Source organism: Pinus tabuliformis, chromosome 4_2 (assembly GCF_031772625.1).
Source record: "Pinus tabuliformis cultivar Carrire ecotype Pingquan chromosome 4_2, CPIR1, whole genome shotgun sequence".
NCBI lineage: Eukaryota > Viridiplantae > Streptophyta > Pinopsida > Pinales > Pinaceae > Pinus > Pinus tabuliformis.
In genome coordinates this window covers 965088539-965160627 of record NC_142304.1, presented here as the reverse complement: position 1 = coordinate 965160627, position 72089 = coordinate 965088539, and positions in this window count along the sequence as shown.

Here is a 72089-nt window from a genome sequence, read left to right as displayed (position 1 = left end):
GTAGGATGTCTAGAAGGTATCCCATGTTTTCTTGGACTTTGTTGTTGCTGCAATCCTTGAGAAAATGCTTTCATGAAATGCTTGAAAAATGTAGAAGAGGGATTTTGAATCTTTCTTCATGTTGTCCCTTAGTAAATCCTTTTTTTCTTGTGTCAAAGCATTATATGATACTGTTGGTTCTGCTTGTGTCAAAGCATTATATGATACTGCATCTTTTGGTTCTTCGAACTCATTCTCCACCAAATCCCAAATATCTTGAGAATAAAACAAAGGCTTCATTGCTATAGCCCAATAGTCATAATTTTTTCCATTAAACTATGATATTTGAGGATTATTCAAGCTTGTGCTTGATGCTGCCATTTAAACTATAAAAAAAAAACTTTCTTTTGCACTTACACTAATAAATTTTTACACCCACTCTGATACCACATGAAAGTTTAGGTAGAGGAGTCTCCTCAAGAAAAAAGTTGACTTGCCCAACTAGGATAGGGTTTAAAACACAAAATTTTAAGGAGGGTGATAACAGAATGTGAGCAACGAAAAAAAACTTTAGGTTATTATTTCACAAATACAAAAAAAAAATACATTCGCCTAAACTGCTCTATCAACAAGTAAAATTATGAGTTCATAATTTCATTTAATCCATGTCATTCAACTTGCAAACAAAATCCACAATCTATAATAAAAATATAGTTGGTATCTAGTTAGTTGATTTACAAAATCCGCAACCTACCATAAAAATATAATTGGTTGATTTACTCGTGTACCACAAATATGGCTTTTGTCCATTTATTTAATGTAGTGGTTAGAATTAATTTTCCAACATAAATGAACGTCTTATTATTATTTACTTTGCAATGATTTTGTTGAACCTAATAGATCAGATCAGAAATTTAAATATTTTCAAAATGTTACGATTTCCAAATCATAAGCTAATTTATGTTCTATTCACACTCTTCGGTGGAAAGTCGGAAAGATAGTGTATAATATCTGAAATAGACTAATTTATATTGATAATCAATAAAATCTAAAATACTGACTGATGTAATGGGGATATTATTTTTTAGTACGAAAAAAAACTGTATATATTATGTATATATCTGGTACATATTAAGTATGTTATAGGGAAATATAAGCTATGTTTTCTCCCTTCATATAACAGATGTAAACATGATAGCATATACAGAGATACATATACAATGGCAGAAAGAGTAAAAAGCCCATCGTCAGTGTTATGAAACTAACAGTATACCTGAGCATGTTACAGTGATTGATAGACAGGTTCATGTTACATACCAGGACATTTTTGAAAATTCCTATATACCTGGCATTGAGAAATGTTGAATTTGATGCATGACAGATCCCACTGTGATGCTCAAGTACCATATTCTGCACTGTGAGAGTAGGCCAATCTTTGATAATTCATCAACGATCATATTCTAAGAGCGTTTGACATGGGTGATGGAGAAGTCCTTTGATGATTTCCAGATAGAGGAGATTCTATACATCCATTCGGTGAGATTGACGTTGTTTATGGAGTGATTTCCGATAACATGAACTATAATGATTTTTGAGTCTCCATAGATCTGAAGGGCACCAATATTCAGGAAAGTCCATATAATGCCATGGTTTTAGCTTTATTGTTTGTCCTTGCAACCCCCGTTCCAATATATTGCATAGTGCTGGTCCTCCAGAATATTTATGTAAAGTCCACATGCACACATACCGTACTTTACAGCTCCATCAAAATGAGTCCTCAGATATAACAGCTGAGAAGGGGAAGACTCATTTGATTTTTCATTCACTTGCTGGGGGATGGAGGGAAGGAGAGTGTGGTATAAGGAGATGATATGTTCAAACACATTCTTGAAATTCTCCTTCTAGTCTCGAAAAATGGCCCTATTCCTTCGTTTTTAAATGAGCCAGAACACAATAAGAGGAATATGTCTCCATATCATTTTCTGTTTGCTCCACCATTCCAATGCATCTTTAATAGATGTATGTGCATTGTAATTGAAGCCAAAATATGAGGCCATCTTCCTCCAAAGACCCTAAGTGTGATAGCAATTTAGAAGGATGTGCAGATTTTCCTCTGACTCAGATAGGCAAATAGAGCAAATAGCAGGTCCATGCCAATTTCTCTTTTGTAAGTTGTCCCATGTGAGATTTTTTGGTGTGATACACTAGCCATGAGAATAAAATAATCTTGTATGGGCATCTAGACTTCTAGAATGTATAAGGAAATATGTTATTAACACGAGTATATTGTTCCTCTATAATGGAGAGATATATATATTTGACAAGGACATACATCTTGCCACCCCTACCCTTCCAGACAATGCCATCCTCTTCTTCAATTCTGTAGATACCACTGTTCTTCATTTTCCAGATAAACATATTCCATTGAGATGTGTATGGACCATTAAGGCCCAAATCATTAGCATATTTCTAAACTGGTATAGAACCTTGCCATTCGCGAATAACCTGTGCCTAATAAAATATACCTTTTTGATTGAGAATATGTAAAAGTTGTTGGGAATTAGGCGAAACCTCTTCTCCTCCCATAATTGGATCAAGATCAATAAGAATGTCGTTCCCAGATTGACTCAAGGTTTTTGAAAAAGAAACACTGAATCTTATGAAAACTCCTCCATATAGCAGATCCTCGAGAAAACCCAAATGATCTGTACCTGAACCAAAAAAATAAATCTTTGTTTCCCAAGTATTTAATTCTGATTGCATTACTCCATATACTATTTCCTAATACAACTTTCCATAATGACTTACACAGCAAGGCCAGACCAAATTTTCGCAAGTCCATAATACCCCAACCCCCCATCTTTTTTGGGAGGGTGAGGTTTGTAAGCTTGGACAGGTGGAATTTCCTTTTTTCCTTACAGCCCCCCCATATGAAAAATGTCGTTAACTTATTTAGTTTTTGAATGATGCTGGCCAGAATGTAAAATAAGTGGGCCCAATAGACTAAAAGCTGGGCGAGAACAGATTGCGTTAGAATCATCCTTCCTGCCAATGAGAGACATTTATACTCCCAGCCTACAATCCTTTTGTAGAATCTGTTGAGGATCCATGTCCAATCTGTTGGAGAATAACCTATAGGCTTCAAATGATAGCCCAAATATTTCATTCCCTCTTTGATTGATTTAGCTTGAATATTGAAGAGATGTGAGAGGTATTCCATTTCTTCCATATTAACATCCCCATGGTGGAAAGATGATTTACCTTCATTTATACGCAGTCCAGTAGCCTTTTGAAAGAAAAATAATATCTCATGCAAATTAATCCAGGTCTGTCTACAGAGCATGGCAAAAATCAATATGTCGTCCACAAAAAAATTATGTGAGAAATGGTTTCCCCTATTGATAGTAAGTGGACAACAATTACCCTCGCAAACAGCGCTTTTTATGTGAAGACTAAGCGAGTTCATAATAATGATGAACAGGACAGGAGATAGGGAACATCCCTGACGAAGGCCCCTAGCAGCCGAGAAAAAAGGAGTTGGAACACCATTTATGAGAATGGCATAATTGACATTCTCCACACAAGCCATAATCCAGTTAGTGCATTGATTATTAAGCCCAATTTTAATAAGGAGGCACTGCAAAAAGCCCCAGTAAAGAGAGTCATAGGCTTTTTTTAGGTCTATTTTAAGGATGGATGCATCAATTTTTTTGGTATGCATAGAATGGAGACATTCTTGAGTAATAGCCACAACTTCTAAGATATTCTTGCCAATTAAGAAATTGTACTGCTCATGGGAAAGAAAACTAGACAAGATGCCTCAGATCCTTCCTGCAATGATTTTCGAAATGATTTTATTTATGGTGTTACATACTGATATAGACCTATAGTCTGTGAAGGTAAGAGTAGCCTTTTTTTTGGAATCAAGGCAATGTAAGTAGATGATATGACATGATTTATGTTGCCTCTTATTCTGGACTCCTCAATCGTACCCAAGATATCATTTTTGATCAGATTGAAAAAATGTATGAAAATGTCAATGGTCCATCCATCTCGACCCAGGCATTTGTCTTTTTTGAAAGATTTAATAACATACAGTAGTTCTTCCTCTGTGACTACAACATATAAACGATCATTTTGTTCGATATCGAACATGGAAGGGAAAGGCTCAATACCCCATATGATATCATCCATCCCAATGTCCTGGTCCCTTCTGTATGCTTTCTGAATTTTTTTTACAGCTTCTTTAGATATCTCATCATGTGTGTGCAACAGATGGCCCTCATCATTCTTAATTTCCCATATAAAATTAGATTCCCATCTTTTATTAACAAAATGGTGGAAGAATTTAGTATTCTTGTTGCCCTCCATTAACCAAATGGCCTGGATTTTTAATCTCCAAGTCGCTTCTTCAATGGTTAGGAGATTTTGTTTCTTTTTTTCCAACTCCCATATTCAAGAATGCACCTCCGAAGAGATTTTGTGATCAGACATACATGTGGCGACGCTTTCAAGTTCCTTATTAATCTCATGAAGTTCTAATATGTTATAATGTTTTTTATAAGCTTTCCCTTCTTTTACCCTTTTTCGAAGCCAAGCCATGCGGCTTAACAATGAATCATTATGAGAATGCGTATCTTGTGGATCATACGACAGCCAAGTTTCTGGATCAATATTGATGAAACCAGCATCTTCTAACCATATCCTGTTAAATTTGAATGGATAATCCTTCCTGTGTTTTAGAGCCGACCATTGCAAGGAGATAGGCCTGTGGTCAGAAATAAAACAAGGAAGAATATTAGAAGAGGGAAAACCAAGATGCTCCATAAGCTTGTCGTGAATAATGAATAGTTCAAGTCTTTTGGCAATTTATGCTTTCCCTGTCCTCCTATTATCCCATGTAGGAGCTAGTATGGATGGGCAAATATCTACAAAATTATATTGGAGGAGAGCCTCCCACAGGATCAAATTTTTTGTCTTTTACCCACACTTTGTCAGAGCTTAATGAGTAATTTAAATCCCCCACAATTAGAAGGGAGTCTATCTCCATGATCTTCGAGGTCAGGAACCGATTACAATATGATATGCGATCCTTATATGGGGCATAAACGTTCAGGATATGAACAGGGGCAGCCATACCCCAGAATTTCACAAGAATCTGGATACCATCTAAACAACAAAAGGTTCTCGCCGATATCCAACCTGGGTCCCATAGAATATCCAAACCCCCAAAAAGCCTGGAAGCCTCCGTTGCCGAAATATGCCATGTAGGGAACATGCGTCTGAAGTAGGCAATAGTTTTCTGATAGTCATGCATAGTTTCTTGAATCAGGATAAATTTTGAGGTGAAAGAAATAAATAAATTTTTAAGTGCCAGAAATTTCGGGTCCGCACCTAGACCCCTTATGTTCATAGAGAGTATTTTGTTCATGAGGCCCCGTCCCCAGGCATAATTGCTCTAAAAGGCCCACTTTCTGTAAGTTCAAAAATAGGAATGTCTACAAGGGATAATTCCTATAGATTGATTTTGGACATATCCTTCCTCCCTCGGAAATGTCTACTACCCCTGTTTTGTTTCCTTCGAATCGTGATATTCCCTGCCGAAGTGGGGCTGATGACAGGTGAGGAAGACTTCCTCAGCTTATGGATGGTAAGAGGATGGAGGTGGAGAGATTCTCTTCGCAATAGCAAGTCAAGATCACTGCCAATAGAATTTGTAGGGGATGCAATTGGCGAGTTTGGGGGAGTGACCGAAATCACTGGAGCTTTACCTTTTAAAGCAGATTTGTCTTTCTGAGCGATGGCATGACAAAAAATCAAGGAGGGGGTTTTATCCATGGAAATAGAACCAACATTGACAGGTGATGAAGATGAGGATGGAATGATGATGGGGGTCGAATGGAGAATAGAATTCGGATGAGGAACAGGCAAAGGAGACTTTTTGGCCACCTCGGGAGACGGTTCCGAGGGATGGGGACGAGAAAAACAATCTAGCACACTCGAAAGAACTAAATTATCCATGGACATTGATCTTGGAAAGGATAGGGGGGCAACCTTCAGATGTTTAGATGTAATGGAGAGGCATTGGGAAGTACCACAAGATGGATCTCGCGGTATCGAAAAACAATTAGAGAGAATTGGGGACGATTTATCAGCGATAGAAGATGAATTTTTTATGTTATTTCTTTCCCTACCCATGTCATAGAATGCCTTATCCATGTCTCGATCTTGGGGTTTCACATGGAATTCCTTTCTGTATGCCTTCCCGGATGGATGACGAGGGCAATGCCATTTCAAGTGACCAGTTTTGTGACAGAGGGGACATGGGAATGGAACACCCCAGTAATCAAGTATTTGCTAAATTTATAATTCACCCCAAACAACATCAATGTGATCAGGGAAGCTGCCTCTATACTCTTTCTCGATTAGGATCCATGCCACCCGCTTATCCTTGGTGCCTAAGCACTTAGGATCAACATACACAAATTTCCTAATGGCATTTCCAATGTGAGAAAGCGATTCCTTTGTCAATAGTTCAATAGGGAGGGCAGGTAGCTTGACCCATATCAGATTATTTTGAGGGGTGTTTTGTAATGGGTTGAAGCCTATATACCATTTGTGAAGGTCTAGAAAACTTTTCCCATGTACCCAAGGGAGAGCCCATATGGTGTCAAGATTTTTAACTTTCAAGAAGTGAAAACTGTACCAATCCTTCATCAACCTAACAATAGTACGGATGTATCCTATCAAATGGTGCCATTTGGTTCTAAGCCAGGTCCTCATTTGGGTATCTTACATATCAGGAAAATGCCATTTGCCTATTAGAGCACGGGACTGCAGACTAGTAATGCGGTATACCAGAGAGACACTATCCAGGAAAATAGCCAATGGAGGTGGAATAATCGTAGCAGGATGGTGATTGTGTTTGTGCCATAGACAAACATAATGATCAACCCTGAGGTTCTGTCGATGAGGCTGAGGAATCAGATGATCCGCCAAAGAGGATTGCCAGGAAGATGGTTTGATAGTGCCATAGTGGAGAGCCTTTGTGTCCATGGCAGCCCGCACCATGTCTGATGTGTTAGAGTCGACCGGGAAGATCTCCATGTCAATCAAATGAAAGGAGATCACACCATATGATAAGACAACAAGACAAAGGGATAGGAAAAATATATTCAAATCAATTGGCAGAAAAGAGTAACACCTCGGGATAGTCGATCTTGACACTATATATGGAAAATCTGACCAACAGCCTAAAGCTCATTTAATGAAAGTACATTTGAGATAAAACCAAATCAAAGACCAGAAAGAGGTAAGATGCTATAATGTGTCTAGGGAATAATGAAACATCTGTGGGATGTGACTATCTGACAAAATATTCAAACCGGAAACAGAAGCATTGTCCAGTAGACTGGGAAGGATTTTTTCAAATCTGTCCGCACGAGTGAGTACACCTCGGAAAGATCAACGATAGACCATAATTCACAAACTGACTAATATGTAGATATGAGGAATAATCTAAGAAGACAGTGATGACAAAAAGTAGGTGGATGAGTAAATCCACACGTACCATCTAGATACCCCAACCCTCTGGAAATTGAAAGTAGAGCTTGCCAAAATCCGACCAAGATTCCGAAAAAATCAGCCGACCTCCCAGAAAAACCAGAGGAATACACACATGCAAGATTAGGCAAGACCATAAAACTTAAGTCTACAAGGAGGAACCAATGGAATCGATATACGCAAGAACAGATGGAACCGGCAAGACTTAAGTGAAACAAGGAAGAACGATGCAACAACAAAAACAATCACTACACTTACACCACCAGTGACCGATCTTGACGCTAAAGTCTAAACACGACCTTCATATAACACAGATGTTTAGATACCATACAATTCTATGACAGAGGTCCATTAATCCATATAGAATTCCATTAACAGATAAAACTAAAAGGTATAAACTTCCGAAGAAAAGAAAAATGTTGCAATGAAGTAAACAATAACTATGACGATGAGCTTCAGATTCACAAAATCCACATTTTAATGGAAACTAAGCAGGAGCTGTCAAACTGACCTGGAAATATGTAGACAAACTTGTAAAATGCAAAAAGCACCGAGAAGTAACGCCGTCTGGTCTAATTTTGCCTCAATCCGAAACCCCCAAAGAGCCAAGAGGTACAAGGGATGCAAGGAAAAAAGGTGGTCAACTGTTAGCAGGTGAGAGCCATAGACGACAGAGTACAGATATCCAACGACCCCGTCCCTGTGCAGGAGTGTGCGGGGTAGATAGGAAAAAGAGAAAATACTTTTGAAACCAAAAAATAAAAAATAAAAAAATTGCCCCTCCTTATAGTGGACGTCATCAATGTATGAAAAATCAATAAGCCAACACATAGTTAGTTAGGTGTCGATCAAAGGACGCAGGTGGATAATTTGAAGGAATGTGTCAAGACGGAAAAAATGTGTCCATAGAAAATGTGCCCCTTCCACAAAAAATGATTGGCCTCCACAACGGCCCTATTAGAGCGCACCAGGACAGGATAGTCTGGGAAAGTGTGGTAGATGATGCAAATATGGAAGGTGCATGAGACAAAAACAAGAGAAAGAGACAAAACTGGAAAAGTGAGGAACGTGGTCACCACAGGCACCTGACACGGAATCAATATGGATTCATTCCCATTGCGGACTCTGCAGAATGAATGAATAGGCAATCAAGACACTGGATTGGAGGTCTCTGGATCTCAGCATCTTGGAAGCTCGGCTTCTCGGCTTCATTGCCGATTCAAACCAATTTGCAAACTATTTCACTGGCACCGCCCTGCACACAGTCTTTAGCAATTAATGGGGATATTTTATCAATTGGAGAAGCATCCACTGTGTTGATAGGTGGGAAAATCAATCAAATTATTCGTCAGCTCTTTCAGCAGTAGTAATGTAATTGTTGTTGCCGCTGTACTATCCATCCGCGAGTCTCCAAACACAAATAAAACAAACCCGATACTGTTATTATAATAATAACTATATTACACAAATTTTAAACATCATATTTATTGTGATTTATTATATAATAATTCTATTTGTGATATATTTAAAAAAATTCAATTTTTCTCTCTTCAAAATATATTTATAGAATGACTTTACATTTTTACATTTATGTTATGGTTTGTAATGTCTTAACATAATTTTTGTTTTAGTTTTAATGGTAGATGTTAATGGTAGGTGTTTTATATTCCGAAGGTTCAACTATTTTAATTTTCTTTTATGCAAAGCATGTGTCCAAGGTTATTTGGGAATTCATATGATTCAATTTTAAGATTTTTATTCCTATAAAATAATTTTTATTAAAATTGTATTTTTTAAATCTTTAATTAAATTATTAAATAATGTGTTGATCTTTATTATTGAAAACAAATATGTATTTTATATTTCAAAACCCTGTTATGTCAATTAATAAGATTTTTGTTCGATTTTTATTAACTCCTTTACCGTAGATTGAGTTTACTTCCCTAATGATAAAAAAATTGAGTTTACCTCACTAACGGTTCTTTTTATGTTAGCAATATGAATCATTGTTTTTTTAATAATTACTAATTTCTTGTTGGCTACTTGTTTTGATGTATCTTTCTTTGACTTTTTTTTTTCTTCAATTTATTCATTTCTAGTCATACAGTTTTATTCTTATTTCTTAAATTATAATTTTCTTTGTTTTTATTTTTAATATTTTATTTTTAAATTCTTAGGGTCTCTTTTCTACTTAATTTTGATTATTTGGAAAGATTACAATTAAGATGTTTTTAATATCTATTGAAGTCAATCTTTCAATTTCTTCACTTCTATTTATAGAATTTTATTTTTATTTAAGGAAACAAAATTTTATTTATAATAATTTTGTTAATTTTTTTTTTTATTTTTTTATGAAAAATAACTTTGCCACATTGCACCATATGCTATTAAGCATCGATGTGTCTAGTTATAATAACGCGCCAGTGTGTTAGTGTAATATATATGCACCGTTAAAAAACATCCTCCTGCCCAACTCCATTAGCGACCTCCACTACAAGCAAAATTTTGGGCTATTGTTGTAGGGGCTTCCGCGAAAACCTTCGTTATATGATATTTTTCTTGTAGTGCATGCCCTACTTGACAACTAGGAGACTACATGCTAAATAATATAACCTGCTAATAAATCATAAGCCAAAACACCAAAACCATTCTTAAAAGGCGTTTCCATGATTCTTGGGTTGAAATTTGATCAATGAACTATGTGGAAGTGTCTCTTATAGTTGAAAGGCAACACTTTAGTTCAATTCATGTGCTCTGTTGTTCAGTTTCTAGTGCCCAAAATTCCATTTGGGGATATTTTTGTATCTTTTACATGTAAAGAGAAAATTTGAGGTTTAAATATCTCTCTTGTTCTAATTTCACATCGGACAATGAAAAAAGAGGAGTTAACATGGAACAAATATATGCATCTTCTACAAATGTGATGAGAAACCTATGGATCATTTATCTGTGACATGCAACTTTTCAAGATCTGTATGGAATGAAGCACTGAAACTATCAAATGGAAGAAACAAGTAGACTCAATCGACTCTGGTGGTGAAATGCTTTTTTTTTTCAATGATTATGGATAAATCAGAAGGTTCTTTTGGGGGAATTTCCCTATTATGCTATTTGTGGGATTTAATATGGAAAAAAAAATGTGAAATTTCAAGGTATTTATATGATTGTAGCTCTGGTAACCCATAAAATCAGAGTTACATTGAAGGGCAGTTGGAAATACTTGGAAATCAAAGATTTCTAAAGGAATTTGTCATTGATTATGGAAAATTGTGGATCTTCCTCAGCGGGATTTTTCAAGAAATCCCAGGTATGTGTGGAGCAAGGGCTCTTCTCTTTTTTGAGTCTTCTCATTATGTGCTTTTGTAATATCTTATTGGACAATGTCCCAAAAATCAAGTTGAGTTTTATGTACTGTGTATCCTTTTGAAAATAATAGTGGAAAAAAAGTATGAAGTAGCTATAAGCATTTGGAGACTCTTGGATATTGATGGATTAAGCTAATAACAAATGCAGAATAGATAAACCAATATTTGGAGGTAAAATTAATTTTGAAGAAGATAATTTCACAGATATATAGAGAATTCAATACAACAGCTAACCAATAATCTAAGGGAGCTATATCATTACTGAGGGGTAAAACCTCAGCTAAGCAAGATTTTAGAAAAGGGGCCCAAATTTCATCCTAAAAAAGACCAATTTATTAATTTAGAAGTTATAACACAAAAATAGTCCTTCTATTACAGTGTTATGTTTCAAATTTGAATGATATTTTTTGAATGTGTACATAAAAGGTTGCCACCAAGAATGCATTGGAAGACTATACAAAAGTAGTAGTAGGAGTTGCAAAGACTTATATTTTTGTCAAGAAACAATAAATATGCTTTTGGGCCTTATAAGACATTATGATGTATATTCTAATTTCAAACTTCAAATATTTCTTGGATGGAAAAGAAGTGTGGAATTTTGATAGAATAAGACATAAATGAAGGTGAAGACATTATTATGACAAGAAAAAGAGGTGAAAGTTATGAAAAGGAAAATAACACAAAATGGAGGTGAATAGCATCAAAGGAAGCTACAAATACATAACAGTCATATTGTATTCATAATGAAAATCCAACAGAGGGATAGTAGGAAACTAGAACCCTAAAATTCTCTCTTTTATAATAGAACAACATAGTATTATAGTAGCCCTAGATGAAATAATTAGAAAACTATAGTTGGATTTGAATCCCTTATTATGCACTAGATGTTTGATTGAGGTTTCCCAGTTGATGTCTAGTACCATCGTAGGTTCCCCTTTCATCTTTATATTTTATTAGGCACATGTTTGGCTAGGGCAGATGCCTTGGCCAATACGTTTGGGTCCCTCCATCACTAATTTTGATGCCCCTCATTCACTATTAGTGATCTGGTTAGTTGAGGAACCTCACTTGGGTCTTCAAACATCTTTAATACATTAAGGCACACTCTTTGAGGCACCCATTTTATCATATTGCCTCTTGACTTGAGTTGTTTCAACATAACTTGTAAATTGCAACTTGTTTTAAATGTACCATGTATTTTTATAGAGGTTTTTTCATTCCTATTACAGAGGAGGGATTTTGAGAAAAATATTTTTGCCTCGGATGCCTACAATACACTAAGCAAAACCAATGGTTTGACTTGTCTCGAAGAGTTCCCATGAAATAGTTAGTTATGCCCCTCAAGCATTCCCATATTTATTTATGTTGAAATTTTTCCTCATTGTTAAGGGTCCCTAATCAAATCCTCTCGTACATCAAACCTCTATAAATTACTAGCTCAATCACAACCTATCTCTCCCCCTTCCGCCTTCCATGCTCTTTGGATTGTTGGGATATGTTATATCAAATATTAGTCACAACATTATTCTCATTCTTTGTTGGCATGATTGAAAAGCTACTAATAAATAATTTTTTTATACCTGCTAAAACAAGAACAATTAAAAAATTAAAAAAATATATCTTTAAAGTCTGTTGTTGGGCTTTGTTATATGGAATTTACAATTGTAGACAAAAGTATCTTCCCTAGACCTAGTGGGATGGTCTAGAACAATATAAAGAAAAGAATATAGAGTTTCTCCTTTGTTCCAAATGGGATAGGTGGGTGGCCACCAATAGTCTCTTAGATGGAATAAATTTTCACATGCCAATGGCTTTGTGAAGATTTCTACAAATTGTTCATGCAACCCGTTAAGATGTCTATAAATTGTTCCTGCGACCCACAATGTTGGAACACAATTTCACTACTGTTAATCAATTATCTAATAGAATGATATTTAGTGTTAACGTGCGTGCTTCTCTTGTGAAAAAAAATTCTTTGATAGTGCAATTAAAAAATAGTTGTTGGAGAAAATAGTTGTTGTTACCTCTTTTTCATGGCATGAATCCCTTAACATTATTCTCATCCAAAGCTTTTGTTTTGGTGACATATTCAAGTTCTGTTTTTGATAATGACACTATTGGCTGCTTCTTGGAGGCCCCTGAAACGGTTCCCGAACACGAATGGAAAACATATCTTGACATACTTTTTCTGTCATCAACACTTCCTGCCCAGTCACTTTCAGTGCAAAAAACTACCTAAAATCATTTGTTGTAGTGTACAAAATACCATAAACCTTTGTCCCATTGACATACCATAAAATCCTTTTGGTTGCTTGCCAATGCATCTCCTTGGGTGTCTCCATGAACCTTAACACCAAATTTATTTCATACATTATATCGGGCCTAGTTGTTGTCAAATACATCAAGTTTTCCACCATAATTTTATCTAACAATGGATTGACATTGCAGCTGCAATCTTCTTTGCTCAAATTTAACCCCATGACAGTTGGAGTTTGTGTAAGCATGTTTTTCAGCTTATTAAACCTCTCCAAAATGCCTACTACATACTTTTCTTGAGAAATGAAAGTACCATTTTTTTTACTTCACTTCTATTCCAAAAAATACCTTAACAACCCCAAGTCTGTCATTTCAAACTCACTTTTCATAACTTATTTGAAATCAACAATGAGGAGATCATCACTCCTTGTAAAAATCAAATCATCTACATATAAAACAACAATAAGAATCTTACCAAAAATTTATTTGCTGTAAAGAGTAGGCTCACCATCACATTTTTCAAAGCCATTGTCCATCAAGTAAGAATCTATTCTACTGTAACATGCACATGGTGCTTTCTTCAACCTATACACTTTGTCTTCTTGGCCTTTTACCTCATAACTAGGTAGTTCCACAATATATACTTCCTCTTTTAGCACTCCATTCAAGAACATTGATTTTAAGTCCATTTGATACACTTTCCATTTATGTTTCATGACAATTGACAACACTATACGCACTATCTCCATCCTTGCAACTAGTGCAAATGTCTCCGGACAATCTCTTCCATGTTGTTACTTGTATGATTTTACAACTAACCTTTCTTTATGCATTTTAATCTTTCCTTCAATGTTTCTCTTGGTATTATAGAATCACTTCAATCCAATGACTTCTTTTTCTTGTGGAAGGTCAACTAACTCCTGTGTCATTCTTTTCTATTGCTCATATTTCTTCATCCATTATTGCAATCCATTTTTCCTGTTTGACTACATCCTCAAAATGGATTGGGTCATCTACATGACAAAACAATGTGAACAAGAAATTTAGACCCACACTGCTATCAACTTCCATTTGGTCATAAATTTCACTTAAATGTCTGAATTTTTGTCTTCTTATGCTTGTGGAATATAGACTTGACATGTCACTTGATGTTGTGATTGAAGTAGATGACATTGTAGGTCTCTATGGGATACTTCGAGTAGTATTTTCTTCATTATGCCACACTGTCCTTTTATCTGTTTACGATGTCACTTGGTGACCTCTTTGGTGAGTTTGAATAGGAATAGGAGGAGTCACTATTGAGGAACTACTTGCTACAGTTAATTCCACTTTGTCTTCCTATCATATACATGTTTTCACATTGATTGTCCTCTCCAAACTTCCATCCCATGCTTCCTATTCTATGAAATGCACATCTATGTTGATTATGACCTTCTTAGTTAATGGATTGTAGAGCTTGTATGCATTGGATTCATCACTATATCCAACGAATATGCATTTCTCCCCCTTCTTGTATAATTAATTCATTTGGGACATGTGCATAAGCAACACATCCAAAAACTCTCATGTGAATGATACCATGCTTTCTTCCACTCCATGCCTCTTCAGGAATCATATTCTTGACACTTTTGGTTGGACACCCATTAATGATATATGATGCAAAAGAGACAACTTCAACCCAATAGTCATTTGGAAATTTCTTTTCCTTGAACATACTCCTTACAATTTCCATAATGGTCCTATTTTTCCTTTTTGCAACGCCATTTTTCTAAGGCATATACCTTGTAAATTTCCTGTGAATTCCATGCTCCCTACAAAAGCATAGGAAGTCATTTGAGATATATTCGTTGCCTTTGTCAATCCTCAAAACTTTGATGTAGTTTCCACTCTGCTTCTTAACAAGAGCTTTATATTGGCAAAAGCACTCAAACACTTCACCTTTCTGGTTTAGGAGCTCGACCCATGTATTTCTTGTATAATCATCTATGAAAGTAAAAAATAATAGTTACCACCAATTGATGGTGTCTACCTTTGTCCACATAAATCTAAATGGACCATCTCCAAGGGTCCTTTAACCCTTACTGACTTTCCTACTGAGAATCTCTCTGTATGTTGTTTTCCCAAGATGCATCCTTCACATAGGATGTCTGGTTTATCTATCAGTGACAATCCCTTCACCATGGCTTTCCTATGTAGCAAATTCAAACCTCCAAAATTATGGTGAACAAATCTCCAATGCCATAACTAGTTTTCATCTTTGACCTATGCTTGAAAGTTTACTTGTGTGACAACAACTAATTTTCTCCCATCCTCTTGTGAATTCATTAAAAGTTGTGCTTGCGCACCTTCTTCCTTAAAATATGCTTTTATCTTTAGGGGACACATTATAATGTTTGTCATATGAACTTTTGCAATAATTTGTTTGCTTTGAGACTTATCCAAAATTGTTCACTCCCCATTTTTCAAAAAGACATTGTAACCCTTTTGCATGAGTTGGCAAATGCTTATGAGGTTATGCTTCAAACCTAGCAACAAAATAAACATTTGAAATGTACTTCTTCTCCCCCTTCTTTGTTATAATATTGAATCTTCTGTTGGACCTTAGATTAACCAATGCTCCCCATTTGTTTTGCGACATGGACTAACTCACTTTCATGGATCCTTATCTCTGGTGATGTTATTGTTGACTAACACCTATGGATTTTGGTCTAATGGAAATCATGATTCCCAATAAGTGGTATCAGAGTGAAGGTCACGAGTTTGATACAGACTTGACTAGTGTTGGGGGGGAGATTGTTGGACATTGGATAAACCAACGCTCCCTGCGTGTTTTACGACATGGACTAATGACCTCTCATGGATCCTTATCTCTAGCAATGTGATCGTTCATTAACACCTGCAAGTTTTGGTATAATGGAAATCCTGATTCCAAACATCTTCCTTTTCCCATGAAAGATACTTTGCTATCAGTCCCTAGTGTCACTTAATATTTCACACGTTCATCTAGATTAGTAAAAATTTCTATGCTCCCTGTCATGTGATTGTTGCACCCTAAATCTAGAAACCATACATCCCTTTGTGTTTCTTGTGCTACATTAGAAGCTAAAACATGATATCATGGTTTTGATTTTCGTTTCTGAAATTTGCACTTGGTTTGTTACTTTTATCATGTTTCTTCTTTCGACATTCATTTTCATAATGATCATACATCTTACAATAATTACATTGAACTTGATATTTATCATACCTTTGTCCTTGTGCTGGATTTTGGCTTGAGCCTTGACTTGGATTTTGATTGTTGCCCCTTTCACTTGAGTTTGAATGGCTACCTCTTCCACTTCCATGTGGGGTTCTTCCTCTTCCTCTAGCATTTGATCTTCCCCCGCCTCCACCTTGACAAATGAAACTTGTGCCTTGAAGACATTTTTAAATGAGGAGATTGTTTCTCTATTCAATCCATGTCCATGAGAAATCAGTAATGCATGAAGCTCATCAACTGAAAATTTTGAGAGATTCTTTTCCTCTTCTATGGCCACAACAATGTCATCAAATCTTGCTCGGAGACTTCTCAAAAATTTTTGAACAATTATCCTTTCCTCAAGTGTCTCACCATGAGACTTGATCTGAATAACTAGTCTAATTTAAGAAATTGAGTCTACATTCTCAGACACTTTCGTACAAATTGTCTCAAAATATCTCCTTAGAATTTATAGTTTTGTTGTCTTCACTTTTTCTATGCCTTGGTAGGCTATGTGGAGGGTATCCCATCTGTGTTTGGACATTGTTGTTGCTATAATCCTTGGGAAATTGCTTTCATGAACTGCTTGAAAAATGTAGAAGAGGGATTTTGAATCCTTCTTCCTGTTGTCCCTCACTAAGTCCTTTTCTGCTTGTGTCAAAGCTTATGTTGCTGCATCTGTTGGTTCTTGGAACCCATTCTCCACCAAATCCAAAATATCTTGAGAAGAAAAAAAAGCCTTCATTGTTCTAGCCCAATAGTCATAATTGTTTCCATTAAACTGTGGCATTTGAGGATTATTCAAGCTTGTGCTTGATGCTTCCATTTGAACTATAAAAAAATTGCTCCTTTGTAAATATGCTCCAAAAAGAATTCTTTCGAAAAAACTTTTAACTCCCAATAAAAACACTTTCACACCCTTGTAAATATGCTCCAAAAAATATTCTTTCAAAACAACTTTTAACTCCCAATAAAAACAGTTTCACTTACACTAATAAAATTCTATGCCCACTCTAATACACTTGAAAGTTTAGAGTCTCCTCAAGACAAATCAAAGTGAATGTGCACACAAACAAAAAAAAATAGTTTATGATTTCACAAATACAAGAAAAAAAATACAATTGCATAAAATATGAAGGATACAACTCCATCACCAAGTAAAACTAAGAGTTCTTATTGAGGTTTACGCTTCACCAGGAGTTACTGACTATAGCTAAATTGTTTTACACATCCACCACAAATTTCTCCACTATTTTCTCTACAAAACTTGCGAGACTTACATCGGTCATTTAACAAAAGACTTCTAATTACTTGATTGCTAAAACATACAGTTTTTTAATACACTAATTCATTACATGCTCCAATGAAGAGTTCCTTTTGTCTGTTTTCATGAGAAATCAGTGATGCATGAAGTTCATCCACTGAAAATTGTGAGAGATACTTTGTCTCTTCTATGACCACAACAATGAAATCAAATCTTGATGGCAGACTTCTCACAATTTTCTCAACTATTCTCCTTTCCTCAAGTGTCTCACCATGAGACCTAATTTGAGTAACCGGTCCAATTACTTGTGTAGGAAATGAGCCTACATTCTAAGACTCTTTCATACAAATTCTCTCAAAATCTCTCAGCATTTTTAGTTTAGTTGTCTTTTTTCATGCCTTGCTAGGATGTCTAGAGGGTATCCCACGTTTCTTGTACTTTTTTGTTGCTACAATCCTTGAGAAAATGCTTTCATGAAATTCTTGAAAAATGTAGAAGAGGGATTTTGAATCCTTCTTCATGTTGTCCTTTAGTAAATCCTTTTTTGCTTGTGTCAAAGCATTATATGCTACTGTTGGTTCTGCTTGTGTCAAAGCATTATATGCTACTGCATCTGTTGGTTCTTCGAACTCGTTCTCCACCAAATCCAAAATATCTTGAGAATAAAACAAAGGCTTCATTGCTATAGCCCAATAGTCATAATTTTTTCCATTAAACTATGATATTTGAGGATTATTCAAGCTTGTGCTTGATGCTGCCATTTAAACTATAAAAAAAAACTTTCTTTTGCACTTACACTAATAAATTTTTACACCCACTCTCATACCACATGAAAGTTTAGGTAGAGGAGTCTCCTCAAGACAAAGTTGACTTGCCCAACTAGGATAGGGTTTAAAACACAAAATTTTAAGGAGGGTGATAACAGAATGTGAGCAACGAAAAAAAAATTTAGGTTATTATTTCACAAATACAAAAAAAAAATACATTCGCCTAAACTACTCCATCAACAAGTAAAATTATGAGTTCATAATTTCATTTAATCCATGTCATTCAACTTGCAAACAAAATCCACAATCTATAATAAAAATCTAGTTGGTATCTAGTTAGTTGATTTACAAAATCCGCAACCTACCATAAAAATATAATTGGTTGATTTACTCATGTACCACAAATATGGATTTTGTCCATTTATTTAACGTAGTGGTTAGAATTAATTTTTGAACATAAATGAGCGTCTTATTATTATTTACTTTGCAATGATTTTGTTGAACCTAATAGATCAGATCAGGAATTTAAATATTTTCAAAATGTTACGATTTCCAAATCATAAGTTAATTTATGTTCTATTCACACTCTTCGGTGGAAAGCCAGAAAGATAGTGTATAATATCTGAAATATACTAATTTATATTGATAATCAATAAAATCTGAAATACAGACTGATGTAATGGGGATATTATTTTTCAGTACGAAAAAAACTGTATATATTATGTATATATCTTGTACATATTAAGTATGTTATAGGGAAATATAAGCTATGTTTTCTCCCGTCATATAACAGATGTAAACATGAAAGCATATACAAAGATACATATACAATGGCAGAAAGAGTAAAAAGCCCATTATCAATTATATGAAACTAACAATATACCTGAGCATGTTACAGTAATTGATAGACAGGTTCATGTTACATACCAGGACATTTTTGAAAATTCCTATATACCTGGCCTTGAGAAATGTTGAATTTTATGCATGACGAATCCCACTGTGATGCTCAAGTACCATATTCTACACTGTGAGAGTAGGCCCTTCTTTGATAATTCATCAGCGATCATATTCTAGGAGCGTTTGACATGGGTGATGGAGAAGTCCTTTGATGATTTCCAGATAGAGGAGATTCTATACATCCATTCGGTGAGATTGACGTTGTTTATGGAGTGATTGCCGATAACATGATCTATAATGATTTTTGAGTCTCCATAGATCCGAAGGGCACCAATATTCAAGAAAGAGTAGAAAAATAGAAGTCCATATAATGCCATGGCTTCAGCTTTATTGTTTGTCCTTGCACCCCCGTTCCAATATATTGCATAGTGCTGGTCCTCCAAAATATTTATGTAAACTCCACATGCACACATATTGTGCTTTACAGCTCCATCAAAATGAGTCATCGGATATAACAGCTGAAAATGGGATGACACATTTGATTTTTCATTCACTTGCTGAGGGATGGAGGGAAGGAGAGTGTGGTATAAGGAGATGATATGTTCAAATACGTTCTTGAAATTCTCCTTCTAGTCTCGAAGAATGGCCTTATTCCTCCATTTCTAAATGAGCCAGAACACAATAAGAGGAATATGTCTCCATATCATTTTCTGTTTGCTCCACCATTCCAATGCATCTTTAATAGATGTATGTGCATTGTAATTGAAGCCAAAATATGAGGCCAGCTTCCCCCAAAGACCCTATGTGTGATAGCAATTTAGAAGGATGTGCAGATTGTCCTCTGACTCAGATAGGAAAATAGAGCAAATAGTAGGTCCGTGCCAATTTCTCTTTTTTAGGTTGTCCCATGTGAGATTTTTTGGTGTGATACACTAGCCATGAGAATAGAATAATCTTGTATGGGCATCCAGACTTCCAGAATGTATAAGGAAATATGTTATTAGCACGAGTATATTGTTCCTCTATAATGGAGAGATATATATCTTTATCAAAGACAGACATCTTGCCACCCCTACCCTTCCAGACAATGCCATCCTCTTCTTCAATTTTATAGATACCACTGTTCTTCATTTTCCAAATAAACATATTCCATCGAGATGCATATGGACCATTAAGGCCCAAATCATTAGCATATTTCCAAACTGATATAGCACCTTGCCATTCGTGAATAACCTGTGACTAATAAAATATACTTTTTTGATGGAGAATATGTAAAAGCTGTTGGGGATTAGGCGAAGCTTCTTCTCCTCCCATAATTGGATCAAGACCAATAAGAATGTTGTTCCCAGACTGAAATTTCCACTCAAGGTTTTTGAAAAAGAAACACTGAAACTTATGAAAACTCCTCCATATAGCAGATCCTCAAGCAGACCCAAATGATCTGTACCTAAACCAAAACGATAAATCTTTGTTTCCCAAGTATTTAATTCTGATTACATTACTCCATATACTGTTTCCTAATACAACTTTCCATAATGACTTACACAGCAAGGCCAGACCAAATTTTCGCAAGTCCATAATACCCCAGCACCCCATATTTTTTGGAAGAGTGAGGTTTGTAAGCTTGGACAGGTGGATTTTCCTTTTTTCCTTATAGCCCCCCCATATGAAAAATCTCGCTAACTTATTTAGTTTTTGAATGATATTGGCCAGAATGTAAAATAAGTGGACCCAATGGACTAAAATATGGGCGAGAACAGATTGCATTAGAATCATCCTTCCCGTCAATGAGAGACATTTATACTCCTAGCCTACAATCCTTTTGTAGAATCTGTTGAGAATCCATGTCCAATCTGCTGGAGAATAACCTATAGGCTTCGATTGATAGCCCAAATATTTCATTCCCTCTTTGATTGATTTAGCTTGAATATTGAAGAGATGTGAGAGATATTCCATTTCTTCCATATTAACATCCCCATGGCGGAAAGATGATTTACCTTCATTTATATGCAATCCAATAGCTTTTTGAAAGAAAAATAATATCTCATGCAAATTAATTCTGGTCTGTCTACAGAGCATGGCAAAAATCAATATGTCGTCCACAAAAAGATTATGTGAGAACTGGTTTCCCCTATTGATAGTAAGTGGACGACAACTACCCTTGCAAACAACCCTTTTTATGTGAAGACTAACCGAGTTCATACCAATGATGAACAGGACAAGAGATAGGGAACATCCCTGACGGAGGCCACTGGCAGCCGAGAAAAAAGGAGTTGAAACACCATTTATGAGAATGGCATAATTGAAATTCTCCACACAAGCCATAATCCAGTTAGTGCATCGATTATTATGCCCAATTCTAATAAGGAGGCACCGGAAAAAGCCCTAGTAAAAATAGTCAAAGGATTTTTTTAGGTCTATTTTGAGGATGGATGCATCAATTTTTCTGGTATGCATAGAATGGAGACATTCTTGAGTAATAGCCATAGCTTCCAAGATATTCCTGCCAATTAAGAAACCGTGCTGCTCATGGGAAAGAAAACTAGACAAGATGCCTCAGATCCTTCCTGCAATGATTTTTGAAATGATTTTATATATGGTGTTACATAGGGATATAGGTCTATAGTCTGTGAAGGTTAGAGTAGCATTTTTCTTGGAATCAAGGCAATGTAAGTAGATGATATGACATGATTTATGTTGCCTCTTATTCTGGACTCCTCAATCATACCCAAGATATCATTTTTCATCAGATTGAAAAAATGTATGAAAATGTCAATGGTCCATCCATCTGGACCTGGGCATTTGTCTTTTTTGAAAGATTTCATAATAGACAGTAGTTCTTCCTCCGTGACTACAACATATAAACGATAATTTTGTTCAATATCGAACATGGAAGGGCAAGGCTCAATACCCCATATGATACCATCCATTCCAATTTCCCAGTCCCTTCTGTATACGTTCTAATTTTTTTTACAGCTTCTTTAGATATCTCATCATGTGTGTGCAACAGATGGCCCTCATCATTCTTAATTTCCCATATAGAATTAGATTCCTGTATTTTATTAGCAAAATGGTGGAAGAATTTAGTATTCTTGTCGCCCTCCTTTAACCAAATGGCCCGATTTTTAGTCTCCAAGTCGCTTCTTCAATGGTCAGGAGATTCTGTTTCTTTTTTTCCAACTCCCGTATCCAAAAACACACCTCCCAAGAGATTTTGTGATTAGACATAGATGTGGCGATGCTTTCAAGTTCCTTCTTAATATCATGAAGTTCTAATATGTTATAATACTTCTTATAAGCTTTCCATTCTTTTACCTTTTTTTGAAGCTGAGCCATGCGGCTTAACAATGAATCATTATGAGAATGCGCATCTTGTGGATCATACGACAACCAAGTTTCTGGATCAATATCGATGAAACTAGAATATTCTAACCATATCTTATTAAACTTGAATGGATAATGCTTCCTGTGTTTCAGAGCGACCATTGCAAGGAGATAGACCTGTGGTCAGAAATAAAACAAGGAAGAATACTAGAAGAGGGAAAACGAAGATGTTCCATAAGCTTGTCGTGAATAATGAATTGGTCAAGTCTTTTGGCAATGTATGCATCCCCTGTCCTCCTATTATCCCATGTAGGAGCTCGTATAGATGGGCAGATATCTACAAAATTATATAGGAGGAGAGCCTCCCTGATGGATCCTCCCACAGGATCAAATTTTTTGTCTTTTCCCCACACTTCGTCAGAGCTTAACGAGTAATTTAAATCCCCCACAATTAGAAGGGAGTCTATCTCCATGATCTTCGAGGTCAGGAACCGATTCCAATATGATATGTGATCCTTATATGGGGCATAAACGTTCAGGATATGAACAGGGGCAACCATACTCTAGAATTTCGCAAGAATCAGGATACCATCTAAACAACGAAAGGTTCTGGCCGATATCCAACCTGGGTCCCATAGAATAGCCAAACCCCTAGAAAGCCCGGAAGCCTCCGTTTCCGAAATATGCCATGTAGGGAACATGAGTCTGAAGTAGGCAATAGTTTTCAAACAGTCATGCATAGTTTCTTGAATCAAGATAAATTTTGAGGTGGAAGAAATAAATAAATTTTTAAGTGCCAGAAATTTCGGGTCCGCACCTAGACCCCTTATATTCATAGAGAGTATTTTGTTCATGAGGCCCCGTCCCCAGGCGTACTTTCTCTAAAAGGCCCACTTTCTGCAAGATCAGAAATAGGAATGTCTACAAGAGATGATTCCTATAGATTGATTTTGGACATATCCTTCCTCCTTCGGAAATGTCTACTACCCCTATTTATTTCCTTTGAATCGTGATATTCCCCGCTGAAGTGGGGCTAATGACAAGTGAGAAAGACTTCCTCAGCTTATGGATGGTAAGAGGATGGAGGTGGAGAGATTCTCTTCGCAATAGCAAGTCAAGATCACTACCAATAGAATTTGTAGCGGATGCAATTGGTGTTATAGACATTTTTGTGCCTTACAACATTGAGCATGAAATGTCCATAATCCAAGGGATCCAAAGTCCCTAAAAGAGTTGTTCCTATCCCTAAAGGAACAAGGTCAACAAAAGACAGCTTCTCCCAGAAGTTCTCCACCAAAAACCACTCAAAAACAGTCAATTCAGGATCAATTCAAGAGCTCCACTAGCTGCCTGCGTTGAAATGCAGAGGCTACACTGGCTGGTTGCACTGCAACACAGGTGGAAGCACTACCAGGGTGCGCTGAGCAGGAAATGACAAATGGCAAGCTCATTCAACGAGGTGGAAAGACCCTGGAAGCTTCCAGAATCTTCCTCAATGACACTTGCCTCGATGAATTCGACTAGTGATGAGTAAGAGGTTCTCAACCTCCAAGTGGAAGCAAGAACTGACAGAGAGAAGCCACAAGTCAAAACATAAGCTGACTCATCCTCTCTGCTTACACCTATATATGGATCTCTCACCCAGAGGTTCAGGAGGCTGGAATTTTGTACTTTGCAGAGAATTGCTGTTGGTTTGAGATTGAGATTAGTACATTGGGTGATTTATGCTTTGTTGGAGGAGAGGAAGGGATTCCTTTGCTAGGAGGTAGATGCTGGATCGGGACTCACTTGGTTGTATCTCCTCTTGAACTTTATTATCATATCAATAAAGCTATTTGATTTTCTCCTATATGCTTGTATGTCAATGATGCTTTGTTATATTTGCATATTTAGTTTATATCTGATCCTAAACTAGTTATGAATGTAAATCCATGTCTTTTGTGTAGTTTTCGTCTCTTGCAATATTGCAGGAACTTAGTGAAGCTGGACCAGTGAAGGAGCAGGCAGCGGGAAACGCACAAAAGAGAGAACGATTGGATCGACAAACTAGCGAAAGACATCGGTTAGTTACATCCTCCTTCTCTATTTACATTTCATAAAGAAGAATACTCAAATAGTTTTCCTTGTTTGTTGCTAAGGCACTATCACACCTTAGAGTGGGATAGGGGCATTCCGAATTGGATACTTTTCCCAACAACAAATTGGCGACTCCGCTGGGGAACGTATCTAGTTAGTTTATTTGTGTTTCTATTGGTATTCATTTCATAAACTCAAGAGTGCCGAATCGAACTGCAGTTGCCATTTACAAATGCAAAGTAGAGATCTACTACTCTAGTCCATTCACTGGGCCTGTTTATGATTTGAACAGCTAATCCACAAGTGCTCTAACAGCCCTTTGTGATAGATCTTAGTCCTCCTATAAATCATCCTTCTAATTGTACCTGATTGATAGCTTTTATCTAGCCAAAAACTGTAGATTAAACTGCAAACTGTGACCCAGAACCCAGAAACAACTCTCGTTTCTGCTTCAGCGCAGACTCTGTGAAGAGGTTCTGCATTTCAACGCAGGTCCCGTGAAGGCTACCTGCGCTGAAATTCATTTTCTCTGTGCTGAGGGTGCGCTGATTAGTCTTTGCCTTGTGTAGCTGTGGTTCTCTGTTTCTTTTGGCTCAGTTTCATCTATGTTTTTGCAGCCTGTTATCAGTCAGTGTACCTATCTGAAACCCCTTTTCTTTGCCTCAATTCTGCCTCAGTTGTATAAAGAAACTGTATTTCTTCTTTGTGTATTTGTTACATCATTTGCAGTTTCCCATTACGAAAGTAAACTAGTCATATTGTCGCCCTTAGATCTAGACCTGTCGTAAGTGTCGTTTTGATCTTAGGAGTGAGTTTGTTGCTGTTCACAGTTGATTTAGCTTTTACTTTTGTCTTTTGGTTTGAATTTATGCATTTCTAGTGTCGAAACAAGTAAATCATAAAGTGTTGTAATCGTCTTTTTGATTTCGGAAAAAGAACTTGTTTGTGTTTTTCACTTGAAATCAAATTCAAATTTATACAACAGCTTTCTTTTTAGGCATCAATATTAAGAAAGTGAAAACAAATACATGCATATGTGCATTTGCATTTTGACGGTTTGTATGTTGATTTAGGGAAAAGTGCATTACTGTGTGCTCTATGCTCTTTGAGAAAAGATGGTGTCTTTCTTTTCCCCTTGTAGCTAGGATTTTCATTGTTGAAAAGATATAAAAGCTTGCTTATCATCTTTAGACTGCATTTAGGAATTGTATCATACATCTCGTGGTGATCCAAAAAGGCAAACTTCTAAGAAAGATCAACCTAAAATAAATTGAATGAACTTAACAACACTTTGTAACATAACGCACAACATAGAGGTCTAGGCTAGAGACATGTTCCGGCGTTGTAAAACCTAGTCACTGGTCGCCTCACTGATGGTTGGGTGATTCCTCCTGAGAGACGATAAGTGCCAGTACGGATTGTGCTCCCACGTACCGTCGAGTATATATTGGGAGACCCCTATAGGAATAAAACCTTCATCCATAGGAAACCGTGTCGGCTGCCCTACTGATCGCAATGCACTGAACACAGCATTCGGGAAGATTGACCGCCCGTACCCTAAAAAGTATTCTGCGGTTTTGCGAAAAGTTTGGCACACCCTCTACCTAGAACTCCAGAGCAGTTCCTTTTGGCCTTTTTCAAACTCTATAATGGAACAAGTCCATCCGAGCATTTGTCACTTCGGGCTCATTAAAACATCGAAGGAGACTAGAGTCATCTTTAGCTTTTTCTCGACTCTTTAAAATTGAAAAAGCAAGTTGTGTCTAAAGCATCTAAAAATTCATTTAATTCGGAAACACACTTTCCCCTTTTGTATTTTGGTTGATCGAGTAATCCACAATCGTGGAAGAAAGTCAATTGAAACCCCGTCGTTCGAGGAGGCTTACGAGTCAGCCGTCTTTGTCTCCAGAATCGAAAACAGTACGGACAAAGCGAACTCGTTTAACCGGTTCGAAATCTCCTATCAAAGTTAGAACAAGTGTTCCAACAACATCTGAGATTCTGGTTACTCCAAACATTTCTGGAAACCTTGCCTCTATAGAAGAAGTTCAACAGCCACAGAAGGACAGTGATACTGATCCTAGTCTGAGAGCAAACACTTGCGTTACTGAACCAGTTCCATCTGCAACCGGTTCGGAGAGTCTTGCTCCTCAAACATCTGTCGCTGTCGATTCAACCCCTTCTTCGGCACCAGAAATATTTTACGGACCTGACGGTCTTCCCCTTCCACCTAGTTTGATTGCAATAGAGGAAATTGTAGAAGATCCATAAGTAAGTACTCCAACACATTTTGGAGTCGGGGTCACTCTATTTCCTTCGACAACAGAAGTTAGTCTACCACCAGTGGAAGTTCCTGTAGAATCGCTAGGTAATCTTTTGGACAGACTCAAAATGTCTGAACAACCGTCAACATCTAGGACTGTGTCAAATGACACAGCAACGGCAGAACTCCCTGCCGTCACTCCGACAATGTTTGCCGGCATACCATCTGTCCCGACTAGCTCACAACCGCTAGAAGGAGTCCATCCAGGGACTATTTCGACAGTGTGGTCCATTCCTGTTTGTTCCTCCGGAATAATATCCAACAACTCTTATGTTGAGACTCGACAAATTGATCCATTTGGAGGTCAATTTGGGCCATCCGGTCCCCAAGGGCAAACAATCCCCTTGAGTTCTGGATTACCACTGTATGGGGGGCAGTATGCCCTTTCATTACCCCCTCCGGGAGGATATCCATACGAAAGTTCACAACAGTATTCAGGTTATACTGGAGTTACGACAAGTGGTTGGGTACCTATACTACCCCAACAACCAAGAGTTGTGTATTCTATGCAACAATGTGTACCTATGTCGAACATCCCGACAACACCAGCTATTGTAACAGTGTCACAAGTTCAAACGATGCCTGTTGTATGTCAACCTCAGATGTCTCAGGTTGTAATGCAACAGCCCCTTGACCCTGTGACTCAACCACAATCGCCCACTGGTGGGGCGACACAGGTCCAAACGGGTACAATTACCCCACATCTTGGTCCAACGGTTAGTATAGCGCAACAGAACGTGGCTTCACAGTCGTGGCTGGTGTAATACCAACAACCACAATTCCAACAAGTATACCAAGGTTCTGAGCAGCAGATCTTTGCGAACAGTGGAAAGCCGTATATTCAAAACGGTCAAAATCAACCACTTTACAGTGGTCATGTCCACCAACCGTATCAGTCGTACCACATCAACTACATTATGCCGGTATGCAAAGGCCAACTGCTCAGGCAATTCCATCGTACCCTGGGTATGCTTCACCTAACCTGAGTCAACAGTTACCATTCGTGGCAACTTTAGAGTTACCCGATTTACACTGGTTAACAAATGATCCAATTGCTTACGCCCCTTGGTGGCCAGCAATTCCTCATAAACTTCCATCAGACATTCCGAAATTTAATGGAAATCCAGGTGAAGACCCGTCGAATCACATGATGACATTTCATCTATGGTGTTCATCAAACACCCTAAACAATGATTCGATAAGGCTTCGCCTTTTTCAGAGGACGTTAACGGGTCCAGCGGCAAAATGGTATATTGAATTGCCTAGAGCTTCGTTCGACAACTTCAGTACCTTAGCCACGACTTTCTTAACCCATTTTCAATTACCGATAAGGTATGAAACGGGAACGGAAATCTTAACCAACTTCAAACAGACAACGGCCACTCACATATCTGATCATATACATGAGTGGCGACGACGTCATAGGATGGTAAAAACGTACGTTCCCGATCAGCTATTAGCTGAATGGTTTATCAAGTTGTTACTTCCTGCCATAACGGAAGATGTGGCGAAGGGGGGAGTTGTAACGGAAGAGCAAGTTATTGCTCGTGCGCAATATCTAGACTTGGTCTATACTCAGTCTGGCACGCTCTACGACAAAATACCTGATGCCCCTAGACCAGAGTTCTCAATTCCTCCTCCTCCTAAATCAAACAATGACTCTCATTCCGGTGATGGCGTGATTGGCACAACAAACGCGAAATCGACAAAGGCCAACTCCAAGAAGGCCCGTAAGATTTCAGATCAAAATGCGAAAGACGAAATTCTTGCTTCGGAAGTAAATGCCGTATCAATAGATAAAGGCAAAGAAACCAAACAACCAGGAAGCAAGAAGAAACAAAACAAAGGGAAGAAGAAGAAACAGGGTGATTCATCTCCTGAAAAAACTTCTTCAAACCCTCCTGGAAATGGGAAACCAAAAAATCCATGTTTTATATGCGATGAGGATCATTGGACAGCAAATTGTCCATACAGAGCTGAGCTTAAGAGATTATTTAAAAGTTTGCAAACCTCAGCTGTGTTAACTGATCCGTTTCCAAATCTAGGCACAAATCTGGTTGATAGTGGAAATGCTTCCCCGTCGCAAGTGCTAATGTTGTCGATTTCCAAGCAACAAAATGATGCTTTGATTTCGACAAGGAACAAAGATTACGGGAATCCGCAGCTGTCAAACAACAAAGGTAAAGATCAACCAAGTAGTTCGACAACAACCTCGACAGAAGTTGTACCACCCATCATTCCTGAATTAACAATAAAACCGCCAAAGGGAGTAGTACACAAGTCGACATTTAATCCTCGCGCCAGAGCAGCGCAGCATTATAACATAGTGGAAGATTTGGCCCAATCGCCATCCGCTATGTCGACTCTTGAAGTACTACAAAATTGCCCATCCCAAAGGCAGGCTTTGTTATCAGCCATTGGTGGGGTTGATCCTAAGGATTCCGATCTTGTATCCTTCGACCACAAAGGATACGACCCTTAGTTACCAGCTCAACTAGCTTTCCTTATTCAAGTGAAAGCCCTCAACAAAACTGTTCATCGAACAATTATTGATGAGGGGGCATCTACATGTATTATGTCGATGAGTTGCTGGAAAACTCTAGGATCTCCAACCTTGTCGCGATCTTCGATGACGTTAAAAGCATTCGATGGAAGGACATATACCCCATATGGTATCCTAAATAACTTGAAGGTTGAACTAGGGGGTAAAATAGTAGAAATAGATGTTGAAGTCATCGATGGGAATCTTGATTACAACATCCTACTAGGAAGACCGTGGATATATGCCATGGTAGCTGTTGTGTCGACGTATTTCAGAAAGATTGCATTTCCCTTTCAAGGAGGGATTACGATCGTCGACCAACAAAACTTCCTCCCCAATGGTTCACAAGTTACAGGAAGCATTCCCATGATCCATGGAAGCCCCTATTCGCTTCAGAATATCGGAGTAGGTCTACTAAAAGATCCTATTCTAATGGGAACTTTCGCTTTTCCACCTCCAATTGATTTGGCGGAAGTAGCGTCGATAGGAACCTGCAACATGATATCTTCCACGAAGATCTTAGAAGATGATATCAACATGGATCATGCAATGGTTTTGCCCCCAAGCCCAATAGAAATATTGTAGCAATCAATATTTCGGGCATGGGAGGCGAACCCAAATCAACGCTCATCAAGCGTTTGGGTAGATAGGTCTAGAGAATATGGTACCCCTTTGGATCCCTGGTCGAGAGTGCATGGAACCGACGAAGGAATTCTACAATCAATGTTGATTGAAGGGGCACCATGGAATGATTGCCACCACCGTTCCCTTCTTCCAGAATACGAAGAAGATACTCAAAATGACCTTTATCACCCTTCAGTATTTGAATTCCTATCAAATACTATAAATACAGTGGATTCCGAGCGAAACTTATCCAACATTGAAGAGACTATAGCCATAAATATCTCGACTAAAACGAATGTTGTAGAGAATATTTATGTCGACAAAGGTTGTTCTCCTTCAGAACTGGAAATATATAACGCTCTTTTTCGCGAGTTCAGAGATGTCTTTGCTTGGTCATATGATGAGATGCTAGCCATTGACTCGAGTATCGTTGAACACGAAATTAAGATGTATCCAGATGTCAAACCAGTACGACAACGACTCAGGCAGGTACACCCCAAGAAAGCCACTGCCATTAAGGCAGAAGTTGAAAAACTTCTCCATGCTGGTTTCATCTACCCGGTTCCTCTAACCGATTGGGTATCGAATATTGTCCCTGTTTTGAAGAAACAAGGGACAATTAGAGTGTGTGTCGATTATAGGGACGTAAACCAAGCTTGTCCAAAAGACAACTACCCTACACCCTTCATCGACCAGATAATTGATGAATTCGCCGGATGTGAAATCTTTTCATTCATGGACGGATTTTCTGGGTATAATCAAATAAATATCCGCCCACAGGACCAGTTAAAGACTGCGTTCATTTGTCCGTGGGGCACATTCGCATATCGAAAATTACCCTTTGGTTAAAAGAACGCAGGGGCGACATTTCAGAGGGCAATGAATTATGCCTTCCATGACATCAAGAACATCGTTCAACCATACCTCGACGACCTTCTGGCTCATTCGTGAAAGCGGACTGATCATCCGCAGCATTTAAGAGCGATATTTCTACGTTGCCGACACTACAAGATACGACTCAATCCGCACAAATGTGTTTTTTGCGTCAGTTCTGGTTGTTTACTTGGCTTTGTAGTCTCCAAGGATGGGATTCGTCTCGACCCTTGCAAGGTTCAGGCAATCATCAATTTGCCTCCACCTTCAAATTTGCTTCAGATTCAGAAACTCCAAGGGAAAGCAAACTTTCTGAGGAGGTTCATTCCAAATTACGCAGAACTTGCTAAAGGTTATACACGCCTTTTGAAAAAGGAGGTGCCCTTCGTTTGGGATCAGGTTGCGCAAGCTTCCTTTGATGCTTTAAAGGATTCCTTAATAAAAGCATCATTAATGTACGCCCCCGATTATCAAAGAGATTTTAACCTGTATCTGGCTGCAGCAGATACAACCATCGCAATGGTTTTAGTTCAAGAAGTCAACGGAATTGAACACCGTATATATTATTTAAGTAGAAACCTAAATGATACAGAAAGCAAGTATTCTTATGTTGAAAAACTAGCGCTTGCAGCTGTTCAAGCGATACAAAGGTTTTGACATTATGTCCTCTTTCGAAAAACTACCATTCTGTCAGATTGCAACCCCATGACTTATATATTGTCGCGACAGTTGCTGGGGGGCAAATATTCAAAATGGATAGCAATCCTTCAAGAGTTTGATCTGGAATTTGTAAAATCCAAATCAAAGAAAGCTCTAGTTTTCGCAAAATTATTGTGCGATCTCCCATCGTCGTCCAACGATGAAACATTCGAAGAATCAATCATGGACGAGAATTTGTTTCTGATATCTACAAGCAATCAGTGGTATGGAGATATAATAATTTATCTCTAAACCCAAAAGTTCAGGCCTAACACCTCTCACTCTGAACAAAAACGTATACGATACCAAGCAAAAGACTACATGATCGTCGGTGATACGCTTTACCGTCGTCGTGTTGATACAGTTCTGAGAAGGTGCCTCACCCATGAGTCCCATGTGAATCGGCGGGCGTCGTCATTTACCTTTGTTCATCTCGGTGGACATTGCCGAAGAAATGTTTTGTTTGCTGCGCAAATGAGACAATCTTTGGTAACCTGAAAGAGGTAGGCCTTTCCTGGTAGAACAAATGTTTTATCTGCAAATTGAGGGGTAACCTTGAAATCGTACTTTATACCTGGGGGCATGCAAACCTTTTGGAGTGCAAGCAAGGGGCGGCTATTTATTTTTTAAATTTTTAGGTCCTCCCTTTAAACCTGTAGGTCTAACCCTTTAAACTCGTAGGATTAGTCGTTTCTGAACTTGCATAAAGAAAGGATTCTGGGGCAAAGCTTTATAAGGTGCAAGCCCCATAAAAAATGGCATCTTAAATGAGACATTCTTATCATATGACTGGATTAATCGAGCAGTTTTAACACATAGTTCATGCTCGTTAAAAAATAAACATAAGACCAAGCAGTGTTTTTCCGCGTTTAAGCTCGTTAAAAAATGAACTACCCTCCGGTAAATAACCACCGTGAATGTAACGTTATCAGCCATTAAAGCCTTGGTCGTGTTCGCACCGTCACCTCCACTTTTCCATTGGCCGATCATTCACCTCCATTTGATTGTTTACCCATTTTGAGGAACAGCTGCAAAGAGTGATTTCACTAGCCATCCTTGTGACACTGACGTGATTGGAAAATTCCAACCCTTACCTGAAATCAACTGCTACCCGTTTTATCACTCGTTCCTCAAAAGACAAGTCTTCTTTAAGCTCTTTTCATCTGACTCGTAAAATATGAAAAGATTGCCGAGTTTTGGCCTTCCAGCTCGTTAAAGTGACCGGAAGTGCTATCCCTCCTCTAAATTTTAATCTTTTTGGACCTGAGGGATTATTGCACAAAAAGATCAAGCGCTTGTTTTATTCAGCTCATTAAAACTATCGAAAACTCATCCCTTCTGTATTGTTTTATACTTTTTCGGATGTAAGGGATTAGATGACGAAAAAGGACTTCCGGAGTTATCTTTACGTTCCTTTTCAGACTCCCTAAAAAGGAAAAGGACCGAGTTATCTTTGTCGTTAAACTCGTTAAAAACATTAATAGCGACAAACTTGTCTTTAGATGAGAACGAGTTTCACTATCGCTAGGCTCATTAAAACATAGCGATGGGTTTGCCCGAAGGGCAAATTATAGAACAAGCATATGTTACCCTCCTCAAGCTTGACAAAAATAAAGAGGTACTGGTCAGTAATGACTGGGGAAAAATTGGGAAGAAACTCAAAGAACTTTTATTGGTAGCAAGTCGCTCTTGAACATGACACTTCCACTCCGTGCCTGAGTCTGGTTGGGTTGTTTCATTCACCGGTCACATCACCATGGTCTCGCCATACCATCCATCTTTGGAGTAAATGCTACGAATCCATCACATAAGTGTCGCCGATATGTTCAAGAGAAGTCATCCAGAGAATTCAACCGTGTCCCATCCACTACCATACATTATCCTTCATCTTTTCATGACCGCCACCCTGAACCATATATCATCAGATCGTTTTCACCTCCATCAAAATCATTTGCTCTGTTCCGTGTCACTGATGTGGGATACATTAAGGCCCTCCTTTGACGGATCACTTCTTGTCGACATCAGCTCATTATCCAAGAAGCTGATCTAGGAACACCCCATTCAGTACTTTGAAGCTTGCATGCCTCAATGGCAAGTTTCTCACTTCCGGCAACAGGTATACATCAATGACCTTCAACCGAAAGATTTTGCGTGGTGTTCGTTGCCAAGTCCTTCATTCACACCACGTGAATTATACTGCAGTACCTTGAGGGTCATTATCATTATCGGTGATTCCTCTTGCGCTCGTTAACAGTTTACATCATTGACTGGTAATCAAGCGATGTCTTTCCATGTTCGACTTCAAAACATTTCTCACATGGATTGACTTGTACTTAGAGTGAAGATCGAACGAGATTGAAGACCCCGGATCTAGTTTCATTCATCCGGGCTGCGATATATATTCAGGAAAAATAAAGACATTGACATGTACAGCATTACAGCGGATGATCATCCTACCAAAAGGATGATGATTTCATCAAAATCATCGGTCTACCATCAGACGATTGTCTGTTCTATGTACAGAAAAATGAATTTATAAAGCTGAGCATGGGAATGCCCGCCTCAGCTAGATCATGAAAGCAGTATGAAAAATAATTTATTGTATTGTATCTTATTACAGGTCTCCTCCCGGCATTGGAAGAACTTCGGATCCTCCTAATAAAGAATTTCACCCGATAAACTGTTATATACCTAGGGGGGATAATATGGGGTACCAAGGGAGGTACCCAAGGTAATAATGTAATAATGGGATGGGCCATAGTAATAAATAAGGTGGTTAACCCATGTCATGTAAGGGACCACAAGTAGTTAATAATAATGTAATGGGCCCATGTTATTAGTTGATGGTATGAGGAAACCATGGTAATGATGCATGGTATTGTATGTATGAGGCCTATATAGAGGCTAGAGACTCCATAGGAAGATGAAGAGAAGTATTCTTGTATGAACAGGCATATGGCTTGTGGAGTGTTCTCCTTCCTTAAGGAGTGAATGTATGGTGTTGCCCTACCTTAAGGGTTTGATAATAAAGAAGCATTTTATCTATATTTGATCTTGTTATTCTTGGGTATTATAGATCTGATATGATAAATAAACCCAAGAATAACAAGATAGAAATAGATAGAAATGCTTCACTTTATTGATCAAACCCTTAAGGTAGGGCAACACCATACATTCACTCCTTAAGGAAGGAGAACACTCCACAAGCCATATGCTTGTTCATACAAGAATACTTCTCTTCATCTTCCTCTCTCTCTATGTGGAGTCTCTAGCCTCTATATAGGCCTCATACATACAATACCATGCATCATTACCATGGTTTCCTCATACCATCAACTAATACCATGGGCCCATTACATTATTATTAACTACTTGTGGTCCCTTACATGACATGGGTTAACCACCTTATTTATTACTATGGCCCATCCCATTATTACATTATTACCTTGGGTACCTCCCTTGGTACCCCATATTATCCCCCCTAGGTATATAACATAAATGGCCTCATACTTTAGGGGGCAACTGTTATAGACATTTTTGTGCCTTACAACATTGAGCATGAAATGTTCATAATCCAAGGGATCCAAAGTCCCTAAAAGAGTTGTTCCTACCCCTAAAGGAACAAGGTCAACAAAAGACAGCTTCTCCCAGAAGTTCTCCACCAAAAACCACTCAAAAACAGTCAATTCAGGATCAATTCAAGAGCTCCACTAGCTGCCTGCGTTGAAATGCAGAGGCTACACTAGCTGGTTGCACTGCAACGCAGGTGGAAGCACTACCAGGGTGCGTTGAGCGGGAAATGACAAATGGCAAGCTCATTCAACGAGGTGGAAAGACCCTAGAAGCTTCCAGAATCTTCCTCAATGACACTTGCCTCGATGAATTCGACTAGTGATGAGTAAGAGGTTCTCAACCTCCAAGTGGAAGCAAGAACTGACAGAGAGAAGCCACAAGTCAAAACATAAGCTGACTCATCCTCTCTGCTTACATCTATATATGGATCTCTCACCCAGAGGTTCAGGAGGCTGGAATTTTTTACTGTGCAGAGAATTGTTGTTGGTTTGAGATTGAGATTAGTACATTGGGTGATTTATGCTTTGTTGGAGGAGAGGAAGGGATTCCTTTGCTGGGAGGTAGATGCTGGATCGGGACTCACTTGGTTGTATCTCCTCTTGAACTTTATTATCATATCAATAAAGCTATTTGAGTTTCTCCTATATGCTTCTATGTCAATGATGCTTTGTTATATTTGCATATTTAGTTTATATCTGATCCTAAACTAGTTATGAATGTAAATCCATGTCTTTTGTGTAGTTTTCCTCTCTTGCGATCTTGCAGGAACTTAGTGAAGCTGGACCAGTGAAGGAACAGGCAGCGGGAAACGCACAAAAGAGAGAACGATTGGATCGACAAACTAGCGGAAGACATCGGTTAGTTACATCCTCCTTCTCTATTTACATTTCATAAAGAAGAATACTCAGATAGTTTTCCTTGTTTGTTGCTAAGGCACTATCACACCTTAGAGTGGGATAGAGGCATTCCGAATTGGATACTTTTCCCAACAACAATTGGCGAGTTTGGGGGAGTGACCGAAATCACTGGAGCTTTACCTTTTAAAGCAGATTTGTCTTTCTGAGCGGTGCCATGACAAAAAATCAAGGAGGGGGTTTTATCTATGGAAACAGAACCGACATTGACAGGTGATGAAGATGAGGATGGAATGATGAAGGGGGTTCGAATGGAGGATAGAATTCGGATGAGGAACAGGCAAAGGAGACTTTCTGGCCACCTCGGGAGAAGGTTCCAGGGAATGGGGATGAGAAAAACAATCTAGCACACCCGAAAGAACTAAATTATCCATGGACATTGATCTTGGAAAGGTTAGGGGGGCAACCTTCAGATGTTTAGGTGTAATGGAGAGGTGTTGGGAAGTACCACATGATGGGTCTCGCGGTATTGGAAAACAATTAGACAGAACTTGGGACGATTTATCAGCGATAAAAGATGACCTCTTTATGTTATTTCTTTCCCCACCTGTGTCATAGAATGCCTTATCCATGTCTCGATCTTGGGGTTTTACATGGAATTCCTTTCTGTATGCCTTCCTGGATGGATGACAAGGGCAATGCCATTTCAAGTGACCAGTTTTGTGATAGAGGGGACATCGGAATGGAACACCCCAGTGATCAAGTCTTTACTAAATTGATAATTCACCCCAAACAAGATCAATGTGATCAGGGAAGCCGCCTCTGTACTCTTTTTCGATTAGGATCCATGCCAACCACTTATCCTTGGTGCCTAAGCACTTAAGATCAACATACACAAATTTCCCAATGGCATTTCCAATGTGAGAAAGTGATTCCTTTGTCCATAGTTCAATAGGGAGGGCAGGCAACTTGACCCATATCAGATTATTTTGAGGGGTGTTTTGTAATGGGTTGAAGCCTATATACCATTTGTGAAGGTCCAGAAAAATTTTCCCATGTACCCAAGGGAGAGCCCATATGGTGTCTAGATCTTTAACTTTCAAGAAGTGAAAACTATACCAATCCTTCATCAACCTGACAATTGTAGGGATGTATCCTATCAAAGGGTTCTATTTGGATCTAAGCCAGGTCCTCATCTGAGCAACTTCCATATCAGGGAAATTCCATTTTCCTATTAGAGCACGAGACTGCAGACTAGTAATGCGGTCTACCAGAGAGACACTATCCAAGAAAATAGCCAATGGAGGTGGAATAATCGTAGCAGGACGGTGATTGTGTTTGTGCTACAGACAAACATAATGATCAACCCCGAGGTTCTGTCAATGAGGCTGAGGAATCAGATGATCCGCTAAAGAAGATTGCCAGCAAGATGGTTTGATAGTGCCATAGTAGATAGCCTCTGTGTCCATGGCAGCCTGCACCATGTCTGATGTGTTAGAGTCGATCGGGAAGATCTCCATGTTAATTAGATGAAAGGAGATCACACCATATGATAGGACAACAAGACAAAGGGATAGGAAAAATATATTCGAATCAATCGGCAGAAGAGAGTAACACCTCGGGATAGTCGATCTTGACACTATATATGGAAAATCTGACCAACGGCCTAAAGCTCATTTAATGAAAGTACATTTGAAATAAAACCAAATCAAAGACCAGAAAGAGGTAAGATCCTATAATGTGTCTAGGGAATAATGAAACATCTGTGGGATGTGACTATTTGACAAAATATTCAAACCAGAAACAAAAGCACTGTCCAGTAGACTAGAAGGATTATTTCAAATCTGCCCGCACGAGTGAGTACACCTCGGAAAGATCAACGATAGACCATAATTCATAGACTGACTAATATGTAGATATGAGGAATAATCTAGGAAGACAGTGACGACAAAAAGTAGGTGGATGAGTAAATCCACACGTACCATCCAGATACCCCAACCCTTCGAAAATCGAAAGTAGAGCTGGCCAAAATCCGACCAAGATTTCGAAAAAATCAGCCGAACTCTCGGAAAAACCAGAGGAATACACACATACAAGACTAGGAAAAACCAAAAAAACTTAAGTCTACAAGGAGGAACCAATGGAATCGATATACGCAAGAATAGATGGAATCGGCAAGACTTAAGTGAAACAAGGAAGAACGATGCAACAACAAAAACAATCACTACACTTACACCACCAGTGACCAATCTTGACGCTAAAGTCTAAACACGGCCTTGATATAACACAGATATTTAGATACCATGCAATTCTATGACAGAGGTCCATTAAACCATATAAAATTCCATTAACAGATAAAACTGAAAGGTATAAACTTCCGAAGAAAAGAAAAATGTTGCAATGAGGTAAACAACAACTATGATGATAAGCTTCAGATTCACAAAATCCACATTTTAATGGAAACTAAGTAGGAGCTGTCAAACTGAGCTGGAAATATGTAGACAAACTTGTAAAATGCAAAAAGCGTCGAGAAGTAATGCCGTCTGGTCTAATTTTGCCTCAATCTGAAACCCCCAAAGAGCCCAAAGATACAAGGGATGCAAGGAAAAAAGGTGGTCAGCTATTAGCAGGTGAGAGCCATAGACGACAGAGTACAGATATCCAACGACCCCTTCCCTGTGTAGGAGTGCGCGGGGTAGATAGGAAAAAGAGAAAATACTTCTGAAACCAAAAAATAAAAAATAAAAAAATTGCCCCTCCTTATAGTGGACGTCATCAATGTATGACAAATCGATAAGCCAGCACATAGTTAGTTAGGTGTCGATCAAAGGACGCAGGTGGATAATTTGAAGGAATGTGTCAAGACGGAAAAAACGTGTCCATAGAAAATGCGCCCCTTCCACAAAAAATGGTTGGCCTCCACAACGACCCTATTAGAGCGCACCAGGACAGGATAGTCTGGGAAAGTGTGGTAGATGATGCAAATATGGAAGGTGCATGAGACAAAAATAGGAGAAAGCGACAAAACCGGAAAAGTGAGGAACGTAGTCACCACAAGCACCCGACACGGAATCAATATGGATTCATTCTCATAGTGGACTTCGCAGAATGAATGAATAGGCAATCGAGACACCAGATTGGAGGTCTCGGGATCTCAGCATCTTGGAAGCTCGGCTTCTCGGCTTCATCGCCGATTCAAACCAATTTGCAAACTATTTCACTGGCACCGCCTTGCACACGGTCTTTAGCAATTAATGGGGATATTTTATCATTTGGAGAAGCATCCATTGTGTTGACAGGTGGGAAAATCAATCAAATTATTCGTCAGCTCTTTCAGCAGTAGTAACGTAATTGTTGTTGTCACTGTACTGTCCATCCGCGAGTCTCCAAACACAAATAAAACAAACCCGATACTATTATTATAATAATAACTATATTACACAAATTTTAAACATCATATTTATTGCTATTTATTATATAATAATTCTATTTGTGATATATTTAAAAAAAAATCAAGTTTTCTCTCTTCAAAATATATTTATAAAATGACTTTACATTTTTACATTTATGTTATGGTTCGTAATGTCTTAACATAATTTTTGTTTTAATGGTAGATGATAATGGTAGGTGTTTTATATTCCGAATGTTCAACTATTTTAATTTTCTTTTATGCAAAGCATGTGTCCAAGGTTATTTGGGAATTCATATGATTCAATTTTAAGATTTTTATTCATATAAAATAATTTTTATTAAAAATTATATATTTTAATTTTCTTTTATGTAAAGCCCCTGTCCCAATAAGTTTACTATTTCGAAATTCATATAATTCAATTTTAAAATTTTTATTTCATATAAAATAATTTTTATTAAAAACTGTATTTTTTTAATCTTTAATTAAATTATTAAACAATATGTTGATTTTTATTATTGAAAAGATATATGTATTTTATATTTCAAAACCTTGTTAGGTCCACTAATCAGATTTTTGTTGGATTTTTATTGACTCCTTTACCATAGATTGAGTTTACTTTCCTAATGATAAAAAAATTGAGTTTACCTCTCTAATGGTTCTTTTTATGTTAGCAATATGAATCATTGTTTTTTTAATAATTACTAATTTCTTTTTGGCTACTTGTTTTGATGTATCTTTATTTGACCTTTTTTTTTCTTCAATTTATTCATTTCTAGTCATACAGTTTTATTCTAGAATACTAGAAGAGGGCAAGCCAAGACGCTCCATAAGCCTATCATGAATAATGAATCAGTCAAGTCTTTTGGCAATGTATGCATCCTCTGTCCTCTCATTATCCCATGTAGGAGCTAGTATAGATAGGCAAATATATACAAAATTATATTGGAGGAGAGCCTCCTTGATGGATCCTCCCATAGGATCAACTTTTTTGCCTTTTCCCCACACTTCGTTAGAGCTTAACGAGCAATTTAAATCCCCCGCAATTAGAAGGGAGTCTATCTCCATGATCTTCGAGGCCAAGAACCGATTCCAATATGATATGCGATCCTTATATGGGGCATAAATGTTCAGGATATGAATAGGGGTAGCCATACCCCAGAATTTAGCAAGAATTAGGATACCATCTAAACAACAAAAGGTTCTCGCCGATATCCAACCTGGGTCTCATAGAACAGCCAAACCCCCAGAAAGCCCGGAAGCCTCCATCGCCGAAATATGCCATGTAGGGAAAATGCATCTGAAGTAGGCAATAGTTTCCTGATAGTCATGCATAGTTTCTTGAATCGAGATAATTTTTGAGGTGGAAGAAAGAAATAATTTTTTAAGTGCCAGAAATTTCGGGTCCACACCTAGACCCTTTATATTCATAGAGAGTATTTTGTTCATGAGGCCCCGTCCCCATCTGAAGTAGGCAATAGTTTCCTGATAGTCATGCATAGTTTCTTGAATCGAGATAATTTTTGAGGTGGAAGAAAGAAATAATTTTTTAAGTGCCAGAAATTTCGGGTCCACACCTAGACCCTTTATATTCATAGAGAGTATTTTGTTCATGAGGCCCCGTCCCCAGGCATACTTTCTCTAAGAGGCCCACTTTCTACAAGATCAGAAATAGGAATTTCTAAAAGGGATAATTACTGTAGATCAATTTTGGATATATCTTTCCTCCCTCAGAAATGTCTACTACCTCTGTTCTGTTTCCTTTGAATTGTGATATTCCCTGCCGAAGTGGGGCTGATGACAAGTGAAGAAGACTTCCTCGGCTTATGGATGGTAAGAAGATGGAGGTGGAGAGATTTTCTTCATAATAGCAAGTCAAGATCACTACCAATAGAATTTGTAGGGGATGCAATTGGCGAGTTTGGGTGAGTGACCGAAATCAATGGAGCTTTACTTTTTAAAGTAGATTTGTCTTTCTGAGTGGTGGCATGACGGAAAATCGAGGAGGGGGTTTTATCCATGGAAACAAAACCAACATTGACAGGTGATGAAGATGAGGATGGAATGCTGCTAGGGGTCGAATTGAGGATAGCATTCGGATGAGGAACAGGCAAAGGAGACTTTTTGGCCACCCCGGGAGAAGGTTCTGAGGGATGGGGATGAGAAAAGCAATCTAGCGCACCCGAAAGAACTAAATTATCCATGGACAGTGATCTTGGAAAAGTTAAGGTGGTAGCCTTCGGATGTTTAGGTGTAATGGAGAGGTGTTGGGAAGTACCACATGATGGGTCTCGCGGTATCAAAAAACTATTAGATAGAACTGGGGACGATTGATCAGCAATAGAAGATGACTTTTTTATGTTATTTCTTTCCCCATCAGTGTCATAGAATGCCTTATCCATGTCTCGATCATCAGGTTTCACATGGAATTCCTTTCTGTATGCCTTCCCGCACAGATGACAAGGGCAATGCCATTTTAGGTGACCAATTTTGTGATAGAGGGGACATCGGAATGGAACACCCCAGTAATCAAGTCTTTGTTGGATTGATAATTCACCCCAAACAAGACCAATGTGATCAGGGAAGCTTCCTCTGTACTATTTCTCGATCAGGATCCATGCCACCTGCTTATCCTTGGCGCCTAAGCACTTAGGATCAACATACACAAATTTCCCAATGGCGTTTCCAATGTGAGAAAGTGATTCCTTTGTCCATAGTTCAATAGGGAGGGCAGACAGCTTGACCCATATCAGATTATTTTGAGGGGTGTTCCACAATGGGTTGAAGCCTATATACCATTTGTGAAGGTCCAGAAAACTTTTCCCGTGTACCCAAGGGAGAGCCCATATGGTGTCCAGATCTTTAACTTTCAAGAAGTGAAAACTGTACCAATCCTTCATCAACCTGACAATAGTAGGGATGTATCCTATCAAAGGGTGCCATTTGGATCCAAGCCAGGTCCTCATCTGGGCATCTTCCATATCAGGAAAATGCCATTTGCCTATTAAAACACGGGACTGCAGACTAGCAATGCGGTCTGCCAGAGAGACACTATCCAAGAAAATAGCCGATGGAGGTGGAATAATCTTAGCAGGATGGTGATTGTGTTTGTGTCGCAGACGAACATGATCATCAGCCCCGAGGTTCTGTCGATGAGGCTGAGGAATCAGATGATCCGCCAAAGAGGATTGCCAGCAAGATGGTTTGATAGTGCCATAGTGGAGAGCCTCTGCCTCCATGGCAGCCCGCACCATGTCTGATGTGTCAAAGTCGACCGGAAGATCTCCATGTCAACCAGATGAAAGGAGATCACACCATATGATAGGACAACAAGACAAAGGGAGAGGAACAAGATATTTGAATCAATCGGCAGAAGAGAGTAACACCTTAGGATAGTCGATCCTGACACTATATATGGAAAATCTGACCAATGGCCTAAAGCTCATTTAATGAAAGTACATTCAAGATAAAACCAAATCAAAGACCCGAAAGAGGTAAGATCCTATAATGGGTCTAGGGAATAACGAAACATCTGTGGGATGTGACTATCTGACAAAATATTCAAATCTAGAAACAGAAGCACTGTCCGGTAGAATGGGAAGGATTATTTCAAATCTGTCCACACGAGTGAGTACACCTCGAAAAGATCAACGATAGACCATAATTCACAGACTGACTAATATGCAGGTATGAGGAATAATCTAGGAAGACAGTGATGGCGAAAAGTAGGTGGATGAGTAAATCCACACGTACCATCCAGATACCCCAACCCTCGGGAAATCAAAAGTAGAACTGGCCAAAATTCGACTAAGATTCCGAAAAAATTGGTCGAACTCCCGGAAAGGCCAGAGGAATACACACACGCAAGACTAGGCAAGACCAGAAAAACTTAAGTATGCAAGGAGGAACTAGTGGAACCGATATACGCAAGAATAGATGGAACCGGCAAGACTTGAGTGAAACAACGAAGAACGATGCAACAACAAAAACAATAACTCCGCTTACACCACCAGTGACCGATCTTGACGCTAAAGTCTAAACATGGCCTTGATATAACACAAATATTCAGATACCATGCAATTCTATGACAGAGGTCCATTAAACCATATAGAATTCCATTAACAGATAAAACTAAAAGGTATAAACTTCCGAGGAAAAGAAAAATGTTGCAATGAAGTAAACAGTTACTATGACGATAAGCTTCAGATTCACAAAATCCACATTTTAATGGAAATTAAGTAGGAGCTGTCAAACTGGCCTGGAAATATGTAGAAAACTTGTAAAACGCAAAAATCCGCCGAGAAGTAACGTCGTCTGGTCCAATATCGCCTCAATCCGAAACCTCCAAAGAGCCCAGAGATATAAGGGATGCAAGGAGAAAAGGTGGTCAGCTATCAGCAGGTGAGAGCCATAGACGACAGATTACAGATGTCCAACGACCCCGTCCCTGTGCAGGAGCACACGGGGCAAATAGGAAAAAGAGAAAATACTTCTGAAACCAAAAAAAAACCAAAAAATTTGCCCCTCCTTATAGTGGACGTTGTCAATGTATGAAAAATCGATAAGCCAGCACATAGTCAGTTAGGTGTCAGTCGAAGGACCCAAGTGGATAATTTGAAGGAATGTGTCTAGACGGAAAAAACGTGTCCATAGAAAATGCGCCCCCTCAACGAAAGATGATTGGCTTCCACAACGACCCTATCAGAGCGCACCAGGACAGGATAGTTTGGGAAGGTGTGGTAGATGATGCAAATATGGAAGGTGCATGAGACAAAAACAGGAGAAAGAGACAAAACCGGGAAAGTGAGGAATGTGGTCACCACAGGCACTGACACGGAATCAATATGGATTCATTCTCATAGCAGACTCTGTAGAATGAATGAATAGGAAATCGAGACACCGGATTGGAGGTCTCGGGATCTCAGCATCTTGGAAGCTCGGCTTTTCGGCTTCATCGCGGATTCAAACCAATTTGCAAACTATTTCACTGGTACCGCCTTGCACACGGTCTTTAACAATTAATGGGGATATTATATCAATTGGAGAAGCATCCAGTGTGTTGATGGGTGGGAAAATCAATCGAATTATTCGTCAGCTCTTTCAGCAGTAGTAATGTAATTGTTGTTGCCACTGTACTGTCCATTAGTGAGTCTCCAAACACAAATAAAACAAACCCGGTACTGTTATTATCATAATAACTATATTACACAAATTTTAGACATCATATTTATTGCTATTTATTATATAATAATTCTATTTGTCATATATTTTTAAAAAATTCAAGTTTCTCTCTTCAAAATATATTTATAGAATGACTTTACATTTTTACATTTATGTTATGGTTCGTAATGTCTTAACATAATTTTTGTTTTAATGTTTTTAATGGTAGGTGTTTTATATTCCGGAATGTTCAACTATTTTTATTTTCTTTTATGCAAAGCATGTGTCCAGTAACTTTACTATTTGGGAATTGATATGATTCAATTTTAAGATTTTTATTCATATAAAATAATTTTTATTAAAAATTATATATTTTAATTTTTTTTATGCAAAGCACCTGTCCAATAATTTTACTATTTGGGAATTCATATGATTCAATTTTAAAATTTTTATTCATATAAAATAATTTTTATTAAAAACTATATTTTTTTAATCTTTAATTAAATTATTAAACAATGTGTTGATTTTTATTATTGAAAAGATATCTGTATTTTATATTTCAAAACCTTGTTAGGTCAATTAATAAGATTTTTGTTGGATTTTTATTTACTCCTTTACCATAGATTGAGTTTACTTCCCTCGTGATAAAAAAATTGAGTTCACCTCCCTAATGGTTCTTTTTATGTTAGCAATATGAATCATTGTTTTTCTAATAATTACTAATTTATGTTGGCTACCGGTTTTGATGTATCTTTATTTGATTTTTGTTCTTCAATTTATTCATTTCTAGTCATACAGTTTTATTCTTATTTCTTAAATTATAATTTTTTTATTTATTTTTTTTAATATTTTATTTTTAAATTCTTAGGGTCTCTTTTCTACTTAATTTTGATTATTTCGAAGTATTACAATTAAGATGTTTTTAATATCTATTGAAGTCAATCTTTCAATTTCTTCATTTCTATTCATAGAATTTTATTCTTATTTAAGAAAACAAAAATTAATTTATTACATTTATAATAATTTTGTTAAATTCTTTTTTATCTTTTCAACTGAATTTTGATTATTTTGAATAATTACTCTTGAGATATATTTAATGGCTTCTTTTAATCCTCAAGATATCTTTAGTAACTCTAATATAACATTATGTGATTGAGTTTAGCAATATCAATCAATTTTTTAGCTTAGGAATATCAACCATTGTTTTTCTAATAATTAGTAATTTCTTATTTGCCAGTGGTTTTGATGTATCTTCATTTGACTTTTTCCTTCTTCAATTTCTTCCTTACTATTCATAAAGTTCTATTCTTATTTCTTGAATCATAATATTTTTTTTCTTCTAAGTGCTAGTGTGAATGGAACGTGTGAATGAATCGAACCGACTTCTCGTCTATAATGATGAAATGAATCGTCAGCGAATCGAACCGCAAGGATATGTTTGCGAGTAGTCGCAATGAATTGAGTGTGACTTCTCTCTCTGATTCCGTGTTTATTGGTTAATGCGCTGGCTCGCCCCGAATTGACTTGCTGTGCCCCACCCCGCTGGCTTTCTATTCGTCCTAGTGTTCCGTTCCCGGCTTGCTTCCTCGCCTTGCTGGTGAGGGGCGAACTGGAAAGGAGAGTAGATGGGAAAGCTTATCAGATAACCTCAGTCGGGTTTCGGTTTGCCTCCTATCCTCCTAGAGAACCTTTCGGGAAGGCTTGTCTCCTACTATAGAATTGACTGCAGGGAGGGGGCTCTTTTTCTTTTTCATTCTGGCCGAAGGGGTGTTAAAATCAATCTTTCAATTTCTTCATTTTTATTCATAAATTTTTTTTTTTTTTTTTTCAAAAGGTGGAAAAACCTATCAAACTCAGTTCGTCAAACCAACAGTGAGGACAGCCATCTCTGGCTGCTATCCGCGAATGTTAGTTGACACATCACTGTTATCAAGGAAAACCACGCCACCTGAAATAACCCGCTGGTGGTCCGTAAGGGAGTAGGGTTTTACTCCTGCTAGATGCCTCTGGGTCTTGGGCCGTTAACCTGTTTCCTTACGTCCGAGGAAGACGAGCTCTTAGCCAAGCAGAAGCAGTTTTAGGGCATACTCCAGGACCACATAAAAAATTATTTTTATTTCTCAAATATTTTTTATTTATTTATTTATAATAATTTTGTTATTTTTTATTTTAAATTAATTTTGATTATCTTGCAAAATTACTCTTAAAATATTTTTAATCTCTTCTAATGTTATTAAATCCCTAAAATATCTGAAATAACTCTAATAACACATTCTTTAATGTTATTCCTTTTTCTTACGAAAATGTCAAAAACTCTTTCTCTGGTATTAAAAATAGAAAGCCTTCAAAGATTCCATTTAGGATGAAGCCAAAACTATGTCAAAAATTAGTTTTATAAAGATTACGCACTGTATTGTGATACAAAAGTATAGTCAAATTATAAATTGAACCTGTAATGTCTTTGAATCCATTACTCGAACTTTTCAATTATGTTCGAGTTAAGAGGCATCATTTAATTGGCGCATTTGATATTAATGTAATTATTATAACGATAATTTGAAATAAAATTGTGTACATATTCTCTTAACTATTAAATCCACCTGTCTCAGTATTTAAAATATTAAAATGAATCTTGAATCATAAAAATGTAACCAGCACTTCTCCTCGAACACAACTAACTAATTTTTACCACATGAAACGGGATCAACTTTTATTTAATCTCGTTATAACCTTAATGAAATTAAGTTGACTAATTTTCAAAGCTGACACAGAATAAGCTCCCGTGTAGTTCACTTGTCCTTCAAGAAGACTATTAGTGTTCATGGAGGTAAAACTAGTAAGCATTATATGTGGAATATGTACGTGTGGAATTTCTTAAAGGACATAATTAGTAAGCATATGTGTGGATTTGGAATCCTTTTACCTTTTTCCATAAATAATGTGGTAACCTAATGGCAATAATGACTGCTGTAGCCACCAATGCATGTCCACTTCATCGAGGTATTCAGAGGCTGCACGGGAAACACGGCGGTCGCTATAAATTATCCAATACAATCCAACCTCTTTTATCCCATACAAGTTCAACCACTATCAGCCGAATCTTCCCTTTTTTTTACCTCTATCAGCCGAATCTTCCTTTTAATTAAAAAAAAAAAAAGACCACAACAGTGTCTTGATTATTTTGGGGGTTGTTTCTGTGATTTTTTTTTGTTTTTCGTGTGATTTTTTGGAGTTCCAATCGGATGAAAATTCTTTATGTGAAATTTTGATTTGCCAAATTTAAACTAGTATTTTGAGATTATATATGGATTCAGCACCCTGAAAATTTTTTAACGCATTTCTAATGTGCACGGGTTACCCATCAAATTTGTGATTTCAATGAATTCTTATCAAATTTTAGAGAAATTAAACTGGAAAAATCCACCAAAAAAAGTTCCAAAAAAATCACACTAAAAACAACTCTTATTTTTTAGTAGAAATAAATTTAGTATTATACAAAAAATTTGGTATTTAAAATCCAATTCCAAAACTTTATAATTGTAATTTAGATTTTCAAAAATTTACTCTAACCTAGATTTCCAATTTTTTTTCCATAATTTCTATCAAAATCCGACTAAGATTTCCATTATTTCAACTGAAAAAAACCATAACCTCATTAGACTAACGTTTTTTACATATATTGAAATTACCTTGCATTAATAAGCGGTAAGGGTAAATTGTTGATATGTTAACATTTCTAATAAAAGCGTATCAATTAACTTTTATATATTACGGTTGCTTTTTGTGACCATTATTAAAGCGTTGTAAAATGCATATGAATCAATAAACTAATTTTGGTTACGTCAAAATCATTATGAACTTTTGTTTGATGCAATGAAATATACTTGAATGTCGTGGAGTGATAGTCATCCACCCAGACAAGCGTTACATGAGATGGACGTTACCTTTGACAAAATTGAAAATTTATTTCTTCGGATGTGGACTCGGTGGTGAATGCGCAAAATCATGGGCTTGAAGGTCTTTTTGTGAGATGTTGATAAGGTGGTAGGAGTTTGAAAAAAAAAATTAGTAATTTCAAAATAAATATGGTTATATATTTATTTAATATTATTAAAAATAAATTAATCAATTAAAATATATGGTTGAATTTACAAAAACAATTTCGGCGAAGATTACATGAGACATCATTTGTCGACGCGTTTCTAACCAACCAATGTGGTTCATCGTTTTTATTTATTTATTGGGAATTATTATTCTGAATTATTTTATTATTATTATTATTGCTATTATTAGTATTATTTATTTATTTATTTTTTATGTATTTATTTAATTATTTAATTATATATATATATATATTATTATTATTATTATTATTATTTATTTATTTAATTATTTATTTATCTACTTTTATATATACATATATATTTTTCTCATATTGTTTTTCCTTCCTATTTTTCCTTCTTATTTTTAATAATTTATTTGTAACGAAATATTATCACTAAGTATTTTTAATTACTAATTTAACTTAAAAAATTTTTGAGTTATATAATCATTTTATTTTGTAATATAATTTTAACATAATTTTAATATAATTTAATAATATAATATTAATATAATTTGATTTTAGATATAATTTAATTATATTTTGATTTTAATTTTAATATAATTTTAATATAATCTAGTTTTAATTATATTCTAATTTTAATTTAATTTTAATATAATTTAATAACTATTATCATATTAGTTTCATTAATAAAAAAGTTTTCACATAACTATTTTTCTAAGGGATTGGTCCCTCTCTAAGAATTATTTTTTCCTTAGATGAAATTTTTTAATTTATGTCTAACTAACTATTCTTATAAATTATTTGTACTAGTCGAACATTTTGTTTATTTATTTTTTTTATCATTATTATTTAAGGGACTGTCCCCCTCTAGGGTAATTTTTCCCCTTAGATTTGATTTTTATTTCTTGGTCTTTAACTAACTATTAACATAAATTATTTTTAGGTTATAATTGAGCATAACTATTATATATTTTTAATTATTTTTTATATTTTCATCACATATTAATTTATTTATAGGACTGGTCCCCCGGGTAGCATTTTTTAAGGTACCTAGTCAAAAGTAGTTGTTAGTCTTTTCAAGCGCTGGGGAATTTGCTCTGTCTATTTAAATTGCTAGGCTGGATCTGTTTCTTCAACTTGTCCTGACGATGAACCACACTGGTTGGTTCGAAACGCGTCGACAAATGATGTCTCATGTGATTTTCGCCGAAGAATTTTTTGTAAACTTGATATGGATCACAGAAGCCTAAACTCTACTATATGGTTGAATATCATTATTTTTGAAAATGATATGTATATAAGGTTGGTAGTTTTTTACTACTTAAATCAATTACAACATATTCATTCATTAATTATCATAGTATAGTTATTGTGGAATTATTTTTAGAATGGTATTAAGTGAATTATCTATTACAATAAAATAATAAGATATTGTGAATATGAATTTTTTTGCAAGACAATATTGAGTAGGTTTTTAATCTTTGGAGAGGGTGTCCTTTTACTAAGATTTAAGAGTTGTTGAGATTCTAGTTTCTTTTATATTAGTAGTACAATTCCTTTCTATAATTCTTTTCATTTTATCATTATGGTTCAATTTCTTTGTTTTTTTCTTTTTCAAGTTTTATCAAGATATGTTATTACAATGAACTAGGATTAGAACTCAAAGGAAGATCTATAACAAATATGTGAAATTTTTTGTAAGTAACCGGGTAATAAAACTAACAAAATCATAAATATACAAAGAATTAATAAAAAAGATTGTAAGAAGAATATGATCTATTGAGCTTAATATAAGAAGTCCAATCTCACATCGACATGGTAGAATAAAACCTTCAATTAAAAGTGGTAGAAATGAAGGTAAGATTAAACCACAACCACAACTCTAGTGATGATACCACTATTGCTAAAGCCAAACATTGATATTTGAGCATAAGGGAAGATATGAACAACTTTCTAAAATTCAAGAGTAAGGAAAAAAATTAGGTCTAAAAGGTGTGTACAAGCTAATGATGGTCTCTTATAATGGGTTAGTGGCAACATAAACATAGAAAGAAACAAATTATCTATCGATTTGAACTAAGATGATTCAAGTAATTTCACAATGAAATTGATTATGGTCTAAGAATATAATACATAGTAAATGAAAATAGTCTCTAAAACATACAAATTTAGGGAAATTTTGCATGATTATGTGAATTTCAATCACCCATCATGTTATCCATGCATTTTCCTTTCAAAATTTACATTGGTAAAGAAAATTGTTTTTGTGGGACTATTTTTCCTAAATTTAAAATTTTAATTATTTTATAATAATTATAGCCCTGAAATTTTCTGAAAATATGCAAATCCATAGCAAATAATAGAATGAATATATTTATATTTGGAGATTCATACATATGTGAGGAGAAAAATAAATTAAAAATAGTAAGCATGTGTGTATGTGGAATTTGCATAATTTTATCTATATCTTTGTATGCTTTCATCAAAGATAGAATATTGTAATTAATCTATAAAAAAATTAGAAGAAAGAGATATAAAAAGATTCATAAAAAAGAGAAGTTTGATTATTTTCTGCAACCCAAACCACTAAATTTAGTATGCCAAACATAAATGTAAAAACTTTAAACCAGTAAACATACAACTTTAATGCCAACCGAACAACCACCCAATTTTCTCCTTTTCCAACTATCGTCATAATGACATTCATAACCCAAGCTAATTCTAACACAACGTTATTTACATCTTACCTCAATAATACATAGCGTCACAACCACAATACATAACCCCAAATCCTTACAAGGGATCAACACAACATCCCCCAAATTCTATGTAACGCACCCACCACACGATCCCTCGCTTCACACGCGCTTAAGCATCAAGACTTGATAATATTTCACATACGACCACATACTGGAACCTAATCTTAACCTAAATGGCATTAAGGTCTTACACTATAATGTATTGGCACTCCTTATTAAACCCCAAAGCACTAAACCCTGAATTCTATGCACTAAATCTTACCTCATAACACTTGCATGTCACTCGCATTGGGACTTGTGCTTGATAAAATCACAATCCCTGAAACCTTACAATCTCCCGTGGAATTCATTGACCTTGGAGCTCCAAAACTGAGAATGGTTAACCCAATATCATATGATGGTTTTTCTTACATGAGTCACCCCGCATTGGGTCACTAGCCACTTTGCTAACTCATGGATATTTTTTATCATGACTCCTCATAGTCCCGATAAGTAGGACAAGCTTGCACCAAACAGATCCTGATAGCAGGACTTCAGTTCTCGCGTTAGGTCATTGTTCTCGGTATTTACTCTTATAATTTCAATATCTATTGGATTTTCACACTCATTTAGTTGGGAATAGATCAGGTAGATTAATTCTCATTTTCGGGCCACCACATGATCACTTTTGGTAATGATAATGTTTTGGAAGTTCACTAATGCTTGTGGGTTTTGGTGTATTGGAAAACCTAACATGGTATCAGAGCCTTGACTCAAGATCAATTCCTCCACTTACATCTAAAGAGGATGTTGGATTTTCACACTCACTTCATTGGGAATCCATTATGTGGACTAACCACCCCTCTAGGATCCACCCTAGGACCACTTAAAAGATAATGATAATAGTTTGGAAACTTACTATTCTAATTTCACAACCCATATACATACACTTGTCGAGCAAGAAATTCAGATTAATTTACTTGTATTTTAGATATAGTTTACGGATTTGAGCAAAAATTTTCAATGACTACATTGTTTCGCAGCAATTAATTGGATTCCGTTAGTCTAGGATCCTCTTTTCCATAGACATTCTTCCCTTCCGGTCTGGTTGAGTAGCCCCATATCATTTGGTTAAAAAAATTTCCACAGAGTCCATAGTTGAAATGGATTCATTTCCAAGGAAGCGAAAAAAAAGAGTCGAATTTAGAAAACACAGCTCGCCTACGCAATGATGGTGTATCTTCCACAACATTAGCCTCGCAAATTGCTTTCCAACAACACAGGAAGTAGTTAATGGAAAAGATGAGGTATCAAGAATAATAACCCTAAAACCTTATAGTAGTATTTACCATGTGTATAAATAAAGATATTATTGTTTTCACCTTTGGACATCAGGGTATTTTATTATTAGTCTGTGGTTAGAACCTTCCTTTCATTTTTTATTCACCATAAAAATTCAGGAAAGAAGCAAAAGTTAAAAAAATCGGTTCGTTATGTGGGAAAGGTGAACTATTTGTTACAAGACACAATAGTTTCATATGGATTATTATGTTTTCCCGTTTAGTTAATGTGAGGGAGATCCGAAGAGCGAGAACGGAAGGGTTGAGCGTATTTTCAAAATTGAGAAATGCATACACCTATTCCTACTTGTGTTTCGAGGACATCTATGGTGTGAATAAGGCGAAGAATAAAGTTGCGAACGTGAAGAAAGAAAAAGCAAGGTGAAAACAAAGGGGGCATTTTGCACATAAAATCTAACTCTCTTCTTTTTCTTTAAAAAAAAATATATAAATGAATTAAAGTTTTTGTGATTTATATAAAATTTTTGAGATAAGTTTTTGGATCATATCAAAATTTATTTGTTGATCAATGTCGAATGGGCAAGTGTGGTTCATCAAGATTAAGAATCAGATCATGGTAACAAGTTAAATAGACAGACCAACCAACCAGCAAGTCTGGTTCATCTTCAGAACAAGATGATTCTTGAGGACAAGATGAAGAATCAGATCATACTAACAAGTTAGATAAAAAGACCACTTATTTAAACAAGTAGGTACTTTTGACTAAAAGAAACGACTACATTTAACTAGACCAAAACTTCAAAGAATTTTTATTAATTAATTATTTAATTAATTTAAACATATAGAAAACAACCTACTTATAATTAAGGATGATGGCTGGAGGATTAGCAGTTGCTGGGTCCAGCCTTGGCTTCCTAAGCCTTCTCATTCCCCGTTTGTTAGGTCTTAGGGTTTTTGTCTTCCCTCTCCCTTAGTTTGTTTTTGGCGGGTTGGTCCTAATATTGTGGAGTGTTTGAGTTTTTTAGGTTATTATTAATTTCAGGCTAATTAGTGTATTAACCGTATCCCGTTTATGATACTATTGGGTATATTTTAGTTAAATTTGAATTTTTGTTTCCTTAATGTCAATTGTTTATGCCTTTATATTTAGTTCTTCTATAACTCTTTTTAAACCATATAAGTAATAATTTAATTACCTAATGACAGAATTAACTTTAATAATTTTATTGGAATATTTATCTAATATAACTATCTTTTGCCCAATTATCTTACACCTAATATAACTAAATTTATATAGTTATTTACCTCACTAATAATTACCATTTATATAAATTAAATAAATAATTTACTATTATAATTATTAATTTATAATTTTATATTTATTTATTTATTTAATAAATAAACCAATATATTTTTATTATTGATATATTTATTTAAAAAATAAATAAAAAAATAAATAATTTACTATTTTATTTATATATCTATATATTTAGTTATCTCCACCTAATATAACTAAACTTATATGTTTATATATGATTTTATATTTATTTACCTCACTAATAATACCATTTATATAAATTAAGTAAATAATTTACCTTTGCTATTATATATATTAATTTATATTTTTTATATTTATTTTTATTTAATAAATAAATAAATATAAATTATTATTAATTTTATTTATTTAAATAAATAAATATAAATTATTATTTATATAGTTATATAATTTTAATAAATAAATAATTTATTATTACTTTATTTATATATTTATATATTAATTTGGTTATCTCACACCTAATTTTAACTAAATTTATATATATTTATTTATTTTTGATTTATTTATAATTCTATATATTTATGTATTTAATTTTATATTTATTTTTATTTAATAAATAAATAAATATAAATTATTATTAATTTTATTTATTTAAATAAATAAATATAAATTATTATTTATATAGTTATATATTTTTAATAAATAAATAATTTATTATTACTTTATTTATATGTTTATATATTAATTTGGTTATCTCACACCTAATTTTAACTAAATTTATATATATATATTTATTTTTGATTTATTTATAATTTTATCATTGATATATTTATGTATTTCTTACCTTATATAACTAATTTTGACCTTGCTCCCTGAGTCAACCTTTGGCCAGGTAACCATTGGTGTCTCTGCTCTAGCTATTTAAACAGGCTAAGCTGGATCTGTTCTTCAACTTGTCCTGACGATGAACCACACTGGTTGGTTCGAAACGCGTCGACAAAAGATTGGTTATGTGATTTTGCCGAAGATTATCTAAACAATGCTATGGATCACAGAAGTCTAAATTCCTTAAAAAAAATCTTTTAACTATATTTATATCTAAAATTGTTTATTATAAATATTAATTTAAAAATATATATTTATAAATATATATATTAGTTAAATTATATATATATATATATATATATATATATAAATATATATATTAGTTAAAATTTATATATATATATATATATAGAAAGAATTAAAAATCTTTTGACTCTGTTTATATGAAAATTTATTAATTATAAATACGAGTTTTAATTAAATAAAAACTTAAAAATATATTAAATTATATATATCATTCTCAAAAATCATATCATTCTCTTAGAAAGATTATACGTGAATTTTGTGTAATAATTTTGGATATAATTTTTGAAAGAGTTTTTGGAAAATATAAGTGTTTATGTCCAAGTACTTGAAATGAATATATATTTATTTTGTACATAGAAATGGTAATTTTGGTTGAAAGTAACAGATATTCATACAACAGTTACTGCAATTTTGAGTAAAAGGAAGGCGTACAACAGAAATAGCGGTTAAGTTAGATTTTGCGTTAAAAGGAATATATTATTTTGATGCACACACATGTTAAGTTAGATTTTTCGTTAAAAAGAATATATTATTCTGATGCACAACAAAAACAAAAATACACTATTGTGTCATAGTTCTTTTGAAAAGGGATATGTATTTGGTATTTTTGGAAAAGAAACATGTGTGTGCATGTTTGAAAAGTTAATTAATATAATTGTTTATTATTTTAAAAGATATTTTTTCTGAAAATAAATAAATTTTTTATGTCTATGTTATTTTAGAAACATTTTATGGTAAAATATAAAATAGCTGCGTTAATCGTTTGGAAAGAAAAGCATATGAATTTTGTGCATTAAATGTTAAGAACTAAGAGTATTTTTTTTCGAAATTTGCTTATGAATCATGTACATATAGAGATAAGTATCTTTGTTAATTTCATTGGAAAAGAGATTGAAAGTATTATTGTGTGCATTATATATGTTATTGTATTTTTTTAAATGAACATAAAACATAAAGGAATCATGCTAGATTGAATAGAAAAAAATACTATTAAGTTGATTTTTCTTGAAAAGAAATATGTATTATTTGTTTAGCTATTCTTTTGAAATAATTCTTGTACTTAAAAGACATAAATATGTACCATATCTTGAAAGGGAAATATGTTGTATTAGTTTTCTCTTCCAAAAAATTCTTTTTCAAAAGCGCATGCATTGCATAATAACTTTTTTTTTAGAAAAATAGATATACCCACAAGCAAAAAATAATGACTGACCCATTAATTTTATTTTAGAACATAGCATGTTTTTGCATGTACAATACACTTTGTAAATAGTTGGAAAGATGCTTTTGGGAAAGGGACTTGCTTTTGCATGCACGATAATCATATCTATTATGTTAGCTTTGTCTTAGAAGGGGAATGCATTTGTATGTATTATAATAATAGTAATAATAGTATTGGAAAGATTCCTTAGTTACTTTCACAAAGAATAGTTGAGGGGTTAACTCTCTTTGAATACATTTTTATCTAATTACATGCATTGAAAACAAAGATAAGTTGCTAGTATCCTTCAAATGAAATGGATAGTAATAAAATTTCTTTTACAAAAAACATGTGTTGGTACTAAAATAATGATTATAATAATGTGGTAATTATTTTGACATTCTTGATAATTATTTGTTTATATATACACAATATTGTTAAAAAATATGCTATAATATTATATTTACATCTCATATATATACATGAATAAAAAATGATTATTATTAATGGAATTATGTTTTATTTATTCGTATTATTTTTATATATATATATATATATAATTATATATGTATATAAGAGCAAGGTAATATATATATATAGATAACCTTGCATTAATAAGCAGTAAGGATAAACTAGTGATATGTTAACATTTCTAATAAAAGTGTATCAATTAATTTTTATATATTTTTTTTTCCAACCATTATTAAAGCGTTGTAAAATGCATATGAATCAATAAACTAATTTTGGTTACATCCAAATCATTATGAACTTTTCTTTGATGCGATGAAATATACTTTAATGTCATGGAGTGATAGTCATCCACCCATACAAGCGTTATATGAGATGGACGATACTTTTGACAAAATTGAAAATTTATTTCTTTCGATGTGGGTTGGGTGGTGAATGCGCAATTGGTTTTTGAGATGTTGATAAGGTGTTAGGAAGCAAAATTATGAGTTAAAGTTTAGTAGAATAAAATTTGAAAAAAAATAATAATTTCAATGTAAATATGGTTATATATTTATTTAATAATATTCAACATTAAATTAATTAATTAAAATATATGGTTGAATATTGTTATTTTTGAAAATAATATAGACAAAATCTTGTTATTTTTGAAAATGATAAGTGTATATAAGGTTCGTATCTTCTCAATATTTAAATTGATTATAGTATATTTATTTATTAATTATTATAGTATAGTTATTTATTTGTAATAGAAGTATATAAGTGGAATTACTTTTGGAATGATATCAAATAAGTGAATTATTTATTATAACAAAATAATAAAAATGGTGAATATGATTTTCTTGCAATACAATGTGGAGTTGGTTTAGGAGAGGGTATCATCTTACTAAGATTTATGAGTCGCTGAGTCTCTAAGTCTCTCTATATTAGGAGTACAATTTATTTCTATAATTCTTTTCATTTTATAATTATGCTTTAATTTCTCTATTTCTTTCCTTTTAAGTTTTATCAACATGGGTTCTTAGAATAAACTAGGATTAGAACTCAAAGGGAGATCTATAAAAAATATGAGAAATTCCTTGTGACTAAATCAATAAAAAACTAACACAATCATAAACATACAAAGAATGATAAAAGAAGATTGGAATAAGAATATGATCTATTGAGGTTAATATCAAAAGTCCAATCTCACATGGACATTGTAGAAGCAAACCTTCAATGAAAAGTGGTAGAAATGAAAGTAAGATTAAACCACAACTTTAATGATGATACCAGTATTGCTAAAGCTCTAAGAGACAATTCATTTATTATCAATGTTCAAGCCAAACATTAATATTTGAGCATCAAGGAAAGTTATGAACAAGCTTCTAAAATTCAAGAGTAAGAACAAAAAATAGGTCTAAAGGGTATGTGCAAGCTAACATAGGCTCTCATGATGGGTTAGTAGCAACTTCAACATAGAAAACAACAAATTATGTATCGATTTTGACTAAAGATGATTCAAGACATTTCACAATGAATTTGATTATGGTGTAAGATTTTGATACATAGTAAATGAAAAAAGTTTCTAAAACATACAGTTTTGATTTATGAAAATTTTGTATGATTATGTGAATTTCAATCACCACGTTACCAACGCAATTTCCTTTTAAAATTTACACTAGTTTTGAAAATTGTTTTTGTGAATGACTATTTTTCCTAAATTTATAAAGATAATTATTTTATAACAATTATAGCTCTGAAATATTCTCAAAATGTATAAATCCATAACAAATAATAGCATGGACATACATATGTTTGGAGATTCATACATATGTCAGGACAATAGGACAAAAAAAAATTAAAAATAGCAAGCATATATATGTGGCGAGTTGGCATAGGCTTATCTATATCTGTGTATACTTTCATTAAGGATGGAATATTGTAATTGATTTAGAAATTTCTTGGAAGAAAGAGATATAGAAAAGGATTCATAAAAAAGAGAAGTTTGGTTGTTTTTTGCAAACCCAAACCATTATATTTGACATACTAAACATAAACCTAAAGACTTTAAGCCAATACAGATGCAACCATGATGGTAACATAACAACCACTCAATTTTCTCCTCTTCCAACTACCATCATTATGACATTTGTGTCCCAAGCTAATTCTAAGAGAATGTTGTTTGCATTTTACCTGGATAGTGCATAGTGTCACAATCACGAGTCCTTACAAGTGATCAATACAACATCCCCAAATTATATGTAGCGCATCCCCCACACAATCCATAATTTCACACACCCTTAAGCATCAAGTCTTAATAATATTTCACATATGACCACAGACTAGAACCTAGCCTTAACCTAAATGGTGCTAAGGTCTTACGCTATAGCCTATGAGTACTTCCTTATTAAATCCCAAAGCGTTAAACCCCAAATTCCATGCACTAAATCTTACCTCATAACACTTGGATGTCACTTGCACTTAGACTAGTGCTTGATAAAATCACAATGCAAGAACTTTTACAATCTCTTGTGGACTTCATCGATCTTAGAGCTCCGAAACTAAGAATGGTTAACCTAATTTTATATGATGTTTGTCCTTACATGAGTCACCCTCCATTGGGTCACCAACCACTTCACTAAGTTGTGGATCTTTGTTATCATGTCTCCTCATAGTGTCAATAAGTGGGAAAAGCTTGCACCAAACTGATCCTGATAGTGGGATTTCAAGTCTCAATATGTCATTAGTCTGAGTCCTCACTATTAAAATATCCTCAGAATACAAATACCGTGATGAAGTTATGTTGATAAGGAGTTTCCTTTCTACTAGCCTTGTTGGTCGTTAGGACGGTTGCCATTATTTCACCTAGTGTCCACCATAAGTGGCAATGTCATCTTGTGGGTTGGTCGCAATAACACTATAGTTGATGGAAAAGTGTTTTGTTTATCGAGGTATCAGTTTGCGGGGTTTCCTGTCAACCATCACCAATTTTTTCCCCAGCGGTGAGCACCCACCCTATGTCAAAAAGTTGTCTTGTGGGCCAGGGGTAGTAACACTACAATCAATGGAAAAGGGTTTTTCTTTTTAGGATGTTAGTTTACAGAGTCACCTACTCGCAATTGCCATATTTTTCAACTACTCAACACTTGCCAATTGGCTGAAGTCTATTAGAGGTAGACGATGATGATGATTTCTCTGTTATCTTAGTTTTATTAATTGTTAGAAATACAAATATTTTTAGCTGATCAAAGTCTTCCATGCTATATGGGTATTTACTTTCATAATCCTGAACCTAAATTTCCCAACTGATCAAACCTTACAAGGGGGGTCCGCTATAATATTATGGACTAGTGGACCAACTAGGCACACTTACAAAACCTTCCAACTATGCACACTTACAAAACCTTGTGTACGAGGATTTTAATGTCTACAAAATGTCAAATTCACATATACTTTGCTGATCATGATTTTACGGAGAATTAAACATAAAAAAATAAAGACACAGAGGTCAAGCACACACCAATATGAGTAATAATAATGTAAAGATAAAAGACATATAAGAACAAAGGCCAAGCACACACCAATATGAGTAATATTTTCATAAAATAAGAGTAATAATTTCATAAAAATTCATCAACACGTAGACCTATTTAACTTATCCTGATTACATAGTGATCGACCTTTCCCCCTTTCTAATTCAGATCTGTTTGAGTCTCTAGTATATTAGTTTTAGACCGCTCTAGTTATATTTAGACATATATCTTACTATCTACTATAATATCCCATTACAAATTGGAATTTATTGAACGATCAATCTTCTCCTTGAATTACATCTATACATATTTCTAGAAGATATTTCAATATGATCATAAAAAATTAATTACAGTTATCCTTTAAGGAAACTTCAACAAAGCTTCCTAGCTATATAGATTCTTCCAAATTTAAGTATTAAAATTTAGATAAATTACCAAGGGGTACTAACTGCCTTGGTAAATTTCTAAAGTCCCCTTAGGTTGGTTTTGAGAGACTATGCACCTGAATCAAACTCCCAGGATAAAATAATTTCATGGACCTCTTGGCCATGTATCCTTACCATTGAACCCTGTAGGATCCAAAACATGATTTTTTTGTTCTCCACTTGCTTGGTGGTTCTGTCATTTTATGTTGTTGCTTGATATATTCCTTAATCCTAAACTTTATTTTTTCCATTGTTTACTTACCTTCACTACAAGGGAAGTACCCTCTAATAGAGGTTTTTGCAGAAGCCCCTATAAAATAGCCCAAAAATTTGTTTGTAGTAGAGGTCACTAGCCGAGTTGGGAAGATGGATGTTTTACTGGATACTTTCTAACGATGCATCTATAATACACTAATACATTGATTCATTACAAAAACTAGATACACTGATGCTTAATAGCATATGATCCATCGTGACAGAGTTACATTTTAATAATAAAATAAAAAAATGGATCGCTAAGTACATAAGGCGCATCGGTGCATATATTACTTGATACCACCTTAGAAGGGTTAAAGTTAAAAAATGTTCTTTGTAAAACTCATTTTTCCTAGTCCGATGCTATACTCTCACCATGCCTCAATGCTAAACCCATATAAGAATTCCATAATTCATAAACAATATGGGGAAATATTGTGGGATTTTTAATTTAAATAGCAATGTGCTTCTTATATTGTACACAATGGTGGTGTTAATTGAATTGAAGGCCCTATTTCTTAATAGAAAATTGCGCACCATTGCAATGTTATTGTTTATACAAATAAAAACAATGGTGTGCTATGTATATATGGCGTAGTAGTGTGTATACAATTTGATAACGCCAAAAGAGGGTTAAAGTGTAAAAGAAAAAATGGAGGTTATAAAATTCATTTTCAAAATTTCATTTTTATACGGACATAACTCACTTGTTCTTTCCATTTTTATGAAATCCCCGACATGTAAAACAAATGGCACACCATGGTATATACTACTCAATAGCACTCGAAAAGGGTTAATTTTTTAAAAAAAATTATGTTATAAAATTCATTTTCAACATTTTGGTGCTCTAATCATATGAATCGTTGGTGCTTTTCCTTTTTACGAAATCTTCGGTGTGCAAACAACATGGCACTCCATGGCATATACTACTCGATAGCACTAGACAAGTGTTAAATTTAAAAAAATGTTGGTCATAAAATTCATATTTTACCATTTCGGTGCTATACTCCCACGAAGCACTGATGCTATTCCTTTTTCTGAATGCCCTAGTGCCTATAATAAATGGTGAACAATGGAAAGGTTTTAATTTAAACTTAACATTCTCTTCCTACATATCCAACACCAATGTTGTTAATAGAGTTGTAGACCTTAGAACTTAATAGAGAATGTTGCACTATTGGAGGGTTGTTTTTATGAAAATGAAAAAGTGATGGTGTGCTAAGTAAATAGGAAGACTTAGTACATATACCACTCGATAGCACTGGAAAAGGGTTAAATTTATAACTGTATCAGTTTTAAAATTCATTTTTACCATTTTAGTGTTGTAATAACATGAAGCATCGGTTCTATTCTTGTTTTGAAATGCCTCAGTGCGTAAATAACATGTTGCACTACATTAGTGTTTTTAATTTGAAAAAAGGCAGCGCGCTTAGCATATAATCCACACTAGTGTGTTAGTTACTCAACCGCACTAGGCAAAGTTCAATAAAAGAAACTACTGGGCATAAAATTCATTTTTTACCATTTGTAGTGTTGTAGTCCTGTCAACAAGTGGTGCTACTTTTGCATCTATGAAGCACCCTGCCACTAGTTCATGCCTTGTCTTCCATTCCTCCATCCATTGATCATTGTGTACCTTCCAAATTTTTTCAAATAGTGATAAAAGTTGATTTAATTGATTATGTGGCAATCATTCCTCCTCGATGACCAAATGTCTAGACAATGTCTATGTTTCTCGCTAACTTAATTTTTTAGTAGAGTAGAATTGAAAATTAAGTAAAAAATATTATTGTTTTTCAACCTTTTTTTTCTTGTACAGTGAATTCGAGAGATTCTACTTGCACCATTCATGGTGCATCCTATAAATTTACATGGTGTACCACAATTCATTGCATACAATTACCACACCATAATTTTTTAATATTATGTGGTGCATTTGGTAAAGTGGAATGCATTGGACCATGAAGTTCCACAACACATCGATATTTTTTTTGACAACACTGCATCGGATTACATATTGAAAGCTCCACTAACCGGTGTGTAAGATCAATGCACTATGAAGTTGCATTCAAGGATGCACCACCACAAGAATTATTATTTTTTTGGTATTGCATCTGGTAAAAGTAACTTCTCGGTGTATTTATCTTTACCAAACACACCACATAATATTAAAAAGTTATAGTTCACGTGTTCATTAAATTGACCATTCTAGTGTGGTGCATCAACATAAAACTAATGTACTAGCGCAACATGTTATGTCAGCACACGATATCGAAAAGAAAAAACTAATCTTATGTATGTATGTGCATTGAAAGTTGTGCATCAAGTCAATTTATGCACCATGTTGAGTGCATTCCTTTTTTTTTGGCGACCGAGGTTTATTTTTTTCAATTAAAAGTTATATGTCCATATTTATAAACCCATTTCTTATTTTGATAAAAAAAAATTATGTTTTATGTATGAGGTTGATGTAGTTTATATGTCTATCATGTAGAGAAGTCAATAGAGAGAGGAGAAATGATACTAGGAGAAAAGGGTTGACCAATACAATGTGGTACGAGAGCGGGAGGAACGAGAGAGGGAGAGATATTTTTACCCTCGCCCTATTACCACAACAACCCAAGGCCTCTTAAGGAATGTATGCCTCCTTAAGTACTATGAGGATGATACATCCTTGAAAGGGCACTTTTGGTTTTTGCCACAACTAAACCATTTATGGGATGTCCACTAACGAACTTTCTATGTCAGTCCGAATAGGTGGTACCAGCCCACTGAGGAGGAAATGTATTTTATCACTAGCATATCTAGGAGAGTGGAGGATTTTCCCTAGTTCCTTGATGTCCCACATGGTGTTGCAACAAAGAGTAAGCTTATCTATTTTTAGAGATACGTTGGGGATCATATAGCTTCTCTAGCAGATTTTCATATGTCTAGTGGAAAACTACATATGCTTCTTTTGGTGTAGAGGGGGTTTTGTGCCTATCACTATTAGTGACTACCATTGCAAAATCTATAAGGGATTGAAGCACATTAGTTACCCTATTTTATTTTATTTTTATTATTTCGTTCAGAGGCCATAATGAATTAGATGGTCTGCCATTTTTCTGTAGTAGTTTTGTATAACTTTAGATAGATTTCGTGCTATGATACATGGGAGGTCAAACATCCCTTTTGATTTAGAGTTGTTTTGTTTATTTTTTGAGAGGTTTCCAGAGATGAGACCTACTTGTGCCATCTCCCTCCTAGGCCAAACAAGTATATTTGAGCATCAATGGAAAATATGAACAAGCTTCTAAAATTTAAGAGTAAGCATAAATATTATGTCCAAAGGGTGCGTGAAGCTAATGATGGTCACTAATGATGGGTTAGTGGAAAATTAAACCTAGAAAACAAAAAATTATCTATTGAATTACACTAAGATGATTCACGAAATTTGACAACGAATTTGATTATGTTGTAATAATATAATACATAGTAAATGAAAATAGTTTCTAAAACATACAATTTTGATTTATGGAAATTTTTTATGATTATGTGAATTTCAATCATCGAGCACGTTAGTGATGGAATTTACTTTTAAAATGTTCAATGTTAAATAACATTGTTTTTGTGGATGACTATTTTTCTTTAATTTATAATGTTAATTATTTTATAGTAATTATTGCTCTGAAATTTTGTTAAAATGGGTAAATCAATAATAAATAATAGCATGAACATATTTATATTTGGAGATTCATACATATTTAAGGAAAGAAATAAATTAAAATAGTAAGTATATGTGTGTGTGGAATTGGCATATTTTTATCTATATTTGTGTATACTTTCATCAATAATAGAATTGTAACCACCCATCCCACATTTACTCACTTTAACTGACCTGCTAGGCTAAAGATGAGATTAGGGCTACTATGAAATGACCCAATCTCCTAGTTATATTTAGGAAAGTCAATTCAACAAATTAGATCTTTATTGGCCTTCATCAGGAGCTACAGGATACCTAAGAGCTAAACAACCACTCTAAGTGCCCAAACACTGAGATAGATTATTTTCTTAGTGACCTAGCCACACAACCGCATGCATAATAAGGTCTCCATTTGGTTCTAGGCCTCCAATTGCATGCATAAGCATCTAAGGGTCGGTTATGGCCCAAAACTTCCAATTCAAAGGGTGCGGTCCCAAATTATGTGCCACCATTTTAGGCTAGCCTCCAAACCACTATGTAGAACTCAACGAAACATTTTTGAATGATTAACAACATCAAGACAAATCCATTCATACAAAACTTGATCAAGGGTTTGTTGTAACTAGGCCTAACCATGAAAATCATTTCGTCAAACATATGGTGAACATGTAATCTACAAGTCATGAATGCATATATGAACATAGGATTCTAAAGATTATCTCAGATTCACCAAGAAGGTCTAATGTAGTGTCACAATAGCTGAAATAACATTTTTTATCTTGTGAATTCATTAACAATTCATCAACTAATCAAAACATATCAAGAGTCATAACTAGAACCTATTATGGAACCATGCTTATAACCAACATACAACTAAAATAATAAACATGATAGAACAACCGTAAAAACCACCTAATAAGAAGTACCAATATTCATTAAGTACAATATGAAAGAATATCTTATTATAATTTGCAAAAGCCAACAAAGTTGGCGACATTCACATACCACCCTAACATAGATTGGGCTGAATCAAATATTAATTTTAATTAATTACCCCCATGACTTGTTTCAAGAAATAATGTGTGATCTCATGGAATAAACCAAACAAAACCAAACCAATGATTTTAAAAGCCAAACCAGTTCAACCCTCAACTAGTGATTCCATCTCATGGTTGGAAATCACTAACACCAACCAGATCATTCTCCACCCAAGCTTCCCAAGGCTCTAGTTACTAGTAACTCAACCCACAAACTTCAAAGCCTCTAGAGCATTTGTCCAACCTATCCTATGGACTAGTAACTCAAGCCACAAAGGGCCCTAGAGCATTTTTCCAACCCTAGGCTCTAGGACTAATAACTCAACCCAGGTTGTTATAGAGCTTCCGGAGCATTTGTTCCAACCCACAACCATAAGGAATTATGAGAACCAACTAAAAAACAATCGAATATGAAAAGCCACAACACCATGGCTATCTAGGAAATGACAAGGCAAGGTTAAAACCATTGTCAATCCATGTAATCCTCCATTCCCATGACAAAACATAACTACATAATAACATTCATATATAATGCATCCATAAATAAGCAGAGAAATAACACATGCAACCTGTTACCTACAAATTAATCTAGTTGTAGTTGTTGATCCATTTGTTCCCCTGTGCTTTCATGGTATCCTTTACATTCTGTCACCAATCCTAGTGAAAACTAAAATGCCCCAAGAAGGCTCAAACAATGTTCCAAGATTTCTCTATGTGTACAAGAGTATTAAAGAATGAGAGAATAAAAGAGATATCCAATATTGAACTAACAAAAGTTGTGAACTGGTCCTTAGAATCCCTTTTATCATTCAGGCCTTTATATTCTTCATTTTTCCTTCAAATTCCCTCTCATGCAAATTTGTGACCTTTCATCTCCCTTTTCCGCTGATTTCCATAAATTCATAAATAAAATGTCAATTATTTCCACTTTCCTTTGCCAATGCCTTAGCTAATTTCAATAATCATTAATTAATCACAAGTGATGCCCCATCACTATGTCTTTCCAAACATTCAACTTTGAATACATGTCTCATGACATTGGTTTTATATTTTTTGATATATAAAATCAACTAGGGTTTGTTACAAACTTGTCCACCTTGGGGGAATACTGTCCTTGGTGTTCAATGACACCTATAAAATAGTAAAAATCATGCTACCCATGGAGCTTTATAACATAGCTCGATGAAACATTTACACCATATCATATTGTTGTAGACATAACCAACACATATTGAACAAAATATCACTTATTGGAGCTTTATAACACAACTCGATGCAATATTTAAATACATACATATGAATATATAGACATAAACAAAGCACAACATCAAAACATAAATCAGAATACATCTGCTTAACCAATGAATAAACAAGGATACATAACCTACATCTGATCATCCATCTCCCATGTAGCTTCATCAGTCCCAATGTGTTTCGACTGCACTTTAACTTGCTCGATTCCAAAGCATGACAATCTTTAGCTACAAAATGTACTAAGGTTCTTACTAGAATAATCCTTCTAGTTCCGCCTACAATACAAACTATTCAATCATATGATAAACATATTTCACATATTTCTTAAGCAATGACACATGAAAAAAATCATGGACTTTAACTATTGGAGACAATGCAAGTTGGTAGGCCACTCGTCCAATCCTCTTAAGGATATTGAATGCCACCAATACCAAGGTGCTATTTTTGTACATGATCTAATCCTCAAGGAGATCCTCATGGGATTGATGCAAAAATACACAGGCTCCCCAACCTAAAAAATCATTAAATACCCTGTGTTGATCTTCATAACACTTTTTCTTATCTTGTGTTGCCTTTAGATTCTTCTTGATAACTTGAATTTATTGTTCCATCTCTATCAACATGTATAGACCAATTAGTACCCTATTCACTAGATCACTCCAACTGTTGGGAGTATTATAGCTCTACCTATAATGTGCCTAAAACAAACTCATATTTAAATATTCTTGATACCCATCGTTATACAAAAAATCCAAAAGTGGAAGATACTCTTCCCTCTTTTACTACTACATAACATATATTCTCATAATGTCCTCAAGGATCCTATTGACCCTCTTTTTCTTTCTATCTATCCATGGATGATAAGATGTAGTGGCCAACTTTCTCCACAAACCTACAAAAAAATCCTTCCAAAATATAGAAGTGAGTTTGGCATCTATATCTAATACAATTTTACTAGAAATATCATGTAACCTCACTATATCCCTGATGAAGGCCTAAGCTACATCACTAGCTGAATTCATAAACTTCAGTGGAATGAAGTGAGCTACCTTAGTTAACCTGTCAATGACAACCACAATAGAATCATGTTGTCTAGATGTCCTCATAAAATCTATAATGAAATCCATGGAAATGACCTCCAATTTCCACTTTGGAATCATAATTGGTTGTAATAAACAACCTGGATGATTGCACTCTCCTGTTACGTGTTGACAATCCAAAGACCTCACAACAAAGTCAGCCACATCTTTCTTCATGTTCGACCAATGATATAGTTTCTTAACTATTGTCAATGTCTTATAATATCCCAGGTGATGTGAATATGTCTTGACATGAAATTCCCTCAAGATAATCTTCTTGATGTCACTGTTGTCTGGCACATAAATCTTATCCCTAATTCTAACCAAACCATCTGCCATGAGATGATAATCCACTTCATGTTCACTTGTACCTTGCTACAGTAACCTATTCTTAAGCAACTGTTACCTATCTATTGATGTTGCTAAATTTCGTCAATCAAGGGGGTCTCCCAGATATGAAGTCCCAATTAAACCTTAGACCATTTGGAATAGGAACCTCATCCAATATAATTGTTCGATTTCCATGTATCTCAAGGATATGTGTTCGCTCTAACTGTCAGTAAGAGAGAGGGATACATATGTGTCTTTAAAAAACAAGGGGGTTGTGCCTGGTGGGTGTTCATTGGCATGTGTGTCTTAGTTCTTTCATTGTGGAGGGGAGGAGAAGTGAGCCTCTAAGAGAGAGGTAGTAGTATCACACTAGAAGAGACACACATAAATAAAAAGTACCCATACAATATCAAGAGGAATAAGCCACATAAATGAGGCGGTCATGAAACCAATGTGTAAAGGAAAGATCTGTCAAGTATCTAGTGTAGTAGTCAACATGGATGAGACAATGTTAAGAAAACTTACAACACATTCTCACTAGATGAGTGTTAGAGTAACCGAAATATTTCAACTACTTTAACAAAGATGAAAGAAAACATGAATTACAAACATTCACAGAATAATATTACAAATATCCATAATCCATGCATGAAGAATGTGTTGGCCCATAGGTATTTTGATATTAAGAAAAAATTCCAAGACACAGGTATACAATGAACATCACTAGCTCTAGTAGTGGAGCATTGGAGCCACTCCTTACTCCTCAAAATAACTAGATTATCTCTCTAATGCCTTGCGAGAGGAGCCAAGGTGAAAAGTATTTTTCTCATACAATGAGGGGGTATATATAACCAAGCGGTGATGATTCCGCTTTGTAACTCTTTGACAATCCTCATGGCTATTTGACTTCCTATGACTTTTCAACTTAAATGACTCTTCATATTCACATGTGTCCTTTCATCTTCCATTTTTAAATACATTTTAATAAAATATACATGATCCACAATAGTGATGTGGCATATGACCACTCATGACATTGCACTAATGACATGGATTGCTTGGTAATGTGGCAATGTCAAGTCACTATTGTTGCTAAGTGCTTGACGTCTTCCTTGATATGCTTTCTATTCTCATCCACATGGATTGATGGTGCAAAGTCTTCAATGATATTTGGTCTTCGATGGTAGTTGAAAATTTGTGTCCCTTTTCTTTGCTTTGATAGAGGAGCTTCCATGTTCCAACTACAAAGATGTCCGTCTACATGCTCCCCTTCTGCATATCCATCTTCATCATCCTGTCATGGTGTAAGACAGTACCTTCATCGGCAAATCACTCATAATGAGATGACATTAGTTTGAAAACCCCTAGCTTAGGATAGAGCATTTGGATTCATGAACTGGGTCTAGATTGGGTGGAAGGCCATGAGAGAAGGTGCAGCGACTATGCAATTGTGCAATTCAGGTAACCAAGGGTCAAGATTGATCACTAAGATTACATAGTGCGCAACTCAGGCCAATTTAAGGGGAAATTTCTGTACATTCTTCAGTAAGGAAAAGGTTTGCACAGTGCCCAATTAGGGAAAATTTTGTGGAGGGCCCGGTGAGCGAAAATTTTGCACAGTGCCCACTAAGGGAAAAAATTGTGAATCCCCACTCAGGGAAAAATTTTCACAGTTCAAACACGCAGTGAAGGCTACATGATGGGGCCTTGGGAGGAAAAATTGTGTAGTTTTAGGAGGAAAGGAGGACTATGCAACTGATTCCACACAATATGCCTCTCAGGGAGGCTCGAAGGACAAAACTGCGCAATTTATGGAGGTAGTGAGGTCCGATTGAGGGAAAGGGCACTTGGAGAAGCATATACATAGTTTTGGGTTCCAAGGGATGCTAGGATTATGTGCATTGTGTAGTTACAATAGACAAGGGAAAATATTGAGAGTTGAAGATGTGAAGTGTGCAGTTCAAGGTAGACTAGGAGACACAGCTATGCAATTCTAGAGGTTAAGGTTGTGAGCTGGGCTCCGGAATTACGTAGAGAAATAGCCTTGAATGATAGGGATTGTGCATTGCATAGTTCCAAGAAGAAAGGTCACAAATCATAGGGTTGATATTGTGCAATGCATAGTTGAATCGAGGCTTGGTGAGGCTAAGTTGCTCAGTTGGGAAGATTTTATGAAAATGGCTGAGTGTGGGATCAGTGATGAACTATGATGAACCTTAACTGTGATCACACACTTAACATAATTTTATGACATGACAACATAGATCATTGGAACATGTAAGCAAAGCATTTCCCTCCATGTGATTGACTCATGAAAAAATACAACAAGCGTGACATTTAAGATAGGCTTTAGGACGATCGTGACGACACTTGTGTGACAGTGATCAAGAATTTTTGTATGGATGTGACATATGTTTACATGGTTGGGACAACTCATATACAAAAGGAATGACCTTCAAAACATCAGAAAAGGCTCGCAAATATTATACCATAGTCAAACATGCCAAAAGATGAAAGTTAACCCAACATGCAAAAAGGATCACATAATTGCGAGAAGGATCATGAAATGAGCTCTACTATTTGAAAAAAAAAATGTAAAATACCAAAGAAGGATATGAAATTTGAGCGTAAGCCAAATGTGTTTCTCTAGCTACATCACTTGGTGACACACTAGTTGGACTCTAGCCTCTCTGTCTTCATTAACTTCTTTTATGTAAGACCTTGGTTCTTCAAGGAGTATTGACTCATCATAGAAATTGCTATGACCTTCCCACTTACCCCATGAAATAGACATGGTAACCTCTATACCTTATTAGTCGAACACAACATAATATTTAGCATAAACACAACATTTCAAGCTGAGAAGGGTAGTTTAGCTCGCACCATTAAGATTTTCAGAGTATAATTTTTCATCTCTAGTGTTTCTCTCTTGCTAGCAGGCTTGAACAGTACCCTGAAGGAGTCACACAGGAACAAAAAAATTGCTACACTACCAGCGAGCTTGAACAAGACCCTGACAGAGTTTCTGGCTTCACCTCTCTACGGAGGAGTACATTCTCTTATTTTTACTTTCTTTATTTATTTAAATAGAACCATGCATCGAAACATATTTATTTTGTGGAAGAAGAGGTATCTCGACATATTGAGAGAAAAATAGGTTGTTCCTTTAGAGAAACATATAGAGACCTCTGATTTAGGTTTGCTCATTTAGATTCTCCCTTTCTCCGTTTCTACTAGGTGGATAATATTAAGAACACCAAGGAAAAAAATAGAGTATAAGCATGAGTTTCCCAGACTAGACATTGGTTTAAGGTTGGACCAAAACTATCTTTACGAACAGAACGTATTTTCCCTAAGAAATTCATCACCCAAATTATGTAACCAACACAAGGAAGATAGACAAAAGGCTAGCCAAATTCTTAAGTGTCACAAGACTCTTTATAGTTCATCCACATAGATACTAAGAAGCCAAAACGGGTTTAAGCACAGTACTTATTTGAATGATGAAAAGGAAAGGAGAAACTCAACAAGAAAGAAAAGAAGAC